The sequence below is a fragment of the Bos indicus x Bos taurus genome, chromosome 6 (assembly GCF_003369695.1).
Source record: "Bos indicus x Bos taurus breed Angus x Brahman F1 hybrid chromosome 6, Bos_hybrid_MaternalHap_v2.0, whole genome shotgun sequence".
NCBI classification, from domain to species: Eukaryota; Metazoa; Chordata; class Mammalia; order Artiodactyla; family Bovidae; genus Bos; species Bos indicus x Bos taurus.
In genome coordinates this window covers 47,623,195-47,695,283 of record NC_040081.1, presented here as the reverse complement: position 1 = coordinate 47,695,283, position 72,089 = coordinate 47,623,195, and positions in this window count along the sequence as shown.

Sequence of the window (72,089 nt, the reverse complement as noted above, 5' to 3'; positions counted from 1 at the left end):
TTGCCAGAAATTTTTAATTGACTTTGTCCAAGTCCATCAGTGGAATCATACCTATGGCAATATGAAACATAAGTAGCAAAAAGACTTGAAAGTTAAAATTAGTCCTTGATTTGTGGGCTGCAGAATGAATGTTTTGTTAGCAGGCATGAAGACAACATCTATCTCCTTGTGTCTCTCCATCAGAGCTCCTGGGTAACCAGATGCATTGTCAGTAAGTAGTAATATTTTGAAAGGAATCTCTTTGAAAGGGGAGTAGGTCTCAGCAGTGGGCTTAAAATATTCAGGAGACCATGTTGGCAACAGATGTTCTGTCATCTAGGCTTTATTGTTCCATTTATAGAGCACAGACAGAGTCTTTTTAGCATAATTCTTAAAAACTCTAGGATTTTCAGAATAGTAATTGTGCACTGGCTTCAACTTCAAGTCATCAGCTGCATTAGCTCTTATGAAGAGAGTCAGCCAGTCCTTTGAAGCTCTGAGGCCAGAAAATGACTTCTTTCTAGCTACGAAATCCTAGGTGGCATCTTCTTCCAACAGAGGTCTGTTTCATCCACATTGCAGCCATCTTAATTAATTATCTTAGCTAGATCTTCTGGATAACATGTCACAGCTTCTACTTTAGCACTTGCTGCTTCACCTTGCAGTTTTATGTTATGGAGACAGCTTTTTTCCTCAAATCTCATAAACCAAGCTCTGCTAACTTCCAACTATTCTTTTCCAGCTTCTTCACCTCTCTCAGCCTTTGCAGAGTTGAAGAGAGTTAGGGCCTTGATCTGGACTAGGCTTTGACTTAAGGGAATGTTATGGCCCGTTTGTTTGCCTATCCAGACCACTAAACTTTCTCCATAGCTTCAGTAAGGCTGTTTCACTTTATCCCTCACGTGTTAACTAAACTAGCACTTTTAATTGCCTTCAAGAAATTTTTATTTTATTTAGAACTTGGCTAACTGGTATAAGAGGTCAATTTCCCAGTAGCCTGGCTTTTGCCAAGCCTTCCTCACTAAGCACAATCATTTCTAGCTTTTGATATAAAGTAAGAGACATGAGATTCTTCCTTTCACTTGAACACTTAGAGGCCATTGCAGAGTTATTAACTTCAATAGATTAGTGTTTCTGGAAATAATAAGGGACCTAAGGAGAGAGAAAAATAAGGTAACAGCCTGTTGGTGACACACACAACACACACAACATCTATCTAAATTTGCATCTTACGTAGGTACAGTTCATGGGCACCCCAAAACAGTTACAATGGTAGTATCAGAGATCATTGACCATAGATCATTATAACACATATAAAAATAATGGAAAAATTGAAGTACTGTGAGAATTACTAAAATATGACACAGAGACATGATGTGAGGTAATTTTGAAAAAAATGGTGCACATAGACTTAGTACAGAGTTTCACAAAACTCCAATTTGAAAAAAATAAAATATCTATGAAACAATAAAGAGAAGAAGAACAACAACAACAAAACAAGTTATGCCTGTATGTGTATCAGGTAGAAACATCAAATTTAAAATTAAAACAGAGTTGGAATTTAGCAGCAATATCAGGATATCAGGAAAACTATTAGAAATGGAGTAAGTTCTGCTTAACTTTTGTCTCAATGGCAAGGACAGATTATCATGGTATTACTCTCGTTTGTAAATATGTAGGTGCCTTTTGAAGGAAAAATAGTGCTATTATGTGGGAATTAATTGTAAATACTAGGTAATTCATGTGTGTGTGTGCTCAATTGTTCATTCATTTCCAGCTCTTTGCTACCCTGTGTACTGCAGCCCACCAGACTCCTCTGCCCATGAGATTCTCCAGGCAAGAACACTAGAGTAGGTTGCTATTACCTCCTTCTGGGGATCTTCCCAACCCAGGGATTGAATTATGGGTCTCCTATGTCTTCTTTCTTGGTAGGCAGATATTTTACCAGTGAGCCACCAGGGAAGTCCAGGTAATCCGTATATCTTGGTAAATAATGAAAATATCAATTAGTAGAAGCTTTTATAAGTCAGGTTTTCAAAGTACTTAAGTTTAACATAAAATAAGGCCAGTTGATTGTGATTGTGTCTCTCATCTTAATTTCATGCTAGTTTTATTAATCAAAAGGATTTTGTGTTATTACAGTGGATTAAACCCATTGCTAGGAACTAGTCACACTCAAAAAAATTTTTTTTTCCCTATGTGACTTTGTTTTAAAAATATCAGAAAGAAGCTGTTGATTGATATAAAGTTGCTGAGGAAAAAGAAATGCAATACAATTTTATTTAGACATTGAAATATTACAGGGAATATCACCAATGGAGTAAAATCAAAGCATTCTGTATTGAAGTTATTGAAAGTCTTTTCTGCTGTATTAGAGATTTTTACCATGCTCACTTTTTGTCAGACTCAGTTTTGTCTGCTAGGAAAAATCAGCAGGCTTCTGAGAGAATGGTTGTTGTTTAGTCATTAAGTCATGCCTGACTCTTGAAACGCCATGGACTGTAGCCTGTTATGCTTCTCTGTCCATGGGATTTTCCTAGCAAGAATACTGGCGTGGGTTGCCATTGCCTTCTTCAGGAGATCTTCCCTACTCAGAGATCAAACATCTCCTGCATTGGCAGGCAGATTCTTTACCCTAAGCCACCAAAAAAGCCCTCTGAGAGAATAGTAATACTTTAAAAATGATTACAAGACTCAGTCTAACCTCCAACAAATAGTTTGCTAGATAAAAATGAAGGCTGACACCAAAGTATTTGCTAAATTAACTATGAAGGTTATATCTTTAAACTTATAAAGCTATATCTTAGATATTCTGGTTCTCCCTTTCTTACTCTCTGATACAAACACAGTCGTAAATGTGAAAAGATGCTGTACTCTGGTAAGGATCTCTATGAATTAATTTTATTTTTTCTCCCTTAATTTTCCCCATAAATTTCATAAATATTAGAATTCATAAGGAGTAGTTACAGAGAAAATTAAAACAAAATAAAATGGAAATAAAAATAACAAAATGGAAGACTAACAAGAAAACACAGGCAGATATATAATCTCATGACATTAAAATAATTATTATTATAGGAAGTTATAAGAAAAAGTGAGAAAGTTTGAGTAGATACACATTACAAATATATAGACCTTAAGAATATAAAATCAACTGTCAAATGGCAAGTTAGAAAACAATTTGCTCTATATATCACTCAAAAAAGTAAGTTCTTAATAAAAAATGAAATAGACAATAAGCAAACTACCAATTGGTACAACTCTGAAACCATGCAAGCAATCTCCAAAACTACAAATGGTTAATGAACACAGTAAAATACTCAATATGACTTACAATTAGAGCAATGCAATTTTAATATCCTGCCTGTGGGAATACAAATATATGGAAACTTTCTGTAGGGCAATGTGGCAACATTTACCCAAATCATCAAAACACCAATACTCTTTGACCCAATGATTCCATTTTAAGAATACACCCTAAGGAAATAATCAGAGATGTACACAATGAATTACACATAAGAATGTTTATTGCAACATTATTTATGTTAGCAAAACCTTGAGACAAGGCACAGCATCCAATACTAAAGGAATAAGGTGACTAAATTACTACAAAATAAGAGAACCTAATAATATACTACAATGGTATGATATCATCACAATAAATTTTCACAAACTAAAAATGTAATAAAATACATGAAAATGTGCTGGGCTTCCCTGGTGGCTTAGACAGTAAAGAATTTGCCTGCGATGTTGGAGACCCAGGTTTGATCCCTGGGTTGGGAAGCTCCCCTGGAGAAGGAAATGGCAATCCACTCCAGTATTCTTGCCTGGAGAATCCCCTTGGACAGAAGAGCCTGGAGGGCTGCAGTCCATGGGGTTGCAAAGAATCGGACATGACTGAGTAATTAACAATGCTATGCTAAGTAGCTTAAGTCACTTCCGAATCTTTGCGACCCTATTGGACTAGCCTGCCAGGCTCCTGTGTCCATGGGGATTCTCCAGGGAAGTATACTAGAGTGGATTGCCATGCCCTCCTCCAGGGGATCTTCACGACGCAGAGATGGAGCATTTGTCTCTTAAGTCTCCTGCGATGGCATATGTGTTCTTTACCACTAGCGCCACCAGGGAAATCCCAAAATACATAACAGAAACTGTCAAATGCATGTTTTAATATTCATTAATTTTATATCTATACTCTGAGACAAAATAGGCACAGAGATTCCTAGAAGGAAATATGCTAAAATTTAATATTTTATATTAACTTGTGCTGTGATTATTGACAATTCCTATCTTTTCCTTTGCTTTATTTCAGCATTTTATAAAAACTGTGCATTAAACTAATTCTATTAGGAAAGATACTACTTGTTAAAGAAATGTCTGTATATTTTCACTTTCTGAATAAGTTAGGCAAAAAGAATTATCACTCTGAAACAAATTAAATGTGAATATGATATTAATATAGTACAAAGTGAAGCAACATATTTTATTGCTATTATATTGAAGAAAGTACAAATTACAAACTGATTACTCACTTACAAATAATTACATAAAGTAAAAATTTTAGAACTGTAGATGAAATTGCAAAAATTACAATTGAAATATGATCAGCTAATTTAAAATTGTAAAATTTATTTGATCACGTAATAGTAAGAGGGTCATGCTTGTAAAAGGATAACCAGAGTAGTGTTCATATCCTACACTGATTTATATACTTAAAAATACAACAATTCAAGTAACCATAAAACATTTTTCAGTATTTGTTAAATGTATTAATCTTAATACTTTATTTGAAAAAAGATATATTTTTAAGGTTTAAATTCCCTGATAGTGATGTACTAAAAGTATATCATATTTTTAAAAGCATTTAAAACTCACCACTTGAGAATTTAAATATATGTTCCAAAACAATTATTACTTCAAAAATGGAATCAAATATTTTTAGTAAAATAATTAAAATAAATACAAGATTTAAAAATTCAATAATATGAAGAGAACAGTTTTGTCTATATCAGTGCTACTCAGTGGTATGTCTCTGAAAACCACATTATGGGTCAAAATTTTTTAAAATTAAAATATGTTTTTATTCAGAGTGAGGAATTTTCACCATATATACATGCAATATTCAGTATGTGCTAGAGTTGTTCCAGGCAGTCAGTAAAGAACACTGAAGTATGGTAAGGGAAGAGATAGAGACTTGGAAGGTATCAGGACACCTGTGATAAGATTGTTGGCCAGAGACATAAAAAGTGAAAAAAGACCTACTTGGGGAAAGGACGATGTTTTCTATGCAGATGCAAAGAGACATGTGTGGGTAAACCCACAAAAACGAGGAAAGAGTGGAAAGATACATGTTCAAAAAACTAGCAAGCAGCCAGATAATTTAGGATATTATAGCTAGTTAAGGACTTAGATTTTTATCTGAACAATGGAAAGTTGTTTAGATGTTTGACATGAATACCAAAAACTAAATTTCACCTAATTAAATTTCAGAAGGATAACTCTATTGGGTGGCCAATAGACTATATAATGACAATCCATGCGTTGGATTTTATAATTTAGGCAATATATGATGGTTACCGGGGTCCAGCCCAGTTGGATCCAGGGATTCCCTCGGGAGGACTGCGCTGGCAATTAGAATAGCAAAGCTGAGAGATATTAGAGGCTCATTATAACTGGTTTAAAGCTAGTAAAGTAATGCTCAAAATTTTCCAAGCCAGGCTTCAGCAATATGTGAACTGTGAACATCCTGATGTTCAAGCTGGTTTTAGAAAAGGCAGAGGAACCAGAGATCAAATTGCCAACATCCGCTGGATCATGGAAAAAGCAGAGAGTTCCAGAAAAGCATCTATTTCTGCTTTATTGACTATGCCAAAGCCTTTGACTGTGTGTATCACAATAAACTGTGGAAAATTCTGAAAGAGATGGGAATACCAGACCACCTGATCTGCCTCTTGAGAAATCTGTATGCAGGTCAGGAAGCAACAGTTAGAACTGGACATGGAACAACAGACTGGTTCCAAACAGGAAAAGGAGTACGTCAAGGCTGTATATTATCACCCTGCTTATTTAACTTATATGCAGAGTACATCATGAGAAATGCTGGACTGGAAGAAACACAAGCTGGAATCAAGATTGCCGGGAGAAATATCAATAACCTCAGATATGCAGATGACACCACCCTTATGGCAGAAAGTGAAGAGGAACTCAAAAGCCTCTTGATGAAAGTGAAAGTGGAGAGTGAAAAATTTGGCTTAAAGCTCAACATTCAGAAAACGAAGATCAGGGCATCCGGTCGCATCACTTCATGGGAAATAGATGGAGAAACAGTGGAAACAGTGTCAGACTTTATTTTTCTCGGCTCCAAAATCACTGCAGATGGTGACTGCAGACATGAAACTAAAGGACGCTTACTCCTTGGAAGGAAAGTTATGACCAACCTAGATAGCATATTCAAAAGCAGAGACATTACTTTGCCAACTAAGGTTCGTGTAGTCAAGGCTATGGTTTTTCCTGTGGTCATATATGGATGTGAGAGTTGGACTGTGAAGAAGGCTGAGCACCGAAGAATTGATGCTTTTGAACTGTGATGTTGGAGCAGACTCTTGAGAGTCCCTTGGACTGCAAGGAGATCCAACCAGTCCATTCTGAAGGAGATCAGCCCTGGGATTTCTTTGGAAGGAATGATGCTAAAGCTGAAAGTCCAGTACTTTGGCCACCTCATGCAAAGAGTTGACTCATTGGAAAAGACTCTGATGCCGGGAGGGATTGGAGGCAAGAGCAGAAGGGGACGACAGAGGATGAGATGGCTGGATGGCATCACTGACTCGATGGATGTGAGTCTCAGTGAACTCCAGGAGTTGGTGATGGACAGGGAGGCCTGACGTGCTGCAATTCATGGGGTCACAAAGAATCGGACACGACTGAGTGACTGATCTGATCTGATCTGATAACTGGTTTACGCAGAAAGTCAATAAAACCTGTGACATCAGGTTTGCTCTGACCACGGAGGCCACAGGCGCCCTCTCGAATCGCTGAAGGTGCCCCACCTTAGGCACCTTCTCGAGTGGGTCTTAGAAGCCCAGGCAAGTAAATGGTCCCAGAGGACCCCCGCACTCCAATTAAATGTCCTGAAGGAAGAACAGAAAAGAAAAGGAGAGAAAAAGAAACAAGAAAGAATGACACAGGGAGACCAAACTTTCAGCAAGGCCTGTAGCTTTATTTTCAAAGAGAGCTTATATACCTTAAGTTGTGCATAGAGGATACTACTACTACTAAGTCGCTTCAGTCGTGTCTGACTCTGTGCGACCCCATAGACGGCACCCCACCAGGCTGCCCCGTCCCTGGGATTCTCCAGGCAAGAACACTGGAATGGGTTGCCATTTCCTTCTCCAATGCATGAAAGTGAAAAGTGAAAGTGAAGTTGCTCAGTCGTGTCTGACTCTTAGCGACCCCATGGACTGCAGCCCACTGCAGCCCATGCAAGCTCCTCCATCCATGGGATTTTTCAGGCAAGAGTACTGGAGTGGGGTGCCATTGCCTTCTCCGATAGAGGATAATAGGGGGTGTGAAATTATGCAAAGTCAGCAGTCTTTGATCCTTATAGAGACCAGTCTTTCTTTTCTGCAAACTTATCGTATACAAATGGTTTAGGTGATTTACATCATCTTCTGGCCAGAAGGCCTGTTAACATTTTATGACTCTGATAAAGGTTTGTCAAGCATAAGACTTATTTTCTGTAAGAGTAATTATTTTAAAGTTTGGCGCCATCCTCCGAAGGTGTTAGATAAAGTTGCTTTCCTATAGGGCAAAGGTGCAGTGGGCTTACAAAAAAGGAAAGAATTTATTATCTTAAGGGTCTAAAGTTGTTAACACCAAGGCCACTGTTTATTTTTTCTATATACCAACTATATTAATTAATACACTTCCAAGGATACAATACACTTCCAAGGCCGAGAGCAGGTGCACAAGGTGGGCAGGCGGCTGCTGGAGAAGGAGGTGCTGGAGCAGGCCGACATGGTGGAGCTGCTCGGGCCGCAGCCATTCGCCAAGAAGATCACCTACAAGGAGCTCGTGGAGGGCACAGGTGGCCTGGAGGAGGACACGGCCCTTCCCGAGGGTCTGCAGGGCTGGCGTGGAGGCCCCGCTGCAGGAGAGCCCAGCCTAGCGCTTCCACCTGGAGAGCAGCCTCTGGGACCCCCAGGAAGCAAATTAAAGCACATGTAACCTGAAGCAATGGCACCCCACTCCAGTACTCTTGCCTGGAAAATCCCACAGATAGAGGAGCCTGATGGGCTGCAGTCCATGGGGTCGCTAAGAGTTGGACATGACTGAGCGACTTCACTTTCACTTTTCACTTTCACACATTGGAGAAGGAAATGGCAACCCACTCCAGTGTTCTTGCCTGGAGAATCCCAGGGACGGGGGAGCCTAGTGGGCTCCCGTCTATGGGGTCACATAGAGTCGGACACGACTGAAGTGACTTAGCAGTAGCAGCAGTAAGGATACAATACAGGGGATGTGGAAACTTGTCAGCAAGCATTGGCTCAACTTTGAAATCTACTAGTTCTATTCTAACAATTTCTAACTCTCTGAGAAGCTCTATACTATTTGAATATCTTAAGCTTCCCAAGCCTCTTGCGGTTGGGAGACTGTAAACAATCCTATGTGTAGCTGCAGGAGTCCGGGTAAACCTGTCAGGCAAGTTAGAGAGCCATGTGAGCGGTTTGGATTTAAACACTTCTATTATGCCCAGGAGGCTTATTACCTAGAGCTTTAAGTTGATTTCCTTCAGAGAAAGGTGGTCGGGGATAGCCCCCCATTAATGTCAGAGGAGTTGGTGAAAGTTATAAAATAGAAAAATGACAGGTTCTGGTTTGGGGGTAGATGCTCAGGCAGGTCCAGGGAGGGGGGTGGGGGTGGGGGGGCTCGAGTCCTGACGAGCCTTTGCATATCAGGCCTCTACATGACCTTTGTCATGGGTGGGAACTCCTGTGCTGGCTCCCGGCAGATGGTTGCTTGGACAAAGGTGATAGTAGTAGAAGAGTTGACAATGCTCAGTTCAGTTCAGTTCAGTCGCTCAGTCATGTCCAACTCTTTGTGATCCTATGAATCGAAGCACGCCAGGCCTCCCTGTCCATCACCAACTCCCGGAGTTCACCCAAACTCACGTCCTTGGAGTCGATGATGCCATCCAGCCATCTCATCTTCTGTCGTCCCCTTCTCCTCCTGCCCCCAATCCCTCCCAGCATCAGAATCTTTTCCAGTGTGTCAACTCTTCTCATGAGGTGGCCAAAGTACTGGAGTTTCAGCTTTAGCATCATTCCTTCCAAAGAAATCCCAGGGCTGATCTCCTTCAGAATGGACTGGTTGGATCTCCTTGCAGTCCAAGGGACTCTCAAGAGTCTGCTCCAACATCACAGTTCAAAAGCATCAATTCTTCGGTGCTCAGCTTTCTTCACAGTCCAACTCTCACATCCATACATGACCACAGGAAAAACCATAGCCTTGACTAGACAGACCTTTGTTGGCAAAGTCATGTCTCCGCTTTACAATATGCTATTTAGGTTGGTCATAACTTTCCTTCCAAGGAGTAAGCATCTTTTAATTTCATGGCTGCAGTCACCATCTGCAGTGATTTTGGAGCCTCAAAAAATAAAGTCCGACACTGTTTCCCCATCTATTTCCTGTGAAGTGATGGGACCAAATGCCATGATCTTCGTTTTCTGAATGCTGAGCTTTAAGCCAACTTTTTCACTCTTCTCTTTCATTTTCATCAAGAGGCTTTTGAGTTCCTCTTCACTTTCTGCCATAAGGGTGGTGTCATCTGCATATCTAAGGTTATTGATATTTCTCCCGGTAATCTTGATTCCAGTTTGTGCTTTTTCCAGCCCAGCGTTTCTCATGATATACACTGCATATAAGCAGGGTGAGAGTATACAGCCTTGACGTACTGCTTTTCCTATTTGGAACCAGTCCATTGTTCCATGTCCAGTTCTAACTGTTGCCTCTTGACCTGCATATAGTGGACCTATTTCAAAGGCAGCCTCAATAGGTTTAATTGGTTGATTCAAAGTGGAGCATATGAGAAAGAAATGATAAAGTATACCGAGTTATATGGAGTCACTCTACATTAAAATATAGTAAAATTGAAGCTGAAGCTCCAATACATTGGCCACCTGATGTGAAGAGCCGACTCATTAGAAAAGACCCTTATGCTGGGAAAGATTGAAGGCAATAGGAGAAGGGGATGACAGAGGATGAGACGGTTGGGTGACATCACTGTCTCAATGGACATGAGTTTGAGCAAGCTCCAGGAGATGGTAAAGAGCCGGGAAGCCTGGCATGCTGCAGTCCATGGGGGTGCAAAGAGTCGGATATGACTGAGCAACTGAATAACAACAATACATTAAAATGCTGAAGACTATGGATGAAACAGATCCAATACAGTGAACTTTGTTATCACTCCTCTTGAGAGGTGGGATGTAAGTCTCCTCCCTTGAATTTGGGTAAGTCTTTGTGATTTGATTGAACATTAAATGTTGAGGAAAGTGGTGTTTGGTAATTCCAAAGTTAGATGAAAAGAAGTCTTTCAGCTTCCATCTGAGCCTGTTGGGACAGTAATCCTAGGAGTTTCCAGTCATCATGGTCCTAATACAGAGAAATCTCTCTAATATGAGAAAGTGATATAGAGAGGACACATGTAGACAGAGAAGGCAAAGAGCCCATAGATGTCCCAACTCAGGTTTGAATGAAAACTTTCAAAGGGCTTCTCCCCATCTTTCTGCAACTCCACAAAAATTTCTGAATGAAAACACTTAGCTGATTCTAGTTGATTCAAAAAGCCATGGAATATAATAATAATAACAATGTGTTGTTTAAATCTGTAAGCATTGTCATGACTTGGCAGTAAAAGAAACAGGGTTAGAGGGAAATTAAGCTTTATTTTTCACATGTTAAGTTCCAGGTGAACATTAATCATCCAAATGAAAATGTTAACTAGGTTAACAATCTCTGGAATTCACAGATATTTCATTTGGATCACTGGTCAATGAAGGCATTTATGTTTAACGCCCTTATGGGAAACGTTGAATTGTTATATCAATGGTGGATAACTCTTATTTCATGTGAGAGCTCCTACTTTTTCATTATTAATAATGAGGTTTACTATGGATTTCTGATCAATAGAAAATTTATGCAGTTTTTTTCTATTATTGGCTGAGATGTTTTCTTTTATGAGGGAATATTAATATTTGTCAAATGTGTTTTCTATATCTAGTGATATAATCAGTTTTATTTACATGTTGAATTTTCTGTTGTGAATAAAGTATCACCATCATCTCATTCTATTAAGGTTGGTGCAAAAGTAATTACAGCTGTTGAAATTTGTTGTTTGATATTGGAATACATTCTTAAATAAGTGTGGTTATGTTATATATCCTTTTAATGCATATTTCTCACTCTATGCTTTTTTTTTTTTTTTTTTTGCTAATGATGCTGTTTATTTTATATTTATTTTAGACTAGGAAAATGATGTTACACAAAAAGTAAATTCAAGTGATATTATTATTCAAGTTCAAAACGGGTCGTAAAGCAACAGAGACAACTCATAACATCAGCAATGCATTTGGCCAAGGAACTGCTAATTAAAGTACGTGCAGTGGTGGTTCAAGCCATTTCACAAAGGAAATGAGAGCCTTGAGGATGAAGAGCATAGTGGCTGTCTATTGGAAGCTGACAATGACCAACTGAGAGGATCATTGAAGCTGTCCTCTTACAACTACAGACAAACTGCTGAAGAACTTAACATCATCTATGCTATGGTCATTTGGCATTTGAAGAAAATTGGAAAGGTGAAAAAGCTTGATAAGTGGGTGCCTCATGAGCTGACTGTAAATTAAAAAAAAAAAAATCGTTTGAAGCATCATCTTCTCTTATTCTACACAACAACAATGAACATTTCTCAATTGGATTGTGACCTGTTATGAAAAGTAGAAGTTACATGGCAACTGAAGATGATCAGCTCAGTGGTTGGACTGAGAAGAAGCTCCAAAGCACTTCCCAAAGCCAAACTTACACCAAAAATTGGTCATGGTCACTGTTTGGTGGTCTGCTGTTTGTCTGATCCACTACAGCTTTCTGAATCTCGGCAAAACCATTACATCCGAGAAGTATGCTCAGCAAATTGATAAGATGCACCCAAAAACTGCTGCAGGCATTAGTCAACAGAAAGGGCCCATTTCTTCTCCACAATGATGCCTGACCACACGTCACACAAACAATGCTTTAAACATTGAAAAACTTAGGCTACAACGTTTTGCCTCATCCACCATATTAATTTTGACCTCTTGCCAACTGACTACCACTTCTTCAAGTGTCTTAACAACCTTTTCCAGGGAAAATGCTTCAACAGCCAGCAAGAGGCAGAAAATGCTTTCCAGATCAGATCAGATCAGTCGCTCAGTCATGTCCGACTCTTTGCAACCCCATGAATTGCAGCACGCCTGGCCTCCCTGTCCATCACCAACTCCCGGAGTTCACTCAGACTCATGTCCATCGAGTCACTGATGCCATCCAGCCATCTCATTCTCTGTCCTCCCCTTCTTCTCCTGCCTCCAATCCCTCCCAGTATCAGAGTCTTTTCCAATGAGTCAACTCTTCACATGAGGTGGCCAAAGTACTGGACTTTCAGCTTTAGCATCATTCCTTCCAAAGAAATCCCAGGGCTGATCTCCTTCAGAATGGACTGGTTGGATCTCCTTGCAGTCCAAGGGACACTCAAGAGTCTTCTCCAACACCACAGTTCAAAAGCATCAATTCTTCGGTGCTCAGCCTTCTTCAAAGTCCAACTCTCACATCCATACATGACCACAGGAAAAACCATAGCCTTGACTAGACGAACCTTTGTTTGCAAAGTAATGTCTCTGCTTTTGAATATGCTGTCTAGGTTGGTCATAACTTTCCTTCCAAGGAGTAAGCATCTTTTAATTTCATGGCTGCAGTCACCATCTGCACTGATTTTGGAGCCCCCAAAAATAAAGTCTGACACTGTTTCCACTGTTTCTCCATCTATTTCCCATCAAGTGATGCGACCGGATGCCATGATCTTTGTTTTCTGAATGTTGAGCTTTAAGCGAACTTTTTCACTCTCCACTTTCACTTTCATCAAGAGGCTTTTGAGTTCCTCTTTACTTTCTGCCATAAGGGTGGTGTCATCTGCATATCTGAGGTTATTGATATTTCTCCCCGCAATCTTGATTCCAGCTTGTGTTTCTTCCAGTCCAGCATTTCTCATGACGTACTCTGCATATAAGTTAAATAAACAGGGTGACAATATACAGCCTTGACGTACTGCTTTTCCTATTTGGAACCAGTCTGTTGTTCCATGTCCATTTCTAACTGTTGCTTCCTGACTTGCATACAAATTTCTCAAGAGGCAGATCAGTGGTCTGGTATTCCCATCTCTTTCAGAATTTTCCACAGTTTATTGTGATCCACACAGTCAAAGGCTTTGGCATAGTCAATAAAGCAGAAATAGATGTTTTTCTGGAACTCTCTTGTTTTTTCCATGATCCAGCAGATGTTGGCAATTTGGTCTCTGGTTCCTCTGCCTTTTCTAAAACCAGCTTGAACATCAGGATGTTCATGGTTCACATATTGCTGAAGCCTGGCTTGGAGAATTTTGAGCTAGCCTGTGAGATGACTGCAATTGTGCAGTAGTTTGAGCATTCTTTGGCATTGCCTTTCTTTGGGATTGGAATGAAAACTGACCTTTTCCAGTCCTGTGGTCACTGCTGAGTTGTTCAAATTTGCTGGCATATTGAGTGCAGCACTTTCACAGCATCATCTTTCAGGATTTGGAATAGCTCAACTGGAATTCCACCACCTCCACTAGCTTTGTTTGTAGTGATGCTTTCTAATGCCCACTTGACTTCACATTCCAGGATGTCTGGCTCTAGGTCAGTGATCACACCATCGTGATTATCTAGGTCGTGAAGATCTTTTTTGTACAGTTCTTCTGTGTATTCTTCTTAATATCTTCTGCTTCTGTTAGGTTCATACCATTTCTGTCCTTTATCGAGCCTATCTTTACATGAAATGTTCCTTTGATATCTCTGATTTTTTGAAAAGATCCCTAGTCTTTCCCATTCTGTTGTTTTCCTCTATTTCTTTGCACTTCCTCAAATCCTGAAGCACACATTTTTTATGCTACAGGAATAAACAAAGCTATTTCTTGTTGCAAAAATCTATTGATTGCAATGGTTCCTATTTTGATTAATAAAGATGTGTTTGAGCCTAGTTATAATAATTTAAAATTCATGGTCTGAAACCACAATTATGTCTGCACCACCATAATAAGCTCTCTTCTGTCTTACAAAAGAGGAGCTAGAAAATATTATTTTCTGAATTGTCTCACCTAACTTGTTATAGATTAAAGACTGAGAATTAAAGGATTTTATAGAAGCTTTTGAAGACATAAAGGAGAAACCATTATTCTGAGTATCTGCAGACAGACACATCCTCATATAGTGTTTGCACTAGTTTCCAGGTGGGATTCCTGAGAATTACTCTGCTAATGCATCTTAAGTTAAGTAGAAGATCCTCCCAATGGTTCTTTAGATTTGTCACAGTAGGTCATCAGCAAACTCTTGAAAACCACTTGATTCAATAATATTAGTGGACTTTTGGTGCCACCTTCTCTGACCTTTATTACATCAACACTTTCAATAACTGTGCAAGCTTCTAATTCCCAATATTAAGGCATTTTATATTTGAAATGCAGAGAGGGCTCTGTGCTCCATACAGAATCCTGACTGACATACTGATAGATTTTTACACAGATAAATCATCTTCACATTTCTGAGATAAATCTTACTTTGAACTTGGACTGCAGCCTATGCTGCAGCCTATGCTCTGTATATTTACTCCACATCTAAGATGGAGAGATCAGCCACAACCACTGTTAATGGTGGTTGATGTTTGCCTTAGAAGTGACATTTCTCATCTGCTCACAATATATTGGCTAGAGTAAGTCCCATGGTCACACCTAATTAGAAGACCCTGACATCAGAAGGCTCTGATGTCTTCATCAGAGCCTGGAAGGATGTTGATGGACATTCTATATTAGTGAAACACTTGGTAAAACTGTCACCTTAATGAGCTTATATCTTGAGGGAAGATGTTGCAGAATAGAATGTTGAAAGTATTTAATGTTTAAGGTAGATGCTATGTTTGGAGAAGGCAATGGCACCCCACCCCAGTACTCTTGCCTGGAAAATCCCATGGATGGAGGAGCCTGATAGGCTGCAGTCCATGGGCTCCAATATTCTTTCTGGAGAATTCCATGGACAGAGGAGCCTAACAAGTTACAGCCCATGGGGTCACAAAGAATCAGACACGATTGAGCGACTAACACTTTCACTTTTTCACTCCTATGTAAGTGGCCCAAGTTTCCTTTATTTCAATTTGGACAGAAGAGAAGTCTGAGGGCAAAGAAATACAGAAATGTTTCAAATCTTGGGTTGGGAAGATCCCCTGGAGTAGGAAATGGTAACCTACCCCAGTATTCTTGCCTGGAAAATTCCATGGACAAAGGAGCCTAATGGGCTAGAGTCCATGGAGTTGCAAAGAGTCAAACACAATGGAGAACACACACACACACACACACACACACACACACACACATACATTCATCAACTCTCTCCTCATAATTCCCCACCTTTTGGACACCTGGGTTAATTACACTTCTGGGTCTTCTGATTAGTTGTGACCATGGGACTTACTCTATCCAATATATTGTGAGCAGATGAGAAATGTCACTTCTAAGGCAAACATCAATTTGTTGGTATAGGGCCTTAGATCATTCTTCCCTTCCCAGTGGTTGTGGCTGATCTCTCCATCTGAGATGTGGAGTAAATATACAGAGCATAGTCACCAGTAGATTCACCATGGATAGATAACATAATCCTATCCACTGTCACTGATGATAATGTATTACTTTTAGTATAACCAAGGCCATCCTGATTGGTACAAAAATTGATACTGGAATCACAGTACTACTCTAATACAAATATTAAAATATTTGTTATAAGTTTAGAGAACAGAAAAAGGACAGGAAGGAAAATGTCTTCATCAGAGCCTGGAAGGATGTTGATGGACATTCTATATTAGTGAAACACTTGGTAAAACTGTCACCTTAATGAGCTTATATCTTGAGGGAAGATGTTGCAGAATAGAATGTTGAAAGTATTTAATGTTTAAGGTAGACGCTATGTTCAGAGAAGGCAATGGCACCCCACTCCAGTACTCTTGCCTGGAAAATCCCATGGATGGAGGAGCCTGGTAGGCTGCAATCCATGGAGTCGCTAAGAGTCGGACACGACTGAGCAACTTCACTTTCACTTTTCACTTTCATGCATTGGAGAAGGAAATGGCAACCCACTCCAGTGTTCTTGCCTGGAGAATCCCAGGGATGGGGGAGCCTGGTGGGCTTCCATCTATGGGGTTGCACAGAGTCGGACACGACTGAAGTGACTTAGCAGCAGATGCTATGTTGCGAGTATTATTAGAAACTGAGCTCAGAAAAGAGTTAGTTGTTTTGAAGCAAGAAAGGAAGTGTAGTTCATGAAGTTAGGGACCTTTCATGTTGGAAAGGCAACTGTTTCTTTATCTCAAATAGTAAGAGATAAAATTAATTAGGTTTTTGGTATGTCAGTCAGTAAAGAATCTGTCTGCAGTGCAGGACACCCAGGTTCCATCGCTAGTTTGGAAAGATCCCCTGGAGAAAGAAATGGCAAACCACTCCAGTATCCTTGCCTGGAAAATCCCATGAATAGAGGAGCCTGGTGGGATGCAGTCCATGGAATCACAAAGAGTCAGGCATGACTGAGCAACTAACACTTTGACATCAAAAGCAAATTCAAATTGATTTTCTAGCAAGGATTAAATACAAAGTATGACTTTTACAACCATGGATAAAACCTTTAATGAATTGTTGGCATCCAAGAGATCTTCCTAGACAAAACAACTCAGGAAAGGCAAACTAAAATGTGATTGCTTTCCTACCTATGGGCTTCCCTGGTGGCTCAGATGCTAAAGAATCTGCCTGCAATGGCAGGAGACCTGGGTTTGATCCCAGGATCAGGAAGATTCCCTGGGGAAGGAAATGGTTACCCACTCCAATATTCTTTCTGGAAAATTCCATGGACAGAGGAGCCTAACATGTTAGAGCCCATGGGGTCACAAAGAATCAGACACGATTGAGTGACTAACACTTTCACTTTTTCACTCCTACGTAAGTGACCCAAGTTTCCTTTATTTCAATTTGGACAGAAGAGAAGTCTGAGGGCAAAGAAATACAGAAATGTTTCAAATCTTGGAAGAATGCCTTGAAAAGCACTGAAGATATAGATATTTCCATGTGAGGCTGACAGGAATTAATTACACCAAAGTTGATTAAATTTGTAAGAGGTTTGTACATAAGGAAGCCATAATAATTCTAAGCACAAAAGGTTAGTGAGAATGAATCTAAAACAGCTCACTGTGTAAGAATGAAAATGAACCCTCGGGCCCCCAAATTTTGCCTTAATCAAATATTTACATGAATTGGACAATGAATACAGAAAAATTTGCCAGAAGGTGGAGCAACAAGTTAAAGATATCAATGTGATGGATGACTCTTTCAAAAGGTAGAATCAGGGACTTCTTAAGCATCCGCATTTCCTGTGTGACGGGACTTTTGCAACTTCCACCCATGATATTTGAGTTTCTGTGAACTGTGTCTCAACTGTTTTGTTTTCAAAATGGCAGCATGTATTTTGTAGGTATCCTGTTTTGGGGATTGTAAAATACTGTAAACTCTCAACAAGAACCTGGCTGCTCCTTAGTAAAATTTAGTATGTGCAATTCTATGATCTAAAAGTTCTGCCTCTGGGGGCATACCCTTAATTTAAAAAAAAGTTTTAGTTCAGTTCAGTTGCTCAGTCGTGTTCGGCTCTTTGTGACCCCATGAACTGCAGCACGCCAGGCCTCCCTATCCATCACCAACTCCTGGAATTCACCCAAACTCATGTCCATTGAGTCGGTGATGCCATCCAGCCATCTCATCCTCTGTCGTCCCCTTCTCCTCCTGCCCCCAATCCCTCCCAGCATCAGAGTCTTTTCCAGTGAGTCAACTCTTCACATGAGGTGGCCAAAATATTGGAGTTTCAGCTTCAGCATCAGTCCTTCCAAAGAACAGCCAGGACTGATCTCCTTTAGAATGGATTGGTTGGATCTCCTTGCAGTCCAAGGGACTCTCAAGAGTCTTCTCCAACACCACAGCTCAAAAATGTCAATTCTTTGGCGCTCAGATTTCTTCACAGTCCAGCTCTCACATCCATACATGACCACTGGAAAAACCATAGCCTTGACTAGATGGACCTTTGTTGGCAAAGTAATGCCTCTGCTTTTGAATGTGCTATCTAGGTTGGTCATAACTTTCCTTCCAAGGAGTAAGCGTCTTTTAATTTCTTGGCTGCAGTCACCATCTGCAGTGATTTTGGAGCCCCAGAAAATAAAGTCTGACACTGTTTCCACTGTTTCCTCATCTATTTCCCATGAAGTGATAATCTAATTGCAGCATCACTGTCCATAGAAGAGAATCAGAGGCAATCTGCTTGTGTCACAAGCAATAATGAATAATAACTGTGAAGAAGGGAGTGATACTTGGTGAAATCACAACATGGATTTCTATGCAACAATTGGAAGAAAAAAAAATTGTGTATATGATCTAAATGCATGGATCTTAAATATAATTTGATTAGTGAAAAATGTAATATATGAAATCTGTTATATATAAAATAATTAATTTATATATTATATATTGACACAAAGCAATACATATATATTTGTAATGACACAAATACATCAAACAATTGAATGATTGTGGGGAAGGAGGATGAAAAAAAATGGGGTAGTTTAAAGGGAATACATAAATAAAGATGCATGATGTTGTATGACTGAATGATGTTAATGTACCAAGAAGTTAGGAAGATGATGACTTGAGTGCTGGGCACCTCCTTGTCTAAAATAAAACTGCACAAAATTTAAAAACAAACCAGCTGGCTTTCACAGAGATTATAGGAGATTAAAAATCAATTTATCCTCAATCAGTGACAGGAAATGAAGTGAAAAGTCCTGGGAATTGGAACCCTCGAGGTCAGCATTTCAATGTGTATATAAGTTTGGTTTAATGAGATATGGGGGTAAAGGGCAGACTCATGCCTGAACAGGAGATAAACCTCTTTTTCTACAGGTAAAGAATATTTCTTTAGAATCACCAGGTCTGTTTTCAGGATTTTCCACCTCGATTACCTGGTGAGTGATTTTGGGCAAATGCCTTAGCTTTTGTAATCATTTGTAAGTAAAATATGTGGTACACAGTCATTGTATGGAGTTAACTAAAATACAGATAAAATGCTGAGCATCTCTGATATGACAGGCAATTTACTCTAATCTCTGGTAACACATTGCTACTAATCTAGTAGAGAAGACATACAATTAGAAGGCACATAAATGCTTCAGTAGATTATGAATAGTGCTATTGTAGGGCTCACAAAGGATCCAACCCAGTCTTAGATAGGAAACAGAAGCTTTCTAAAAAGAAGTGTTCCAAGTTCACATCTGCAGAATGAGTACAAGTTAAACAACTGGGGACATGATATGTGTGTGTTTGTGTGTGTAACAGAGACCTACACAGAGAGTTAATTTAAAAGAAGAAATCAAGTAGGAATGTTTTGCAAGTATAAATTTAAATTAAAGCTTTAATAACTTATTAACAATATTGAAAGTTGAAGCAGCAAGAGTTAGGAATTAGCAGCAAGACCAAGGAGGGTTTTTATACCATCTGTTTCTAGAAAGTCACATTGCTATTTTCCTCTTAGATTCTAATGGTTAGAAAGCATCCTGCTTTTGCATCTTTGTTTAATTCATGGCTCAGTTTTTATGTCTTCCAATTGTCTTGATTTGTCCCCCTAGTCAAAGAAAATAACTATTTTGAGTTTAAACTGAAATGAGTTAACCTTTGAAAATAAAACAGAATGTGAGACTTGCAAAAAAGGTCTACTATGAATGCATATCATGTTTGTGTTGTTTGTGCATGTGTGTGCACTTATTTGTGTCTGTGTGTGTGCACTTATTTTTGTCTGTATGTGTGTGTGCATTCTTTTTCTTATCCTAAGAGAGAATCTTCACCTGGAAATTATCTGGCTCAACATATCTTTTCGTTCCAGCTCCTTGGATGTTTCTCAGTGGAGAAATTAAAACCTGCAGACATATACATTTTACTAAACATCAAACTGCCATGTAATTTCTTATTTCTGTCATGAGAGACACTATTGTAAACCAGGGACAACAATGCAAATATATGTTATAACTTTTATAAATTTTAGACTAGCATTCATATTTTGTTATGGTGCTTTAAATATCAGAGGATATAAGAAATTATATTGTAAAATAACATGTAATAAAATAACAAAATGCCTCATGTGGAGTGTTTTATTATAATAGGATCTATAAAGCAGATTAATATGTGTCACATTAAAATTTAAAATTCAAAAAATAAAGTATATAGAATATTGTTTTAATAAACTATTGATTTAAGATTATTCTTCAAAATGATACATTTTAAGAGCAGAACCACTTTAATAAACTTGAATTATGTATCTGTACCCTGTACAAAATGTATTTGTGCTTTTAAAACCTAGCTAACCCTGAGCTTTTTGTTTGATTTTATCTTTATTTTTTCCCATAGGATGCTAAAACTGATCATAGAACCATTCCAAACTCATTTCCATCCACCACTTTTCTATTTTTTCTAAACAAATAAAGCTCTGTTTACTATAACTGCTAAGTGAAGAATGTAGTAGAATTGCTAAAAAAACAGAGGTGTTTGGCAGAAATTTAAGGCACTAAAAATATTTTGAGTATGGCATTACTGAACCATCATGACCAGACCATACCTGTTCCATTTCAGTCACTGTAGAAATAACTCTAATGTTTCTAGACTTTTCAAAGCATGTTACCTAAGTACTTGCATCAAAATTACCTGAAATCATCATTAAAATTTCAAATTTTAAGAACCCATTTAGATTCACTAAGTCAATATTTCTGGTGGTTGAATAAAAGAGTCTGCTACTTAATAAGTTCACTTGATGATTCTTATGCATGGAGAAGTTTGGGGAAATACTGCTCTGGAAATATGGTATCATGTTCTGCTCTGCTTCATTTCTTCTTTCTCTTCAACCTTCCCCTTGAATGCACATCCTGGGAAAAAGATCTAGCATGTGTGCAAGTGCTATTTACTTAGTAAACAATTCCTCATTTTGAAGAATCTGTATGATAGTAAATTTATAAGAAGGTAAGCATGGAGTTCAGTGTTTTGTTTTACTCTATTTTTACTTCAGTTATTTAACTTTGAAAGGTCTACTGGACAATAGAGATGTTTAGATGCCAATAATTCAAACATTTTATTTTTAATATAAATTTATTTATTTTAATCGGAGGCTAATTACTTTACAATATTGTATTGGTTTTGCCATACATTGACATGAATCCACCACGGGTGTACATGTGTTCCCCATCCTGAACCCCTCTCCCACCTCTCTCCCCATACCCTCCCTCTGGGTCATCCCAGTGCACCAGCCCCGAGCATCCTGTATCATGCATTGAACCTGGACTGGCAATTCGTTTTACATATATGTACGTATTTCAATGCAGTTCTCCCAAATCATCCCACCTTTGCCCTTTCCCACAGAGTCCAAAAGACTGTTTTATACATCTGTATCTCTTTTGCTGCCTTGCATACAGGGTTATTGTTACCATCTTTCTAAATTCCATATATATGCGTTAGTATACTGTATTGGTGTTTTTCTTTCTGGCTTACTTCACTCTATATAATAGGCTCCAGTTTCATCCACCTCATTAGAACTGATTCAAATGTATTCTTTTTAATGGCTGAGTAATACTCCATTGTGTATATGTACCACTGCTTTCTTATCCATTCATCTGATGATGGACATCTAGGTTGCTTCCATGTCCTGGCTATTATAAACAGTGCTGCGATGAACATTGGGGTACATGTGTCTCTTTCCGTTCTGGTTTCCTTGGTGTGTATGCCCAGCAGTGGGATTGCTGGGTCATATGGCAGTTCTATTTCCAGTTTTTTAAGGAATCTCCACACTGTTCTTCATAGTAGCTGTACTAGTTTGCATTCCCACCAACAGTGTAAGAGGGTTCCCTTTTCTCCACACCCTCTCCAGCATTTACTGCTTGTAGACTTTTGGATAGCAGCCATTCTGACTGGTGTGAAATGGTACCTCATTTTGGTTTTGATTTGCATTTCTCTGATAATGAATGATGTTGAGCATCTTTTCATGTGTTTGTTAGCTATCTGTATGTCTTTTTGCAGAAATGTCTGTTTAGTCCTTTGGCCCATTTTTTGATTGGGTCATTTATTTTTCTGGAAATTAAGGAAACAATTCCATTCACCATTGCAACAAAAAGAATAAAATACTTAGGAATATATCTACCTAAAGAAACAAAATACCTATATATAGAAAACTATAAAACACTGGTGAAAGAAATCAAAGAAGACACTAATAAATGGAGAAATATACCATGTTCATGCATTGGAAGAATCAATATAGTGAAAATGAGTATACTACCCAAAACAATCTATAGATTCAATGCAATCCCTATCAAGCTACTAATGGTGTTTTTCACAGAGCTAAAACAAATAATTTCACAATTTGTATGGAAATACAAAAAACCTCAAATAGCCAAAGCAATCTTGAGAAAGAAGAATGAAACTGGAGGAATCAACCTGCCTGACTTCAGGCTCTACTACAAAGCCACAGTCATCAAGACAATATGGTACTGGCACAAAGACAGAAATGTAGATCAATGGAACAAAATAGAAAGCCCAGAGATAAATCCACGTACCTATGGACACCTTATCTTTGACAAAGGAGGCAAGAATATACAACAGAGAAAAGACAATCTCTTTAACAAGTGGTGCTGGGAAAACTGGTCAGCCACTTATAAAAGAATAAAACTAGAACACTTTCTAACACCATACACAAACATTTTAAAATGGCACTTTTCAAAATCTTTCTAAAAGTCTCTGGGCTAGTTTTGCAAAGTTGGGCCTAATTAAGCAAACTTCCCCAGGCTGCCCAGATGATAAACAGCAGCATTGTATGTCAAATCCAAGTCTTCCACCTACAGTAAAGTATACTTTATTCCAGTGGTAAGAAAACAAATATAGAAGGCCTTCTTCCAGGACTGCAGCATGAGAAGCTCCTTGAAAGTAACTCCATAGCAAAAGAAAGAAAACTTGAATAGTTTCAAGATTCTGGGATTTGTGATAAGGGCCTAAAGCAAATGAAGAATAATTTATTCAAGAAAATCTAGCATGTTAAGGAAACCATAAGTCTTTGGCATTTGACCAATATCAACTTTTACTTTCCTTACCTCCAGCTCAACTTGAATTAAACTCCACTCCAGGAGAGTAAAGACATGAATATTGGGCTTCATCTTCTCTCAGCTTCCAATCAAGGGTTATCTTATCTCACCACGAGGGGGTGGCCATCAGCATTTCTCATTCTCTCAAACTTAGAATTGAACAGGCCAAATTCCTCTTGAGTACAAGTAAGAGATCAAAGAGTTCCTTCCTTATCTGAGCTCCACATAGATGATGAGAGGATCTCCCTCAGTCACAGCTGGCTGAGAATACTTTAGTGCCAATAGATTTCATCTCAAGTTACACATAAGGTATGTGTCTCATATCTGGTTGGACAAGCCATTTAGACCATGGGCCTTACCCAGTGCCCAGAGTAGTGACTCAGGGGTTTTTCTCAGGAGGTGAGACATACTAATAGCATTTTTTTCATAATAAAATCCTCCTCTACAGAAAACATTTTGTACAAACTGTATTTGAGCAGAGGGGAGCAGTCTCTTCATTTCAGTCCCCTGTACCTTTTGCATAGTGATGAGAGCTACTGCAGACAGTGACTGCAGCCATGAAATTAAAAGACACTCCTTGAAGGGTAAGCTATGACAAATATAGTCTGTGTATTAGAAAGCAAAAACATCACTTTGCCAACAAAGATCCAGATCCATATAGTAAAAGCTATGATTTTTCCAGGAGTCATATATGGATGTGAGAGTTGGACCTTAAAGAAGGCTGAGAGCCAAAGAATTAACGCTTTTGAATTTTAGTGCTGAAGAAGACTTTTGAGAGTCCCTAGGACAAGCAAGGAGATCAAATCAGTGAGTCCGAAAGAAAATCAATCCTGAATTTTCATTGGAAGAACAGATGCTGAGCCTGAAGCTCTAATACTTTAGGCACCTGATGAGAAGAGCCAACCCACCAGAAAAGACCCTGATTCTGAGAAAGTTTGAGGGCAAGAGGAGAAGGGGATAATAGAGGATGAGATGGTTGGATGGCATCACTGCCTCAGTGGACATGAGTCTGAGCAAACTCTGGGAGATAGTGAAGGACAGAAATGCTGGTGTAACAGACTACAATTTCTGTTACAAAGTTAGTGTAACAGAAATGTTGTAATAATCAATGAATTTAAAATAATTATGATTAATAAATTAAAAGATCTAAAGATAGTAGACAACACACAAAAATGTAAAATGTAAACTGGAAGGTAAAAATTCTAAGAAAGAATAAAAAGGAAATGTTAGAAATCAAAAACACTGATAGAGAAATAAAGGCTGCTTTTGATGTGCTCATTATGAGACCAAACATGGCTGAAGGAAGAACTGACAAGCTAGAAGAGAGATCAATACACAATTCTAAAATAAAAGCCAAAAGAAAAAAAACAGAGCATCTGAAAACTATGGCACAATTTTAAGTTTTATCATATATCATTGGTATACAAGATTCAGAATAAAGGGAGAACAGAGCAGAAGAAATATTTAAAATTATAGTTACTGAGAAAATTCCTAAACTGATAGGCATTCAACAAATGGGGAAAAAATAATAATTATGTCAAACTTCTTATCAAAAAATATGGAAGAAGAGAGTGGAATACTTAGAGTGTTGAAAAAAGAATTCACCAAACTAGAATTTATTCTCAGCAAAATTATCTTTCAAATTGGAAGGAGAAATACAGATTTTATTAACAAAGAACAACCAAAGAAATTTATTACTGGCAAACATGCCCTGCAAGAAATGTTTAAAGTTCTTCATGGAGAAGGAAAATAGTGTAAGTCAGAAATTTCTGCACAAAGAAAGGAAGAACATCAAAGGAGGAATTGAAGGAAAGCATACTATGTTACCTAAAAATATGTCTCTTTGACATAAAAATTATTCTGAGCTCAATGCAATTAAGAAGTAGAAAATAGAGGAAAATGTCTAGCAATCTTCCTTAGCTACCTAAAGGTAAGATATAAACTTTCCTTTAACCAGAGACATACTTTTGTCAACCCATAGACAGCATGAGAATCTACCAAAAAAACAAACAAACAAAACCCAAAAAAACCCACCTTACTCAATTAGTTTCCTCCTGAATATCCTGAATATCTACCTTCCCATGGTTTGCTATCCTTGGAAACCTATAACTGTTTTCCTTTGTCCAGGCATCTCTCTACAAATTTAATGTTCCTTGTTGAAGGTACAACACAAGATGAAATTCTAAGCCACCTCTTTGTTATAGAACTGTATACTGCAAACTCTGGAACAATCACTGATTTTGTTTTCCAAAATACAATTGTTGTGGGAGGAGATAAATTGGAGTCATATATAATATTAAACTAAAATTGGGAAAGAAAGAAAAGTTAAAAAAGAGAAATAAAAAAATATCTGCAATGAGTAAAATCAAGTCTTCCAGGCTCCTCTGTCCATGGGATTTTCCAGGCAAGAATACTAGAATGGGTTGCCATGACCTTCTCCAGGGGATCTTCCTGACCCAGGGACTGAACCCACATCTCTTATGTCTCCTGCCTTGGCAGGTAGGTTCTTTACCACTAGTGCCATCTGAGAAGCTTCCAATTAGAAACATAGCACATTTAATTCAACTATATGAATAATCATTTCAAATGAGAATCATCGAAATACACCAAATAAAAGACAAATATTTAGAGTGACTTTAAAAACAGATCCTAACTATTGATTGAATCAATCAATCCACTTTACTAATAAAGATTCAGATTGGTTAAATGAAATGGAATGAAGAAAATTACACAGTGCTAACTAAAACAAAGCTGCAGCAGATATATTAATTTCAAAGCAGAACTTGGAATAAGAATATTATCAGGAGTAACAAGTAGTAACATAATAACAAAAACTAATATACAGGGACCAATTATCCAGGAAGACATAGCAATTCTTGATGAATATACACATAAAAATAGAATGTCAATATACCAGAGCAAAATCTGTAGAAATACAAAGAAAAATCACTAATATACCACTATAATAGTAGATAAATACTCTTTTTCAATAATTGATGAATTATTCAGGCAGATAATTAGTAAAAATTATAACTGATCTGAATAAAACTACTGATTCACTTGATCTATAATTTATATTCTATATATTCTAATTTATATTTTATAAATTAACATTTATAGAATATTCCATACCATCTCAGCAGAGTCCATATTTGTGTCTCAGTTTCACATGGAATGTTCACTGAAATAAATTATGTTCAAGCTATAAAATATATTATCAAATTAAAAAAATAAAAAAACATGCAAAGTTTGTTTCAGACTTAAATGAGAGCTGAAAATCTCCACATGTTTATAAAGTATATAGGACACATTTAAATAATTCATTAGCCAAAAAAGTCTCAAGACCAATTAAAAATATTTCTAACTAAATAAGAATAAAATTACAACTAATCAAATTTATTGATGCAATGAAATATGTTTACTTGGAAATTAATAGCATTAAATGCAAATGTTAGAAAAGAAGAAAAATCTAAATTCAATAATTTAATATGCCTACTTGGCATCAGGAAAAATAATAGTTGAAACTTAAAAGCAAGTTGTAGAAAAAGAAATAATAAAAATCAGACTACAAATTCAGGAAATTGGAAAACAAAGAGCAACTCAATGAAATCTAAAACTTTTCTTTGAAAGATATAAAATTGATAAATTTATAATTGGGTAATCCAGAATTAAAAGGGAGAATACACAAATTGCAACTATTAGAAATGAAAGAGTAGACCATGGTCATTAGTCCTACAGAAATTAAACTATTAATATGAGAATACTATGAATAAATCTATGCTCATAAATTTCATAAATGAGATGAAAGGTAGCAATTTTTTAAGAGATACAGCTACCAAAATACACACAAATTTCAATAGATAATCAATAAAAGATTTTAGTATCTACTAAAGAAATTGAGTCAATAATGAATAGCATTTCCAAAGAGAAGGCACCAGACCAGTTAAAATCTGGGCAAATAATCTGAACAGATACACAGATGGCAAGTAAGTACATAAAAAGATATTTAACATTATCTGTGTTTAGAAAAATGCAAATTGAGATAGCTATTAGATTAGAATGAGTGAAATCCAAAACTGACAATAGCAATTTCTGGAGGTGGTACAGAGCAATCAGAACTCATATTGTTTGCAAGTTCTTGTTATCTTTGTTCAGTCATTAAGTCTTGTCCAACTCTTTGTGACCCCATGAAGCATGCCAGGCTTCCCTGTCCTTTACTATCTCCTTCACTAAACTCCCAGAATTTGCTCAAACTCATATCCATTGAGTACATCGTACCATCCAACCATCAACCTCTGTCACCCACTTCTCCTACTGGCCTCAATCTTTCCCGACATCAGAGCATTTTTCAATTAGTTGGGTCTTTGCATCAGATGGCCAAAGTACTGGAGCTTCAACTTCATCATCAGTCCTTACAATGAATATCCAGGGTTGATTTTCTTTAGGATTGACTAGTTTGATCTCCTTGCTGTCCAAGGTACTCTCAAGAGTGTTCTCTAGCACCACAATTTGAAAGCATCAATTCTTTGGTGCTCAGCCTTCTTTATGGTCCAGTTTTCACATCTGTACATGACTACGGGAGAAACCATAGCTTTGACTATATGGACCTTTGTTGATTGCAGGTAGAAATACAAAAGGGAACGTGCACTTTAGAAAACAGTGTAGCAGTTTCTTAAAAAGCAAAACTCTTTCATCCAACATTGTGCTCCTAGATATTTACCCAATGATTTGAAAATTTATGTCCATACTAAAAGCTACCTGCAAATATTTATAGCACTACTCATAATTTCCAAAATATTGAAGCAACCAAAATGTCCTTCAATAGGTGAATGGATAAAAAACACTGGCACATCCATAAATAAAACATTATTCACTGATAAAAGCATAGCACTACTGAAATAATCAAGGCCTAAATAATATATGAATACATTTATATAAATTTCAAAATTAAAGAAAAATTTCAAAATTAGAGAAAAGTATCCTATGGTGTCAGAAGCTAGTGTTTGTCTTTCAAGTGGAGAGGAGTAGAAACTGCAAAGACAGAATGGGATTACAGGAGTTCTTGTCAGATTATTCCTCTTGTCTTCCTTGCTTGTCTTGTCTTGTCTTGCTTCTGAGTGTGTTCATTTGCAACAACTGATTTAGCTATATGCTTAGGATTTTCTCATTTTTTTCCTCATTAGCTTTGTTTCCTTGGGAAAGTTGTTTAACCTCTGTGAGTCTAGATTTGTTTGATATGTAAAATTGTTATGAAAATATAGAGGTTTTGAGGATTAGTTAAATATGAAGTATCTGGCACAAGCATTAGCAAATACAAAAATGTTAAATAAATAGCAGCTACAATTTAAAACCTAAAAGGTTATTCTAGCTATGAACATTTTTAAAACCTTAAATCTAATAGTTTAGATTCAAATGAAATATGTCACTCTTTTGAGAATTGTGTAGTCAAGAAACAAACATTTATTTCACAAATAGTTACTAAGGAAAAATACAATGTGGACAGAATTATTTTAGATACTTGTATATATCAGTTCCCAAACCAAGTGAAAATCCCTGTCTCTTTGGACAGGGATTCAAGTGGGAAGGACAAATACTACAGGTAAGAAATAGATACATTATAGATACATTTTTAAAAGATTTTTTGATGTGGACCATTTTTAAAGTATCTATTGAATTCGTTACAATATTGCTTCTGTTTTATGTTTTGGTTTTTTAGCTGCAAGGCACATGGGATCTTAGCTCCCTGACCAGGGTCAAACCCACAACCCCTGCATTGGAAAGAAAAGTCTTAACCACTGGACCTCCAGGGAAGTTCCTACATTATATTTTACAAGGTACAAGCTACAAAATGAAAATAACAGGATAAGGTACATTCATTATTTGAAAGTAAAAATGAGTTGTGATTTTAATAGAAGAGGTAAGCATCATGAGAGAGAGAGGTAGAGAGAGGGAGAAATTTTGCAAAATCTTGAATGAAGTAAGAACTAAGTAGGTGGAAAGCAATGTGCTCTAAGAGAACGGGGCTTCTTACTAGCTCAGCTGGTAAAGACCTGAAGTGCAGGAGACCCCAGTTCCATTCCTGGATTGGGAAGTTCCCCTGGAACAGGGATAGGCTACCCACTCCTGTATTCTCGGGCTTCCCTTGTGGCTCAGCTGGTAAAGAATCCACCTGCAATGCGAGAGTCCTGGGTTTGATTTCTGGGTCGGGAAGATCCCCTGGAAGAGCGCATGGCAACCCACTCCAGTTTTCTTGCCTGGAGAATCCCCATGGACAGAGGAGCCTGGCAGGCTACAGTCCATGGGGTCGCAAAGATTTGGACACAACTGAGCCACTAAGCACACACATACCACACACACCAAGAAGCCAATCACAAAAGCCCAAAACTCGTAGTATTATTAACAGATTAGATATGTGGTAGGGAATAAAAAGAGGAATCATGGATGCCACTGAAGGTTTTGGCCTGAGAAACTGTTAAAAATGCAATTGCTATTAATTGAGATGGAAAAAGGTGGTGAAAAGTTCATCTATTATTATAGCACTCAAATTCAAACAAAATCTTGGGTATGGCAGACATTGCTAGGCTCACCAATTTCTCATTTTGCTTTTAAGGGAAGGACTGGATTTACATTTCCTGGACACTACTATTTTAAACGCAAGTTAAAGAAATGGAATGGTATGGAAAGGATGATCATGGAGTTATCAACCTTTATCAGGTAAGCTCTTTTTATTCCTATTTTACAGTATGGTATTCACAATGTTACATATTGCATTTCCCAATGTAGGGATACATGTGTGTTGTGCATGTTCAGTCACTTCAGCTGTGTCTGACTCTTTGTGATCTCATGGACTGTAGCCTGAGTTGGGAAGATTCCCTGGAGGAAGACACCACAACCCACTCCAGTACCCTTGCCTGAAGAGTCCCATGGACAGAGGAGCTTGATTGGCTACAGTCCATACTGTCACACAGAGTTGGAAACTGAAGCAATTTAGCACACGTGCATGATTAGATTCAGTGGAATGAGATTCTTTCTTTCTTAGAGTATCTTATATGATGTTGTTTGTCCCAGTTTCAGTGATTCTAGCTAAGTGTGGTGTTTGGTTCATGTGGTGGTCCACACATTTCTCAATGCTGGTATTATTCTTTTTCTTTTGAAATTAAGTAGCTTGTGAGGATGTATTTTGAAATTATGTAATCACCATGTTCCTGATCAAACACACCCTCTAGGTTTTGTATCCACTGGTGATTTATCACTCCTGGAATTCAGCTCTAAGAGATACTATTTATTGATTTGTTTACATACATGGACACATAGCTTATTATTTTAATCAACACTGGATTAATAATCTGCCCCTTTTATTACTGACCTTGATGCTCCAATAGTTCCAAAAATAGCTAAAAGTGAGATTGTCAAACAGGCATGTCTCATTTTGAGATATTCCGTGATTCTTTGAGTTCTTGTTGTGCAATGCAATAGATTGTTGTAGACTTGTATTGCTCTTACTCAGTTCTGGAAATAATAACTGTTTCTCTAATAAGCCCTGGGTCCTTTTAATGGGGGCTAGGAGAAGGCAATGGCACCCCACTCCAGTACTCTTGCCTGGAAAATCCCATGGGCGGAGGAGCCTGGTAGGCTGTAGTCCATGGGGTAGCGAAGAGTCAGACACGACTGAGCAACTTCACTTTCACTTTTCACTTTCATGCATTGGAGAAGGAAATGGCAATCCACTCCAGTGTTCTTGCCTGGAGAATCCTGGGGACGGGGGAGCCTGGTGGGCTGCCGTCTATGGGGTCGCATAGAGTCGGACAGGACTGAAGCGACTTAGCAGCAGCAGCAGCAGCAGCAGCAGTATTCAGAAATCAAAATCTGGAAAGTGTGTTCTATCTTCTTTTTCTTTCTTTGTCTCTATTTTCACTCTTGTTCTCACACTCTTCTTTCTCAATCTCATTTTTTTCCTGCACCCACATATATATCTGTAATATGAATACATATTGATACTTTCAATGTCCATCTAAAATTATTTGGTACATAGTAGTTTTCTACTTTCCCAAATTTGAAATTCTGTAAACAGTGAGAAACATGGGTTCCTTTATCCTCAATGTATTAACAAAGCTTACTATTTGTTTACTTCTTTTATAGGATAAAATTGACATATAATGATAATCACAAACTGAGAGCTGCTATTTAATGTTTTAACAAGGGGATATGTCCATTTAATGAATATGATAACAAGATAAAGAAAATTCCCCTCACACTAAGGGGTTCTTCATGTGAGGGAAAATTTCCCTCACACTAAGAGGTTCTTCTGGCTTCCCTGATAGTTCAGTTGGTAAAGAATCTGCCTGCAATGCAGGAGACCTTGGTGTGATTCCTGGGTTGGGAAGATCCTCTGGAGAAGGGACAGGCTACCCACTCCAGTATTCTTGGGCTTCCCTTGTGGCTCACCTAGTAAAGAATCCACCTGCAATGCAGGAGACCTGGGTTCGATCCCTGGGTTGGGAATATCCCCTGGAGAAGGGAAAGGCTACCCACATCAGTATTCTGGCTTTGAGAATTCCATGGACTATATGGTCCATTGGGCCTCAAAAAGTCGGACATGACTGAGCAACTTTCACTTTCACGGGCTTATTCACATTCCTTAGCAGTTAATCACAATCCTCTATATATTTCAGCCAAGAAACAATAGCAGACTACTCTTTCAACATAGATTAGTTTCACTAACTTTAAAAGTTTATAAAAGAGAAATCTTGCCACATGTACTTTTCAACTATTCATTGAAATATCTCTGAGATTTATACATGTTATTAAAGAAATCAGTTTATTCCTTTTTACAGTTGAGAAGTACTTCACTAATGAATATAGAGAACAATGTGTATCCATTGTTTTGTTGATAGAATTTCATGTTATTTCAATTTTGAGATTTTTATAAATAAACCTCATGTAAACATTTATAAATAGAGCAACAGAGGATGAGATAGTTGGATAGCATATGAGCTTGAGCAAACTCCAGGAAAGAGTGAAAGACAAGGAAGCCTGTCACGCTGCAATCCATGGGGTCACAAAGAGTCGGACATGATTTAGCAACTAAACAACACCAACAACATTAAAAATATTTTTAATGTTGAGAGCTTGACTTGCTTCTTTTCATTCTTTTTCTTTCCTTTCTTTGCTTTCTTGCACCAGCTAGTACATCCAAGGCAGTGTTGAATGGAAGTTGTGAAAGGTGACGTCCATGCAGTTCTCTTAATCTGGAGGGATAGCATTGTCTTTCACAATTAAATATAATGTTATTTGTAGGATTTGTCATAGATGTTCTTTATTAGATCGAGGAAGTACTATTCTATATGTATTTAGCTTATATAAATTTTATCACAAATGGATAATCATTGAGTTATTTTTATGATTTACTCCTTTATTCTGTTAATATACCTGGTCTAAATGTTACATTAGCATTAAATTCTTGAGATATATTGCTAACTTAAATTTATAATATTTGTATTTATGAGGAATTGAAGTTTATCATTTTCTTTTTTTTTTCAATATCTTTGTTGTATTGAAAAATCAGGGAAATACTGGCCTTATTAAGCAAACTGGTAAGTGTTTCCTCCTCCTTCTATACCTACATTTCAGAAGAATTAATATCCTCATGATGTCAGTTACTCTCACACATGAAAACAGATTCTCCATTGCTTTTAGGTGTTATACATTTTAATAAAACTTTATTGCATTTTTGATAAAGTCTAACATACCTTTGGTTGGACTTATTCTTAATTACTTGATATTCTCTGATATTACTTTAAACAGTCACTTAAAAATTATGTTCAGTATTATGTTGCTGATATAAAGAAAGTCACTTGAATTTTTTATATTACCAAAATGTTCTGCTATCTAGATAAACTCTGTAACTGTGTATAACAATGAATTCATTTTTTTCTAAGTGAATGGTCATATACAAGCAATAATAGTTTCATCCTTTCCTTTCTAATCTTCAGGTATTTAATTCATTCTTACCATATCATTAACAAGCTAGGGTCATCAAAGCATTTGTGATCAAAAGTTGTAAAAATATATTTCACATGTATTTAATTTTAAACAGGAAGCTCTTTACATTGACTCATTTAGAATAATACTTCTTAACAAAGATATTCATTACATTAAGTATATTCCTTCTTATTTCAAATATACTGATCATTTTATCATAAACATATGAGAATATGTACCAAATATGATTTTGCAGTCAAATAAATAATCATGTGGTGTTTTTTAATTTGATAATGTGAGAATATTTAATTCATAGATTTTTAAGTATGAAAGCTTCCTTGTATTTCTCAGTTTAGTTCAGTTGTTCAGTCACGTCCGACTTTTTGTGACCCCATGGACTACAGCATGCCAGCCTCCCCTGTGCATCACCAACTCCCGGAGCTCACTCAAACTCATGTCCATGACTTATTTCATTGTGTCCATGGAGTCAGTGATGACATCCAACCATCTTATCCTCTGTCGTCCCCTTCTCTTCCTGCCTTCAATCTTTCCCAGCATCAGGGTCTTTTCAAATTAGTCAGTACTTCGCATCAGGTGGCCAAAGTATTGGAGCTTCAGCTTCAGCATCAGTCCTTCCAATGAATATTCAGGACTCATTTCCTTTAGGATGGACTGGTTGGATCTCCTTGCAGTCCAAAGGACTCTCAAGAGTCTTCTCCAACACCACAGTTCAAAAGCATCAATTCAGTGCTCAGTTTTCTTTATAGACCACCTCTCACATCCATACATGACCACTGGAAAAACCATAGCTTTGCCTAGATGGATTTTTACTCCCAGCAATGTAATGTGTCTGCTTTTTAATATGCTGTCTAGGTTGGTCATAGCTTTTCTTCTGGGTCTAAGTTTTTGTTTTTTCTCCTCTCTAGCACACTATGTGCCATTCAAATCTTTCAATTGTATTTCTAGTAAGTATACCTCCTTTATGTCTCCAAATGTTTCCTCCACTCTTTTGCATAAGTTTTTTATGGATGATTTTAAATTTAGTTACATTTGGAACAAAATATTTAATTTTAAATGTTTAATATTTTTTGAGCCTTCATTGGGAGAGATCTAGTATTTAATGAAATATATATTCCAAGACCTTTATACCATGTATTTTCTTTGATTATTGGGTATTGGTTAGATCTGATGTGATAACTGTGTATTTTAAAACATCTATGCTCAAGCTACTTTAAAAATCTGGTTTAATTATCAATTACTAAGAGTTACTCATCCTCCAGTGTATTTATTTATTTGTCACTCTATTTTTGTAACAATTTTATATACATATGTTTAGTATATTTCATTTGAATATGTGTATATCTACCTGGTACATTTTGCATGTAAAATAGATAGCATTTGATTTAATATTGCATTTTACTTTTTACTCTATGATATAAATTATTGGAGCAACTCTTTCATGTAGTACTTGCTATGTCACAAACATTCTGATTAAGAGTCTTAATTTATAAAGGTGAAAGCCATGTTCTATGTCTTACAGGAGTCGAGTTTAATAAAATGATACACAAAAATTAATTTGCACATTTGGGCTGCATATGATATTTGAAAGACTGAACAAGAAAATAAATGAGATGATAGATATATGCCATCTGCCATCTATCAACATCATGTAATGGGGGTCATAAAGACCATTAACATACACTGCCGTGTGGTTATCAGTTTCTTTTATGTGGGATATATGACAGTGTATTTCAGTAATACAGCACTACTGAATTCCACATCAAGATTCCAAAATATAAATTGATATGGAAATCCATCCTGGTTAGTTTAACAGACATAGATTTTAAGTATTCAAAGTCTTCTGTGCATATACAAAACATGAAAAGATTCATTCTATTAGATTTTTAATACTTTAATCTTGGGTGTATTATCCTTTCTTTGATTTTCTGAAGTATCCAAATCTTGCTTACAGTGTGGAAATATAAATATGTGGTCTTGTACATACACATGCATAATAATATACAGCTTTTCTCATCTCGGTGGATGCACACAAGGTCATAAAAATATGTGTTGTTTTTATTTATCAGATAATCTGAAAAAGAAATCCTTCAAATCAGTAGACAGGAATATTGATAAAAGAAAAATCAACTTCTCAAAGCTCTCATTACAAATAATATAAGATCTCTTACATATTTTACCTTTTTTTTGGACTGATAGGGCCATATAGGGATCTATTATGAAAAAGAGAGCTCACTAGTTACTTATATACTCAAGGTAAAACAGAAGTCCTGTCTATTACTATATGTCAAAACTACACTGAAAGTTAGTGCCTTTTTGATAATAAATAGATATTAAACAAGGCTCCATCCTGAGCTCACATATTCATTAAGAAATATCCTTTTTATGAAGAATTTGTTGAAATGTATTATTTATGAAATACCATGATATGCAATTGCATTCTAAAATAGCAAGTGAAAGACTCAGTGATTGTCCAAAAAATTTTATATGAGGTTATTGAAAAAAAATCATTAAGACAAGCTCATTAAAATAGATACATTCTAAACATTGATATGGAGAAGGAAATGGCAGCCCACTCCAGTGTTCTTTCCTGGAGAATCCCAGGGACAGGGGAGCCTTGTGGGCTGCCGTCTATGGGGTCGCACAGTCAGACACGACTGAAGTGACTTAGCAGTAGCAAACATTGATAAATTCCAAATAATCCCGATATTTCTTCCTTTTCTGTTCTTTAGTCCAAAAAGTAAAAAAAAAAAATAGGCACTTAGAGGACAGAAAACAATTTGAGGTACTAATGGTAAACCGCTTTATTCTTTAGTGGTTAGATCACGCATGCCAAACATATATTTCTCTATAGTCACACATACATTACATTTGATATCCAATAAGACTTTCTCATATGGCCCTCCAAAATTATCAATAAAAATGTGACTTTTTAAAATAAATGAAAAACAAGAATATGTAGATAATAAGCTCCTCTCAATTAGGCAATGACGTACTAATTATTTGGCCAATTATAATGTTTCCCCTAATAGTATTATAATTTTAATATATACCTATTTTAATAATGTTTTTTCTTGACCTAGTTCTTCTTCAAAATATATGATAGTAATTTTTCTTACCATTTAGGTGTTTATTTTATTGCTTGGTGTAGAACTTACCTTTTTTTCTATCTTTCATTAACTAACTCATTCACCTCTATATCCGGTTTAAATTCAGCCTATTCCACAAACGACATGTTTTTTTGTGTGCCCGATTCTTTTCTTTCTTATAAGCTAAAAGTATATTCTTATTTCTTTAATTTTCTTAAAAGCTATTCTGTCATAGTTCTTACAAGCCTTATCCAAGATCTGGTGTTGACCTTTCAGATTTACTAAGCAGACTGAAAGTTCCTTGATAGCAAGCACAGGTCTGATTTACCATTAAATTCACAGTTAGACAGGAACTAAAAGCTCAAACTGGGCCATGAGCAGACCTCAAAAGGATCAGTGATTTGTGTCACAAAGGGAAATGTAGATGGCAGCATCCTGTAAGTGACATCAGTAATTCACAGTCTTATTGTTCAGAAATGTATGCCTCTCATTCACAGGGAGCTAGCAGTCAAATTTATTCAGTTGCTGTTGCTAGAAAATCTTCAAATTATTATTAATAGACAAGTTCTACCAAATACAATTTCCTTCCAAGAATTATATTATTTTCTTCTCCAAACTTTTCTCATGACAGAACAAAAGGGAATACAACTCTGAAAGCCTGATTGCAAAAGGATAATCATTTCAGTTGAGAAAGAAAACTGCATGATGTGAAAGTTTAATATAATAGTATTTTTGAGATTTTAAGATCCAATACACATATACATGTACACACATGGATTCTTCCTAGCCTTTCTTTATTACAAATTTAGGATTATGGTTAATAATAAACTAAATCTTTAGGACTCCAGACATGTAGTTCTAAGAATACTACAGTTAACTATTATAAACCTTTCTCCCTAATTACCAGAAACTGGTATCCTGAGGGATAAAATAATGTGAATTTCCATTTTTAACATATTACCAAAATTTCGTAGCATAGGTAACTCACACATCAATAAAGATGGACAACTCCTCATTTCAAAGCTCAGCAATGCTAGCTATTCTTTTTGTGATAAAATTTGCAATATTTTTTCAATCAGTGCTTCAAAGTATATTAACCCATAACTGCTAATCATTGAATTTATTTTTAGGTATATATATTCTTTCTTTAGATAATGAATAACCTTTATGTGATGACAATCTCTATTCTTATTGTTTTCAACACAGTACTGTTTATTTTTATTTTAAAACCAAGCATTTACATTTGATGAATACAAAATAAATAGCCAGAAAGTCAGCCTAATGCATGCCTTCATGAGTTACCAGAAGAAAAAATCCTTTCCTTTCACCAGTTTCAGAGACTAATGGCAACATATGGTTTAGAAAAAAGTATCATATGCAAAGGAAAAGTTAAATTTTAAAACTGATACAAAAGCTTTATAAAATTCCGAATTCTGATCAGATCAGATCAGTCGCTCAGTCGTGTCTGACTCTTTGTGACCCCATGAATCGCAGCACGCCAGGCCTCCCTGTCCATCACCAACTCTCGGAGTTCACTGAGACTCACGTCCATCGAGTCAGTGATGCCATCCAGCCATCTCATCCTCTGTCGTCCCCTTCTCTTCCTGCCCCCAATCCCTCCCAGCATCAGAGTCTTTTCCAATGAGTCAACCCTTCGCATCAGGTGGCCAAAGTACTGGAATTTCAGCTTTAGCATCATTCCTTCCAAAGAAATCCCAGGGCTGATCTCCTTCAGAATGGACTGGTTGGATCTCCTTGCAGTCCAAGGGACTCTCAAGAGTCTTCTCCAACACCACAATTCAAAAGCATCAATTCTTTGGCGCTCAGCCTTCTTCACAGTCCAACTCTCACATCCATACATGACCACAGGAAAAACCATAGCCTTGACTAGACGAACCTTTGTTGGCAAAGTTAATGTCTCTGCTTTTGAATATGCTATCTAGGTTGGTCATAACTTTCCTTCCAAGGAGTAAGCATGTTTTAATTTCATGGCTGCAGTCACCATCTGAAGTGATTGTGGAGCCCAGAAAAATAAAGTCTGACACTGTTTCCACTGTTTCCCCATCTATTTCCCATGAAGTGGTGGGACCGAATGCCATGATCTTCATTTTCTGAATGTTGAGCTTTAAGCCAAATTTTTCACTCTCCACTTTCACTTTCATCAAGAGGCTTTTGAGTTCCTCTTCACTTTCTGCCATATCTGATAGTCATGCCAAGTCATCAGATTATACCTTACTTATTTCCTTTGCATCATTGTTAACTAAATATTAATTGCAGTTGTTCATCCTGTACAATGTCTCAGAAGATTCAAAAATAAAATGTCAGCTTACTTATTAAAGAGTTTGATTAAGAAGAAAATATTTTATTGAAATATAAAAAAAAGAGATTCAAAATCAACTAATAGTATCTTGTTCTTGGGAAGTTTGGAAATAATAGCTCATTCAAGTTTGCAACACTTTGCAAATAGCTTCAAACTAATCTGGAGTGCACTAGAAAACAATAGCTATACTTTCAAAATTTAAACAATACATACTGGAGAAATTGATACTAAAAAATAGTCATTTCTAATCCATCTCTAAACTAAACTTTCAAATTTAAAATATTCAACTGAATGAACTCAAACTATAATTTTCAAGCTAAGATAAACTTTACATAAATTATTATCTATTTCATATAATCTAAGAATAAGTAATTTTAACATAAGGAAATGTTTTAATTTCCTGTTGATAAACTGTACAAAGAATTCTTACAATGAAATTTGGATACTATAATTTGTAACTTGTGTCATGTAACTTCATAAAGATTAATTTGCTAATCTTATGTGTATTTGTTTCATATTCAAAATAGCTGAGATTGCTGATTGGCAAGATTCAAAATAATGAATTTAGTCACCTTTAAATCTTCCTTTAAAATCTCCTAAAAGAATTTTCAAATATTTTTTGTTTAATTGCAATTTTAAAAATCATTTCTGAGATATAATTTTTAAAATAAGTAAATAAATTATGTATGGCTTTTTAAATATTTATGTATCTTCAGTATATTTAATGTCAGGTTTTATGCTTTGCTTTCTGAGGAATAATATCTAGTTTCCTTCCCTCTTCCCTGCCTGCCTCCCTCCCCACCTCCCACTCTTCCTTCCTTCCTGTCTCCCTCCTTTCTTCCTTCTTTCATTTCTAGTAAGGCCAAATGAAAAAACTGACTTTGTTAAACAACACTTGTCATCAGGTCTCATAATTCAGAAAATCTCAGTACAGATCAAAATACACAGCTCCTAACATCAAGCTTCAGCATCATTAGAAATATATTTGAGTGATGAAGTTCCACTGTGGGTTTGTATTTTCTTGTTAATGATGCTCTGTTATACCCCAAATTCTCAGGTATATCTGTATAAGAAAGAGTTCATGTGGAAGTGGAGTATCTAGAAGTTTATTTTTCTAAACTAGTGGTTGTAGAGGGGAGACAATTTTGTCTCCTTATCAGGGGACATTTGGAGATACAGAGAGAGATTTTTGGGTGTCACAGTTTGAGGAACAGTGTTACTGGAGTGAGTAAATACCAGAAACTTGCTAAATAACCAATGTACAAGACCATCCTTTTCAACACGGACTAATGCAGCCCCCAATGTCAATAGGACTGAAATAAAAAAGCCATGTTCTAGACCCATCTTTGCCCTTAAGAAGTTTTCATGTATACTCAGGGTCTATAAATCCCATTTTGAAGACTTTGCTGGGGCCATTCTACTATTTTTATTTTCAACAGTTCATTGACTTCTATTTGGGAGTCAAGGACAAACACTTGAATTGTCAAACGCCATTTCTTCAGATGGAAAAGGCAGAATGCTACAGAATGGAAAAAGTTTTACACCAAGCATGCACACCTACCCATATACTCGCAAGTATACCAAATACCATACATATTTGGAGGAATCATGTTTTGCCTGAATGGGAGATATTAAAGTAGCAATTCTTCATTGCCCAAATATAATTGCAATGTCTCACTTGGATCAAACTTTTCCCAAACCTGTGCTTTTCCTTCCCGTGCTTTCGTCTTCATGAGACAACCTTTCTTGTTCTCATATCACAATGCAATTTTTAAAGTCCCATTGTCTGGGAGGAGTTTAATTTTTACTTCTCAATTTTTGTGAATCAATTCAGTTCAGTCATTCAGTCGTGTCCAACTCATTGTAACCCCATGGACTGCAGCACACCAGGCTTCCCTGTCCATCACCAACTCCCAGAGTTTACTCAAATGCATGTCCATTGAGTCAGTGATGCCATCCAACCACCTCATTCTCTGTCGTCCCCTTCTCCTCTCGCCTGCAATCTTTCCCGGCATCAGAGTCTTTTCAAATGAGTCATTTCTTTGCATCAGGTGGCCAAAGTATTGGAGTTTGTTTCAACATCAGTCCTTCCAATGAACATTCAGAACTGAATATATGTTTATATATACATATTTTATGAATACATGTCTGTAAAACACATAACATTTTATATGCATATAACAAATTAAATAATGACAACATTTCACATTAATGTTACATTAAAGGAGACTTCTAGAGGCACAATGCTGTGATAAAAAAGAGATTTTAATGAAAAGAATTCCAGCTTATATGGTAGACCAGTGGAGAACATAAACTTGTACAAAGGGCACTTCCATGTCCCATCAGTAAAAATTTGCCTCTGACACAAAAAGTATATCAGATGACTTTAATGAAAAAAAGAGTTACTTGCATCTTTAAAGTAAAAAAGTTTGCTCAACTTTCCCAAAAGTTAAAGTGGACTATAACATCTAAGTCCCAAGTCTGTTCAAAGCTATTTACATGACTTCTATAATGAGATAAATTGGAGAGAAAATAAATTATTAACATGGTTCTTGGTATTCCTTAAAGAAAATTATTCAGTTCTAACTTTAGGTCCTTAGGAAGACACAGACATACACACACAAATAGAAATCCTTACTTTTACCTTTTAATAAAGAGTCTAAGGGAAATTTAAATTTTAAATTTAATTTTAATTCTAAATTTAATTTTAAATTATATTTTAAATTAAATATTAACATGGGTAATTTAATAATTTAACATGGTTACATTATTAACATGGTATTTGGTATTCTTTAAAGAAAATGATTCAGTTCTAACTTTAAGTCTTAAGAACAGACACATGCACAGACACACACACAAACACAAATTCTTACTTTTACCTTCTAATAAAGAGTCTAAGGGAAAGCTTTACTCAGACGTCCTGGAATGTGAAGTCAAGTGGGCCGAAGGAAGCATCACTACAAACAAAGCTAGTGGAGGTGATGGCATTCCAGTTGAGCTATTTCAACTCCTAAGAGATGATGCTGTGAAAGTGCTGCACTCAATATGCCAGCAAATTTGGAAAACTCAGCAGTGGCCACAGGACTGGAAAAGGTCAGTTTTCATTCCAATCCCAAAGAAAGGCAATGCCAAAGAATGCTCAAACTACTGCACAATTGCACTCATCTCACACGCTAGCAAATTAATGCTCAAAATTCTCCAAGCCAGGTTTCAACAGTATGTGAACTGTGAACTTCCAGATGTTCAAGCGGAATTTAGAAAAAGCATAGGAACCACAGATCAAATTGCCATCATCCATTGGATCATCGGAAGAGCAAGAGAGTTCCAGAAAAAACACCTGCTTCTGCTCTATTGACTACGCCAGAGCCTTTGACTCTGGCTTTGACTTTGTCTGTGACTCTCTCTTTGACCTTATATGGATCACAATGATCTGTGGAAAATTCTTAAAGAGATGGGACTACCAGACAACCTGACCTGCCTCCTGAGAAATCTGTATGCAGGTCAAAAAGCAACAGTTAGAACTGGAAATGGAAAAACAGACTGGTTACAAATCAAGAATGGAATACGTCAAGGCTGATTATTGTCACCCTGCTTATTTAACTGATATGCAGAGTACATTATGCAAAATGCCAGGCTGGATGAAACACAAGCTGGAATCAAGATTGTGGGAGAAATATCAATAACCTTAGATATGCAGATGACATCACCCTTATGGCAGAAAGTGAAGAACTAAAAAGTCTCTTGATGAAAGTGAAAGAGGAGAGTGAAAAAGTTGGCTTAAAACTCAATATTCAGAAAACCAAGATCATGGCATCTGGTCCCATCACTTCATGGCAAATAGATGGGGAAACAATGGAAACACTGAAAGACTTTATTTTGGGAGGGCAAAAATCACTGCAGATGGTGACTGCAACCATAAAATTAAAAGACACTTGTTCCTTGGAAGAAAAGCTATGACCGACCTAAACAGGATATTAAAAAGAGGAAACATTACTTTGCCAACAATGGCTCATCTAGTTAAGGCTATGGTTTTTACTGTAGTTATGTATGGATGTGAGAGTTGGACTATAAAGAAAGCTGAACACCAAAGAATTGATGCTTTTGAGCTGTGGTGTTGGAGAAGACTCTTGAGAGTCCCTTGGAGAGCAAGGAGATCCAACCAGTCCATCCTAAAGGAAATCAGTCCTGAATATTTATTGTAAGTCCTGATGCTGAAGCTGAAGCTCCAATACTTTGGCCACCTGATGGGAAGAACTGACTCTTTGGAAAAGACCCTGATGCTGGGAAAGATTGAAGGCAGGAGAAGAAGGGGATGACAGAGGATAAGTTGGTTGGATGGCATCATCGAGTTGATAGACATGAGTTTGAGCAAGCTCTGGGAGTTGGTGATAGACAGGGAAGCCTGGCGTGCTGCAGTCCATGGGTTCACAAAGAGTTGGACATAACTGAATGACTGAACTGAACTGAATATTTTAAAAAATCTACATTGCAAATATAACTCACATTAAGATTAACAGGGATTATGCATTTATTAACTTCAAGAAGATACTATGTGCTAACATATCTCATTTTTTATGAAACATATCTCACTTGCCATTTATGTGAATATCTTGGAAGCTCCATGCATGCATGCCTGCGTGCTGTGTCGCTTTAGTTCTGTCCGACTCTTTGCTACCCTATAGACTGTAGCCAGCCAGGTTCCTCTGTCCATGTGATTCTCCAGGCAAGAATACTGGAGTGGGTCACTATGCCCTCTTCCAGGGGATCTTCCTGACCCAAGGATCGCACCTATGTCTCCTGCCGCTCCTGCATTGCAGGCAGATACTTTACCACTGAGCCACCAGGGAAGCCCTGGAAGCTCCATATATATATATACCAAAAAGATAAGTGTCCATCATGAATGTCATTTATTTTTATATACCAACACAAACTCTGTATGAAATACTAATAAAATGCTTTGTAAAGAGTCTTAATCATAAGCAGAAGGAAAATAAAAGAGAAATTTTATAGTGACATAAGAAGCTAGTACTATGCAATTCTGCATCCTAATAATTCTTTTCTATTTATTTTAAATTTGGCACTATTTAGTTATTAGAGGGCCTTATGAAGATTAAAGGAAAGATAGCAAAGAAACTCTCCTAACTTCTTGAATATTCTTCTTTTAAAAACCGAATCCAGTGACAGTGTTTGAAGAATTGTCTGAGCTCTAGTTGTGTTGCAGATGATTCATATTCCAAAGGGTTGACCCCAGTCTCATACTTAGATGATTTAAGTGGCTGATATGGCATCAAAGTGGTAAATATATGAAGGAGGAGAGCTTCATATTTTCACCCAAATTAATAAAACTCCATTTCAATTTCCATAAGTTAACAAAAATAAATCAGGTTTTAAATTATTATTTGATCTGATAACATTCTTTGTTACCGTTCTCATTTACAAGAATACAGAACTATACCTATTAAATATTCAGAAATCTAATATATATCTATAGAATCCACAAAGTCATATAAGATGTAATTATAGTCTCTCCTCTGATTTACACTATTTTTGTATTCTAATGCAACTAGAATAAGAGACAGAACTCTGAGCATTGACTTTGAAGCCCTGCATGGAGTGGTTCCTGGCTAACCTCCAGTCTCAAAGCTCAAAAATCCTCGGTGATCTCATATAATCCAGCCACACTCATCATGGTCTCCCCTCTGAGCCCCTCTAATTCTTGCCCTTGATAACCTTTCATCAACCAAACCAGCTTCCATGATCAGCCTGTGTTCACCTACATTTAAATGCTCAATAAAGTACTCCGATCACTCTAAATCCCTTGGCCCTCTACATTTTCTTCATGGCTCCTATAATTACTTACAAATACTTGCTCTATTTTATCTTTATCTATTCATTTCTTTATTGTCTGTTCTCCCACTAGGTTTTTTAAGCTCTCAGGTAATTTAATAGCGTGGGCATTTCCTTGGTTGTTTGTTGTTGAGTCACCAAGTCGTGTCCGACTCTTTTGCAACCTCGTGGACTGTAGCCTGCCAGGCTCCTCTGTCCATGAGATTTTCAGGCAAGAATACTGGAGTGGGTTGCCATTTCCTTCTCCAAGGGATCTTCCCAACCCAGGGATCAAACTCTTGGCTCCTGCTGCGTCTCCTGCATTGCAGGCAGATTGTTTACCACTGAGCTACCGGGAAGTTGGCTATTCTCTTACCTGATTTGGGTCCTGGTTCCTTTTAAAATCCCTACCAAAGAGAAATCGTGCAGTTGAAGGCAACCAATATTTAAATAGACCTTTCCATGAGTTTATGTTCCAGAATATTTATTTGACACAGTGATTCTACTTATAACTATCCACTCAATTCTTTCTCCATGAATGTGAGAACAGTAGAGCATTTTCATTCTTTGCTTCGGTTTGTGTGAGTAAACAAAAAGCAAACTTGTTTTGCTTTTTTTATTTTTTTAAAGAAAGGCAAGAGGTAGAGTTTTGGGTTTCTTGCTCACAGCTGTATTCTTGGCACCTATACTATTATAGGCACATTAGGAACTCAGTGAATACTTACAGAAGAAAATGAATGAATCAATCTGGTAGGCAATTTGGTATATTAACTTATATGTGAAATACTGGGTGACAGCTTTTGCTTGTTTGTTTTTATTGTTATTGCTATGTATTTGTGATTTCCTGTGTGTTTGTGTGCATGTGTGTGTGTGTGACCTTGTAAAGAGATTGAGAGCAGTTAAAAATCAATCCATCATACTGTGAATCTGGGAAATGACTACAAAGAATACTGTTTCAATCAGAAGGGAAAATAAAATGACTTTAGACATAAGTACTGAAAATATCACTGTTTCTGTGCATCAAATCTGCTGGCAAACTCCACTCAATATTTTTCTGTCTTTGTTTCAAACAAATCAAAATTTTTTCCATGGTACCTAGTCCCTTCAAGCCATTCCACTAGCTTCCTTGTTTTTGTTTCTTTTAACAACCAAGATTTTTGAAAGAAATTTTTACAGTGGTTTCCTATCCCCAGTGTGATTTCCTTTTACTTTTTCTCTTCTTCTAGTATATATTTTTTTCTTTTCTAATAGTCTCACTATTTTTTCTTATGTTTCAAATTATTTGGAGATAATAATTATAGTAAATGTTCAAGACCTGTTGCTTCTGGTCTTCAAATAACTATTATATTTTCCTTTCTATTTGTATCACATCTCCAATAACTTTTTTTCTGGACATATCAACAATCCCTTGTTTTTCGACATCTAGTCCTTATGTGAAATAAGCAGTTTCTAATAATACACAGTTTTAAACCAGTATATTAGACTTTTGTGTATATTAGTATATTAGACTATATTATATTAGTATTACATATGATATATAGTATACTAGTATTATATCAGTATATACAATATGCTACCTGAACCGTGAACTTCCTGATGTTCAAGCTAGTTTTAGAAAAGTCAGAGGAACCAGAGATCAAATTGCCAACATCCGCTGGATCATGGAAAAAGCAAGAGAGTTCCAAAAAACATCTATTTCTGCTTTATTGACTATGCCAAAGCCTTTGACTGTGTGGATCACAATAAACTGTGGAAAATTCTGAAAGAGATGGGAATACCAGACCACCTGACCTGCCTCTTGAGAAATCTGTATGCAGGTCAGGAAGCAACAGTTAGAACTGGACATAGAACAACAGACTGGTTCCAAATAGGAAAAGGCATACGTCAAGGCTGTATATTGTCACCCTGCTGATTTAACTTTTATGCAGAGTACATCATGAGAAACCCTAGGCTGGAAGAAACACAAGCTGGAATCAGGATTGCCAGGAGAAATATCAATAACCTCAGATATGCAGATGACAACACCCTTATGGCAGAAAGTAAAGAGGAACTCAAAAGCCTCTTGATGAAAGTGAAAGAGGAGAGTGAAAAAGTTGGCTTAAAGTTCAACATTCAGAAAACGAAGATCAGGGCATCTGGTCCCATCACTTTGTGGGAAATAGATGGGGAAACAGTGGAAACAGTGTCAGACTTTATTTTTGGGGGCTCCAAAATCACTGCAGATGGTGACTGCAGTCATGAAATTAAAAGATGCTTAGTCCTTGGAAGGAAAGTTATGACCAACCTAGATAGCATATTCAAAAGCAGAGACATTACTTTGCCAACAAAAGTTCGTCTAGTCAAGGCTATGGTTTTCCCTGTGGTCATGTGTGGATGTGAGAGTCGGACTATGAAGAAAGCTGAATGCCAAAGAATTGATGCTTTTGAACTGTGGTGTTGGAGAAGACTCTTGAGAGTCCCTTGGACTGCAAGGAGATCCAACCAGTCCATTCTGAAGGAGATCAGCCCTGGGATTTCTTTGGAAGGAATGATGCTAAAGCTGAAACTCCAGTACTTTGGCCACCTCATATGAAGAATTGACTCATTGGAAAAGACTTTGATGCTGGGAGGGATTGGGGGCAAATGGAAAAGGGGACAACAGAGGATGAGATGGCTGGATGGCATCACTAATTCGATGGACGTGAGTCTGAATGAACTCCGGGAGTTGGTGATGGACAGGGAGGCCTGGTGTGCTGCGATTCATGGGGTCACAAAGAGTCGGACACGACTGAGCAACTGAACTGAACTGAACTGAATACTATAATATATAGTATTATATTAGTATATATATAATACAATATATTAGTATTTTATTAGCATATTAGACTATGGTGTTACACTGGAGGAAATGTTTGTTAGCTGGTTTTACTGGTCTCCTGATTTTTTTTCAGTTTATTTCACCTTATTACTTTATTTCACTATTTTACTGTGATAAGAACTCTTAATATTATATCTACTCTCTTACTAAATTTTCATGAGTATAATACTTCCCTGGTGCCTCACACAGTAAAGAATCTGCCTGCAATGTGGGAGACCTGGGTTCAGTCCCTGGGTTGGGAAGATCCCCTGGAGGAGGTCATGGCAACCCACTCCAGTATTCTTGCCTGGATAAGCCCATGGACAGAGGAGCCTGACGGCCACATGGGGTCACAAAGAGCTGGACATGACTGAGCGACTAAGCACAGCACAATTGACTGTAGGAACACTGTTGAGCAGGGTATCCATAAAGTTTACTCATTTTGCTTAGCTGAAAGTTTATACTTGCGAATTAGTAACTCTCCATTTCCTCACTTCCACAACTCTTGGAAATCACTACTCCATTATAAATCTCATTATTATAGACACTTTGAGCAGTATTTGTCTTTCTGTGACTGACATTTCATTTAGTATAATGGCTATAAGTTTCATTTACACTGTAAATTGAAAATTTTCCTTTTTTTAAAGAATTGAAATGTAGTCCATTGTGTGTCTATATTTACCTATCAATATATACAAATATACGTATTATATTTTATTTATTAATTAACCTGTCAATAAACATTTAGGTTGTTTCTATATCTTAGCTATTGGGAATAGTATTGCAATGAACACGGGAGTGCTAAAACTCTCTGAAATTCTGATATTTAGTCTTTTGGATAAATACTCTGAAGAGGGATATCTGGATCGTATGGTTGTTCTACTTTTAGTTTTCTGAAGAGTTTAAACAGTGTGCACCATTTCTAAATCCCATTAACAGTGTGTAGGGATTCCAGTTTGGAAAGCGTGTGATCTACATGTGTTTATCAATACTTAGTGACTCCTCTTTTAGAGTCATATTCCTGACGAATATGAGTTGAAATATTATTGTGGTTTTTATTTCTAGTTCCCTGATTATGGAGCTGCACATTTTTCATATACCAATTGGCTATTAGTATGTCTTATTTGGGGAATAACTGTTCACGTGTTTATCCAATTTTTGATTGTGATATTAGATTTTTGCTAACAAGCTGTAGGAATTCTTAATATTTTGAGGATTAACCCCTTATCAGATGTATGATTCATCAATATTTTCTCCCATCTGTAGACTGCCTTTTCACTTTGCTGACTGTATCATTTGCTGTGCAGAAGCTTTTAGTTTGATGTAGTCTTCTTATTTATTTATTTATGTTGCACTTTTGGTGTCATAGCCACAAAATCATTGCCAAGGTCAGTTGACCATACTCTCATGTATTATTTCTGGACTCTATTCCATTCCATCAGTCTCTAAGTTTGTCTGTGTGCCAATACAATATGTTTTTGATTATTACAGTTTTATAATACAGCTTGATATCAGGACATATGTCTCCAGCTTTGTTCTTGCTCCCCATTGCTTTGGCTATTTCTGGACTTTTGTGGTTTCATATGAAATGTGAATTTTCTATTTCTGGAAAAAAAATGCCAATGGGAGTTTGATAGACATTGCAATGAATCTGTGGATTATTTTGGGTGAACTGTGTACATTTTAGCAATATTGCATTTTCCAATCCATGACTATGACATTTCTTTTCATTCATTTGGGTATTCTTTCCCTTTTTTCACCAAGGTTTCATAGTTTTCAGAACACAGTTTGATAATTTTTATCTCCGTAGTGAAGTTCATCCCTCAATAGTTTATTCTTTTGGGTGATGTTATAAATGGCATTATTTTCCTGATCTTCCTTTCAAGTGGTTTGTTGTTAGTATACAGCAACACAACCGATTTTGTATGCTGATATTTTATTCTGCAGCTTTCCTGTATTAATTGATTAGTTCTAACAGTTTTCTCTATGCAGTTGCTAGGATTTTCTCGGTATAAGATAATGTCATCTGGAATGTTACTAAGAGACTACGATGAGCACATAGATTTGACATCAGGGTTCTAAAGGATCTATCCTTTGGTATCATTCTTATGGTCATCAGTTCAGTTTAGTCACTCAGTAGTGTCCAACTCTTGGTGACCCCATGAACCACAGTATGCCAGGCCTCCCTGTCCATCACCAACTCCTGGAGTCCACCCAAATCCATCTCCGTTGAGTCAATGGTGCCATCCAACAATCTCATCCTCTGTCGTCCTCTTCTCCTCCTGCCCTCAATCTCTCCCAGCATCAGGGTCTTTTCAAATGAGTCAGCTCTTCGCATCAGGGGGCCAAAGTACTGGAGTTTCAGCTTCAACATAAGTCCTTCCAATGAACACTCAGGACTGATCTCCTTTAGGATGGACTGGTTGGAGCTCCTTGCAGTCCAAGGGACTCTCAAGAGTCTTCTCCAGCGGGCCGCTGCCGCCACTTTGTCGAGTCGCCACTGCCACTGGGGAGATGGAGGGGCCGGGACTGGGCTCGCAGTGCAGGAATCACAGCCATGGCCCCTACCCTCATAAGAAGAAAAAAAAAAAAAAAAAGTCTTCTCCAACACCACAGTTCAAAAACATCAATTCTTCGGTCCTTGGCTTTCTTTATAGTCTAACTCTCACATCCATACATGACCACTGGAAAAACCATAGCCTTGACTAGATGGACCTTTGTTGGCAAAGTAATGTCTCTGCTTTTTGATATGCTGTCTAGGTTGGTCATAAGCTTCTTTCCAAGGAGTAAGCATCTTTTAATTTAATGGCTGCAGTCACCATCTGCAGTGATTTTGGAGCCCACAAAAATAAAGTCTGACACTGTTTCCACTGTTTGCCCATCTATATGCCATGAAGTGATGGGACCGGATGCCATGATCTTAGTTTTCTGAATGTTGAGCTTTATGCCAACTTTTTCACTCTCCTCTTTCACTTTCATCAAGAAGCTCTTTAGTTCTTCACTTTCTGCCATAAGGGTGGTGTCATCTGCATACCTGAGGTTATTGATATTTCTCCCGGCAATCTTGATTCCAGCTTGTGCTTCCTCCAGCCCAGCATTTCTTATGATGTACTCTGAATATAAATTAAATAAGCAGGGTGACAATATATAGCCTTGATATATGCCTTTTTCTATTTAGAACCAGTCTGTTGTTCCATGTCCAGTTCTAACTGTTGCTTCCTGACCTGCATATAGGTTTCTGAAGAGGCAGGTCAGGTGGTCTGGTATGCCCAATTCTTTTAGAATTTTCCACAGTTTATTGTGATCCACAGTCAAAGGCTTTGGCATAGTCAATAAAGCAGAAATAGATGTTTTTCTGGAACTCTCTTGCTTTTTCAATGATCCAGCAAATGTCCGCCATTTGATCTCTGGTTCCTCTGCCTTTTCTAAATCCAGCTTGAACATCTGGAAGTTCATGGTTCACCTATTCCTGAAGCCTGGCTTGGAGAATATTAAGCATTGCTTTACTAGCGTGTGAGATGAGTGCAATTGTGCGGTAGTTTGAGCATTCTTTGGCATTGCCTTTCTTTGGGATTGGAACGAAAACTGACCTTTCCCAGTCCTGTGGCCATGGTCATGAAGGCCATTTTTGTGGATTTGTGTGGTAAAACCCAACTGGGGAGGGCTTGTTTGTGTTAGTCATTCAGTCCTTTCCAACTCTTTGAGACCCTATGCATTGTAGCTCACCAGGCAATCTGTCCATAGGATTGTCTAGGCAAGAATACTGAAGTGTGTTGCTATGCCCTCCTCCAGGGGATCTGCCTGATCCGGGGATTGAATCTGCATGTCCTGCATTTCCTGCACTGATGGCATATTCTTTACCACTAGCACCACCTGGGAACTCAGGGAAGGGCTAATGGTCAGACAAATATTGCAAAGAATAACTCTTCCAGAAGTGAAACGTGAGATGGATATCTTTTCTTATTTTAAGATGGTTGTTCTTGCTAATTATTTTTCAAAATATTATACTAATATATATGATTATTACTTGTGAAAGTGAAAACGAAGTCGCTCAGTTGTGTCTGATTCTTTGCGACCCCATGGACTGTTGCCTACCACGCTCCTCCATCTATGGGATTTTCCAGGCAAGAGTACTGGAGTGGGTTGCCATTTCCTTCTCCAGAGGATCTTCCTGATCCAGGGATCAAACCCAGATCTCCCACATTGTAGGCAGACGCTTTACCGTCTGAGCCACCAGGTATATTAGGCAATATTTGTATTTATTATATCAGTAAGTCAGTGTAAAAGAGCATCTTTACATATCCCAAAGAATCTTTGATGGTGTTTAATACATATTTTGTAATTTGCAAGTCTGTGCAGTAAACTGTTCTAGGAAACTGCTAGAGCATATGAGTTGTGCACAGATTAATATCTAAATACATAGGTTTTAATTAGAAATCCCAATATCTTGCTGTAAGCCAGCCAAGTGATATTTGAGTTCATGTAAGAAAAATTTTCTAATGGAATTGTCAAGAAAATTATAAAGGTGAAGAGTAAGAAGCATAGATTTATATTTTCTGTACATAAAACTTTATTACATTGTGAAAAATACATAAGTTGATTTTTAAACAGAATGAGAAGCTTCTTAAAAGATTCCATGTGTGACAGTGTGTGCATGTGTGTGTATATCTCTGTTTCTATTTTTTTTATCTGTACACAAAATCATGATGTCTCAAAATTGTGTGAAAAGGCAGAACACTGACCAAATTATATATGAACACATGATTTATTTTATTAAATAAATTAAATAAAATTTTACCTTTGAGAAATAAATATTTTAAATGTAAAAAAACAATATCATAATTGGAAAATTAGCCAAAAATATAGATATGCATTTATCTTATATGATCAGGGAGACATTTCACATGATACTTAAAATTTTGCAATATATGATCACATCAATATTTTAATGTGCACCTTAAACTACAGTTCATATGAAGATAGAAGGTAAGAGCAAGCATAAACTGAGCATTTTCTTCATGTATACATATCGTGCTCAATATAAGTCAAAAATTATTATAGAGAATTATAAATCAAAAAGACAAAGAAATCAGTATTTCCAGGCAATTTCTAAAATAGATGTATAGATGTCAAGAGGTATTTCCCTAACACAATTTGCAAGAATGAAAACAATTATTAATTCCAATAATAGTAGGTGGAAGAAGAAATCAACAGTTCCCTACACTACGGCTGCAAGTGCAGAATGGTATAATAGTTTTGGATTCCCTGGAATAAACTTGGCAGTTTATATCAAGCACAATTAAAAATAAGATTCTTTGTCCCAGGTTTACTACATTTAGGAATTTTCTCTTTTATGGTTACCATAAATATACAAACAATTAATACAAAGTTATTTTAGATATACATGTATGAGGTACAATTTAAACCTTGGCAATAGAAAATTCCTAAAATAAAATAGGCTCGTTTATAAGGTAAGTTGTTAAATATAAATGTAAAATGCAGGGGATTTCTGATCATGAACATGAAAAAAAAAATCTATAATATGTTGGTAAATTTGACAATTTCTAACTTGCATTCCATGATGCTGAAACTGAAACTCCAATACTTTGGCCACCTGATGCGAAGAACTGACTCATTGGAAAAGACCCTGATGCTGGGAAAGACTGACGGCAGAAGGAGAAGGGGACCGCAGAGGATTAGATGGTTGGATGGCATCACCGACTCAATGGATATGAGTTTTAGCAAGATCCAGGAGTTGGTGATGGACAGGGAAGCCTGGCATGCTGCAGTCCATTGGATCACAGAGTCAGACACCACTGAGTGACTGAACTGAACTGAACTTACATTAATATTCATGTTCACATGTACATACCAAAGACAAACCTCATGTTTGAATTAAAGGCTGATTTTTTTTAATTTAAAGGCTGAATTTAATTAATTTAATTTTAATTATTCTGTGAGGTTTTTCTGCATTATTTTAATTTTATCATGAATATATAATAATTATATGATCAGAAAATACAGTCCACTTAAAATTTTTAAATTAATGATAATTTTAAGAGATAACCACTTTTCTTCTCTCAGTAAGCAAATCTGACCTTTCATTACTTTTTTTTCTTTTCATTACTGTGTATGAAATTATTTCAGTGTTCATTCACACCTGTATGTATGTGTATATATATATATATATTTCAGGCAAACTGCTACTGAAGGCAAGAACTGTCCTTCATAATCAATGTCTACCTTCCACTGGGAATCAATCTATAGTCTGCAAACCAGAAAGAAAGTCCTAATGACAGATATTCTCTGAGTTCTTTTAATAAACCTCTTAAGTTATTACATTTTTAAAGCTATATCACTTTAGGTTTACATTTTTCTTTTTTTATTATTATTAGTTTTTTTTTTTACTTTACAATATTGTATTGGTTTTACCATGGAAATTGAGAACATGTGATATTGGACCTTCTCTTCTTTTAGAGAGTAAAAGCAACACGTAATCCATATTTCATGATTTACCTCTGTATTGCCAAATTCCTTGGCAAAGAACAAATCACTATGAATCCCATGACTGTATTTACATGTGATCAGTTTCAAAATGTTTTAAGACTTAATTACATACAAATCTCCTTCTTTCAGTCTCCCTATTTCTTCTCGCTCTCTCCTTCTCTCTCTCCCTCTCTCTCCAGAAAGCTGGAACTTATAAAATTTGATGACTTTTCAAGAGTCAATTTAGCTTTTTTTCAGGAAAAATCTCTAGAAATTGGTTCTTTGCTTATCTTGAATTACCTATACTAGAGATAATGTAGTTGTACCTAGAGAAAAAAAAAAAAGGACTTGGACATCTGACACTAATTTTTTTTTTTAAATAGAAAAAAAAAGAATGGAAAGTAAACAAAAGATCTTATGGAACAACAACAACAGAACAGAAATAAAATTTATTCTAAGTGTTGTCAAATAAAGTCAAATTAACTCATGTAGAAATTCAAAATAATAGTGTTAAAAAGACCAAAATTAATGGATTTGTTATGAATATAAAGAGAGTTTTATCACTCTTATCACCCAGAAATTTCCAACGTTTTTAGGAGTTTTTGGCCAAAAACTAAAAGTATAAATAAACCTGTTTACTATAAATCACAATATCACAACCATGTTAATGGATAGAAAGGCTCAGTACTGTCAAGATGTCAGTTCTTTCCAATATGATTTATAAATTCAATGTAATTCTAATAAAAGTCCCAGCAAGTTTAAAAAAAAGAGAGAGAAAATAACTGGTAAAACAGTATTAATACTGAAAATAGAAAATATTCTCAAATGTCATAAAACAGTTTTAAGGACTATGTGCAGAGTAGTTATTATTACTTGATATTTTCCATTATCTCATTTATTTGAACATTTTTCTATTCTCCCTCATTAGTATGGAAATTATGAGTCCGCAAACTTGCAAAACTTTCAGTGATTAGTAAAGTTATATTTTATGACATCATTTTCATATATGCATTCTAAATTACTTTATTTTCAGTGCAAATTATTTTTGTAAGTTTTATTCTTAGACAGTTTTAAATTGTTTTTTAAGACCCTTTCATGAGAAATCTGTATGTAGGTCAAGAAGCAGCAGTTAGAATTAGATATGGAACAAAAGACTGGTTAAAAATAGAGAAAGGAGTACATCAAGGTTGTCACCCTGCTTATTTAACTTACATGCAGAGTATATCATACAAAATGCTAGGTTGGATGTAGCACAAGCTGGAATCAAGATTGCTGGGAGAAATATTAATAACCTTAGATATGCAGATGACCACCCTTATGGCAGAAAGCAAGGAAGAACCAAAGAGCCTCTTGATGAAAGTGAAAGAGGAGAGTGAAAAAGTTGGCTTAAAACTCAACATTCAGAAAACTAAGATCGTGGCATCTGGTCCCTTCACTTCATGCAAATAGATGGGGAAACAATGGAAACACTGAAAGACTTTTACTTTGGGGAACTCCAAAATCACTGCAGCCATGAGATTGAAACATGCTTGCTTCTTGGAAGACAAGCCATGACCAACCTAGACAGCATTTTAAGAAGCAGAGACATTACTTTTCTAACAAAGGTCCATCTAGTCAAAGCTCTGGTTTTTCCAGTAGTCATGTATGGATGTGAGAGTTGGACTATAAAGAAAGCTGAGCGCTGAAGAATTGATGCTTTTGAACTGTGGTGTTAAAGACTCTTGAGAGTCCCTTGGACTGCAAAGCGATCAAACCAGACAGTCCTAAAGGAAATCAGTCCTGAATATTCATTGCAAGTACTGAAGCTGAAGCTGAAACTCCAGTATTTTGGCCATCTAATGAAAAGAACTGACTCATTTGAAAAGACCCTGATGCTGGGAAAGATTGAAGGCAGGAGGAAAAGGGAACGACAGAGGATGAGATGGTTGAATGGCATCACCGACTCAATGGACATGAGTTTTGAGAAGGCTCTGGGAGTTGGTGATGGACAGGAAGTCTGGTGTGCTGCAGTCCATGGGGTTGCAAAGAGTCAGACAAGACTGAGCAATAGAATCGAACTGAAGACCCTCTCACATTAGCTTCCAAATTCTTACAAAAGATCTCTTTTTCCATGTATTAATTGCTTGTTCATAGACATGAAATGGCCTGGGTAAACTTTTCAAAGTATGGTTTTGTCACTTATTCAAACACTTTAATATACTAATTAATTATAAGAGTATTAAAAAAAAAAAAGTAGTCACTCAGTCATGTCTGACTTTTTGCAACCCCATGGACTGTAGCCCACCAGGCTCCTCTGTCCATGGGATTCTCTAGGCAAAAATACTGGAGTGGGTTGCCATTTCCTCCTCCAGGGGACCTTCCCAACTGTACATAAAGGAGACTTCATTAATGTGCATTAGAGGATACCCCAGGTTATATGCAAACTCTTTGTAGGACTGCAGATTCTATGGCAGAGATTCTCAAAATTTTTCTGTGGCCTTCCCATGTACTTCAAAGGAACATATGTGTGCTGGATGCTGTCACTTCAGCCCTAGCTGCATCCAGGCACAGCTGCACTACTGTGGTAATGTAATAAAAATGTCTTGTCATTTTTACCTGAATCGAAACCATTAGGCAGCACTGATCAATGACATTCTACTACCCTCATTAAGAAATGAGATGAGGTTTATCTGGCCTAGGTTGTTCTTACATATTCCAAAGTGTTACCTTTTGATCACTTTTAAAGCAATTAGTCCCACAAATTATGTCTTTAACAAATGGATTCTCAGGCTTCTAGCATTGGTTGTGATATTGTAAGTCAGTCCAAGGCTCTATGAGAAGCCATAAGAAACCTCAAAATGTGTCTGGTGGACAAGCAAGCGAGGCCAAAAACTATATGCAAACAGAAGAAAGAGACATTGTTAGAAGGCAGGAAGGAAATTAAAAATAAGATCAGGAAGGAATCTGATTTCTGAGTAAACATTAGGCTGGGCTAATTTCCTTAGAAGACCCTGATTTGGAGTCTTTCTATTCTGGTAGGTACATACCAGTAGGTTAGTTCTGATTTTCCTCACCTTTCTTCCAGGAATATACTCAGAAGGATAAGAATAATGCGATCTCTAGAGCTAAATCTAGAAACAGTATAAATTTCACCTCTAAATTGCATGTTGGCTTCCCAGGTGGTGCAGTGGTAAAGAATCCTCATGCCAATGCACGAGATGCAAGAGATGTGGGCTTGATCCTTGGGTCCAGAAAATCCCCTGGAGCAGGAAATGGCAACCCACTCCGGTATTCTTGCCTAGAAAATTTCATGGACAGAGCCTAGAGGGCTATAGTCCATGGGATCGCAAAGAGTTGGACATGACTGAGCAACTGAGCACACATACACAAACTGCATGTACTTGCGATCAAAACCAACTAAGGCAGAAATGAAGCCTGAAGAGGTGATAGAGAAGCCATAAGTAAGGGGGACAAAGTGCTCAATAAAGGCAGAGATCAGAAGTGTCTGGACTTGATCACTCTTTCAGAAAGAGAGTGTTCTTTCCAAGGCCCAGGAAAGAGCAGACAAGATTCCTCAAGTTCCATTTTGCTAGTGCACAAATTTTTATTTTATTTTTTTCTGTTTCATCTTTTGACTGAAAGGATAGAATCTTAGTCTGACTTAATAACACGTATCAGCTCCAACTCTCTTGCTTGTATGGCTGAAAATTTTGTCCCCCCTCCTTTCGTGTTCAGTTTATTACCGTTTATGTTCAATTTGTGTTTTATTCTAGTAGGCTTTCACATTCCTGAATTCTCAGGTTTTTATTTTAAAATATCATCATTATATTTAATTTCATGTATCTAATTTTCTTGCCTCAGTATATTTTAAAGAATTGAATGGGTTCTCATGGTTCAAAGATCATAGATTCCATATAATTCAGTATGAGAGAATAATCTGGGCAAAATCCAGAGCAGAATGCTTGACAAATAAATGGCTTAAAAAGAAGGGCAGGAAATTTTTCAAAGAAGAAAAGCAAACAGTTCCAGCAAACAATACTGTACATATCTGTGGTGGAGAAGGAAAGTATTCAACTAGAAAAAAAGGTACAGTTGTCTAAAAAAATCAGCTCAACCTTCTTGAAAGTATAGAGGAATGCCAGAAAGAAATTAAATACCAGAATTAAATCATGTTACTATATGTGTGTGTATATACATACATATATACATATATGTGTGTATAAATATATACACACACATATATATATAGTTTAATGTATATACACATAGAGCATAAATAAATGCCTCTCACAATCTAGAACCTTTAATATCTGAGGGGTGACAATCAATGTTTGGAGGGTAAATAGCAAATACCAACATATCTTCACCAGGCCAGTAGGGTCACAGTGTTCAGGATCATCAGTAATAGATTAAGTTTAGAAATCTGTCCAGGACAATTCTCCACTTGGAAAAAAAAGGAGATGGTATTCTCCCAGGAGATGGATTTCACAGGCCTAAGCAATTCTATAGTAGGATTAGACAGAAGAAATAAATATGTCCTGGGAGTAAAAATGCATATTTACAAGGAGTAGTGGTGGCTATGTCATTAAAATTGCCTATTTTAAATAACTGTAGAAGAAAAACAACAAAAAGGAAAACAACAACAGCAACTATCTGTTAGACACTTTAGATATAAATCTATATATATAGATAGATAGATACATATCTATATATATATAAAGAGAGAGATACATATATCTATCATATTTGATCCTCACAATAACCTGATAAGTAGATGATATTACTAATCTATTGGAAGAATAAGAAAGTGAGTTACACAGAGGTTAAATAGCATGCCCTAGATCATAGCTAGTGAATAATAGAATTGGTTTGCAATGCCATACACATACAGTATGACTCCAGAATTAAATCCTTAATGTAATATATGAAGTGATAAGCTATTAAGTCAACTATTGAGTGTGTATTTATATGAATCCATTTAGCTCCTTAAGGTTCAGTATAGTTACTTTAGTTGATTTAGATCAGTTCTCTACACTGATCTTGACCTTCTTGTCTGACTCCATAGATGTACTTAAAATAAAATCATACAGAATGAACTAGGCTTCCAGTAAATGTAAAGGCACTTCACAGACAATGCATGATTAGTGTCAACTGCTCTTAATGCTGTTGACAAATAGCCAATTACTTGCAGACAAGCAATGTGATGTTTCAAAATGGACTTGTGACAAGTGATTTAAAAAATATATATATATAAGTTCAAATCCCGCTCAGTCTCATACTTGCTCTTGAGTCAGCTCTGAGTGAGTTTTACAGAAAGCAAATGAAAGGCCAGTTCTCTGTCACTGCATCACTCTATCAGTTTATCAGTGAACATTGCTTTGTGAATGTTCTTCACTTTCACCTACTTCTTCTAGGTTCCCTGGAATAATACAGCTAACTGTGTGTGTTAGTCACTTAGTTGTGTCCGATTTTGCAATCCCCATGTAGTGTAGCCCACCAGGCTCCTCTTTTCATGGAATTCTCCAGGCAAGAATACTGGAGTGCCATTTCCTTCTCCAGGGGACATCCCCATGCAGGGGTCATACCTGGGCCTCCTGCATTGCAGGCAGATTCTCTACTGTCTGAGCTACCAGGGAAGCCCTAATATACCTACTAGCAAACAAAAAATAAAACGTAGAACTTCATTCAGTTAATGCACTAAACTTCCATTTGCTTCATTAAACTTTATCATTCTTATTCTGCAACCTGAAACTTCTTCAATGCCTCTCTTTCCCCAGTAAAGTTTAAACTCCATAGCCTCAGAGACATGTCTCTGTTTTTCAATTGTTTTCTCTAACAACACTAAATACATAGTAGGAGATCAATAAATATTTATCAAATGAAAGAATACATTGACTCAGGAGCACAATTAATATTTGCAGAGTGAACTCACAAATATTAAGATAGAAAAGTGTTCCACTGCAAATCAGAAAGATTTCAAATACTTTATAAAACATTTTCTATTAATCATGAATTTACCTAAAATATCACAATAAGTCTTCATCATTATCAGTGTCTCTGGCCATTTTCCCAACATATCAAGTTCTTGTTAGAGATGGTCTAATTTCCTCATCCTCACCTTGGGTGAACTGCTCTTTCCCACTTGCATTGTGACTCAGCACTTGAAGACTTGTTTAGAATGGGCATTTGCAGATTTTGGTATCTGAGGGGAAGCCTGGAATCAATCCCCCAGGGCATTGGCCTTGTCCTTGTTTTTGAGGCTAATCACAATGTCTTGAATTTGTTATGGTTATTGCAATAATAAGCAATCCAGTACACAAATATTTTAAAAATCTAGAGTGATCCTTTTGGTGTTACATATAGCGAAGGAGCAATGTAAAATTTCTGCTACACTTTGTTTTAAAGTGAAATAAGATAATGCAAAGGAATTTTCTACATAAACTGTATTATAAGTGAATGTGTAAAAATGAATAAATAATTAATCAATAATGGATTATCTCCTAGTACAAAACATTTGGTTGTAATCAAATACTCTGCCCCACACTGTTTTATAACTTTACAGACCTCAGTTTTTAGAGTTTTCCATTAAAGGAAAATCACAGAAAGTCAGAGGAAAGGATTAAAATAGAGAAGTACATAAATGAAATTGCAATCTGCATAGATTTCTGACTAGAAATATATATTTAATATCATGTTAAATGAATATTAGATCATATAGACATATTCTTTCAAGAAATTGAGTACATTAGTTTTCCTATCTCAGTCTTCTCATCCTTAAAATGAGAACTATAATAAATATTTTAAATTTTGAGGGAGAGAAAATATATACTAGAATTATACAATCTACCTCCCTCAAATTTTCAGCAGATTTCTGTGAATAGTTTGAATTTGCCATTCTATTTTTTCTTCTATTTAAAACCATTCTAATCTGTTTTGTTATGTCAATTGTAACTATTTTTCTATTCTTCATTTCATTGATTTCTACTCAAATCTTGATTAATTTCTATATTCTGCTGCCTCAGAGTGACTTTTTCTTTTTCTCCCAGTGAATTAAGGTGAAAACTTATTATTTAAGATGATTCCACACATTTAACATAGCACTTAAAGCTATAAATTTTCCTTTTAAGTACTGTCTTTTGTTTTCATTCATCCAGAAGTAGTTCCTAATTTCCTTAGCAATTTCTTCTTTGACTCATTATTTATGTGTGAGTTGTTAATTTCCACATATTTGTTCATTTCCAATATTTCTGTATTGATTTCTAATTCTATTTTCATTATGTATGAAGGACTTACTTAGTATGATTTTAATAATTTTGAAAAGCCTTTTCTTTTCAATAAAGTTTCATGGCCTTGTCTATGATCTATTCTGGAGAATGATTCATGCACAGATTTCTCTTGGTATCCCTGGGGGATTCCAGGATGCCCCTCAGATACCAAATTCTAAAAATGCTCAAAAATGGTGTAGCATCTGCATACAACCTATCCACATCCTTTAGTATACTTTAAATTATCTCTAGATTACTTATAATACCTAATACAATGTCATTGCTTATTAAGTATTTGTAAATACAATATAAATCATGTGTAAATAGTCGCTGTCACACAGCAAATTCAACTTTTGCTTTTGGGAATTTCCTGAAATCTTTTTCCAAATATTTTTCATAGGTGGTTTGTTGAATTTGCAAATGCCAATCCAAGAAAACAGTTGGCCAACAAAAGTACACTTGAAAGAATGTATAAATGCCATTGTTGGGTGAGGTGCTCTATATATCTGTTAGAATAATTGTTTTATAGTGTCATTCAATTTTCTTTCTTTGTTATCATTTTCCTATTTGTCTACTCATCATTGAAAGTGTAATACTGAAATCTCTATTACTGTTGAATTTCTGATTTCTTTATTTTTTATTTCAGCTTTGCTTTATATACTTTGGAACTGTGTTGTTAGGTGGTATGTGTTTATAACCATCATAGATCTCTGATCAACTGATGTTTTATCATTATAAACTATCTCTCTTCATCTCTAGCAACACTGGCTTCTTTAAAGTTTATGTTTTAAATTAGTATTGCCACTTCAGCTTCCAAATGGCTGCTACTTCATGATATATCTTTTTTCATCTTTTTATTCTGAACCTATTCATTTCTTTAACTCTGAAGTGTGTTTCCTGAAGACAGTATATGATTGAAATATTTTTTTAAATCCAGAATGATGAATTTTCCCTGGTTCTTTTCAAGATTTCTTTTTTGTTTTTCAACATTTTTACAAGTGTGTGTCTGAAGGCAGATCACTTTGTATTTATCCTATTTGGATTTTAAGTTTCTTGGGCTAGAGATCAATATTTTTAATCAAATTTTGGATATTTTCAGCTATTAACTTCTTTGAATATTTTTCTGTCACTTTGGTAGACAGAATGATACCCTTCTCCTAAATATGCTGAAGTCCTAATCTCCAGAATTTGTGAATAGTTACCTTAACATGGCAAAAGAGACTTTGCAGACATGATTGAATTAAAAGTTCTGACATGGATAAATTATTCTGGATTGTCTGAGTAATGTCAATGCAATCCTGGAGATTCTCATAAGAGAAAGGTGAGACATACTGATAGGAGAATTTGATTAAAAAAGATTAATAACCATTCTATGAAGATATTTACCATGAACATTATAAAGTTTTTTTTTTTTTTAAGTCAAACACCAGTGTAACAGGCCAGTTCTGTTGCCTGCTTATTTTTCTGTGAATGAGTCACATTTTCTTGTTTTTTTGCCTGTCTTGCTATTGTTAATAAACTACTATTTTAGATAACATACTATTTCAACTTGGGATTAATGACCCACTGCCCCTTCCTGGGATTCTTATTGTTGTTCTTTGCCTGTTTCTTTCTTTATCAATTAGGCTGGACTAGATTAGTTTCAGAGACGGCAATGGCACCCCACTCCAGTACTCTTGCCTGGCAAATCCCACGGATGGAGGAGACTGGAAGGCTGCAGTCCATGGGGTCGCTGAGGGTCGGACACGACTGAGCGACTTCACTTTCACTTTTCACTTTCATGCATTAGAGAAGGAAATGGCACCCCATTCCAGTACTCTTGCCTGGCAAATCCCATGGATGGAGGAGCCTGGTGGGCTGCCATCTCTGGGGTCGCACAGAGTCGGACACGACTAAAGCAACTTAGCAGCAGCAGCAGCAGCAGCAGTTCAGTTTAGTAAAATATATTTCTCATGCAATGTAAATTCTCTACCTTTATTCCTCAGAGGATGCAGCCTGAAGCATCCCCATCACTGTGGGATGACAATGGTTTCAGCAGGGCTCTTTTTACTCTTTCTCTAATCTCTCTCTTGAGATGTCTATCTCATTGGATATTAAGCCCAGCTGTTAGCCTCCAGTATTTTCCTGTTGATTGCTCTGTTCCTTTCAATTTCTTGAGACTTAAATTCATCCATGCTGCCAAGTCGCTTCAGTAGTGTCCAACTCTGTGTGACCCCATGGACGGCAGCCCATCAGGCTCCCCCCATCCCTGGATTCTCCAGGCAAGAACACTGGAGGGGGTTACGATTTCCTTCTCCAATGCATGAAAGTGAAAAGTGAAAGTGAAGTCGCTTAGTCATGTCCGACCTTTCGCAACCCCATGGACTGCAGCCTACCAGGCTCCTCCATCCTCCATGGGATTTTCCATGCAAGACTACTGGAGTGGGATGCCATTGCCTTCTCCGAAATTCATCCATAGTCCAATTCTAATCTTTTCCTTTTCTGCAGTAGTTACTTTTGGGCTTTGTAGTTTGTTAGCACCTAGGAAAGGCTTTTCCAGCCTGTCTCTTTTCCTGGTTTTCTCTGGTAAACCAGGAAGCCTATGACTTTGTTTATCATTGTTACTGAACTACTGCTGCTTCTGCTGCTGCTAAGTCACTTCAGTCATGTCCGACTCTGTGCGACCCCATAGATGGCAGCCCACCAGGCTCCCCCGTCCCTGGGATTCTCCAGGCAATAATTCTGGAGTGGGTTGCCATTTCCTCCTCCAATGCATGAAAGTGAAAAGTGAAAGTGAAGTTGCCCAGTTTTGTAGTGACCCCATGGACTGTAGCCCACCAGGTTCCTCCGTCCATGGGATTCTCCAGGCAAGAGTACTGGAGTGGGGTGCCACTGCCTTCTCCGACTGAACTACTAGCCTCATCTTAATAGTTCACCACCCAAATATCCACTGATTTTTGCAACTCCATTACTCTTGAGTTTCTGCACATTCTGTTCCAAATAAATTCAGTTTCCATGGAGACAGCTCCAGAGATCTCTATTCTTGTGGCCTCTCTCTTCCCCTTGACAGATCTCTGAGCCTTTTCTTAGGAGCTGAGACTGGCTTACCCATTTCAGAGTGACACCTGCTTTATGAGCAGAGCACTGGACAGGAGCACTCGTCTCTGGTCTTGGATTTTCTCTTCCTGTGTGGCCCATTCTCTCTATGAGTGAGTGTGATGAAGGCAATAGGGTTCCCAGTGTTCTTTGCTTGTCATCCCTGAAATAAATCCTCTATACTGTGACTGTAGACCTGGCAAAAGAAGGAGGTTCTGATACCTTGAATATTTACCTGACATTTAGTTTCTGCTATACAGAAATTGGGTTGGGAGGTGAAAAATGCTGATGACTCCCCATCTCTGGAGTTAGAGAAAGAGAAATTCTATCTTATTGGTTTTACCTACCCCAAGGGAAGTCTCCGTTATGCTGAGCTGGGGAGGAGGGAGGAAAATAAGGGAGTGAGTTGTAGTTCAAATGCCATAGACTTTCACTGTGCTTATTGAGATTTAGTAGATTTTTTTTTTAAATTAATGTTTATTTCCTGTACGTTTTAGAATAAGATTCAGAAACTTTAAATGGTTGCTGCTAAATAACTATTTAAAGTTATTTTTGCTTATTGGGGAAAGCTTTATACTACCATTCTATAAGTAAATCCTCAAAAGGTTATTTTTAAGTTCCACTGAAAGTTGGATTTGCTTAAAATTTCACTTATGTTAAGAAAGTATCATTATCTGGTGAGCAATTTAATTAATAAATGATTTGCTTTCTCTTATTCTTACATATTTAATATGTTTGAAAATTAAAGATTTCCTTTTACTTTATATAACTCCTAAAAATAAATGGTTTTATTAAAACATATTCCCTATTTATCCATTTTGTATTTTAATAAATAGTACATTATATTTAATGTTTTCACAAGTATAAAAATATAGAGACTAAAATCATGCTACTTACGAAGAACTTACTCTTCTTAAAAGCAGATGTATAATACTTATTTTCAAAGTGTTTGTTAAAGAACTAGTAGTAGCTGTGTAGTACACAGCTACAAACAATATCAATTTGAAAAATTGAGTATGAGAAGTCAATTATTTTTACAGACCCATAACATGTGTTTGGGCTTCCCAGGAGGCTCCAAGGTAAAGAATCCTCCTGCCAATTTCCAGAGATATAAGAGACACTAGTTTGATCCCTGAGTCGGGAAGATCCCCTGGAGGAGGAAATGGCAACCCACTCCAGTATTGTTGCCTAGAAAATTCCATGGACAGAGGAGCCTAATGAGCTACAGTCAATGGATCACAAACAGCTGGACACACACACACACAAACATGTGTTTGCCTCTATATGCCAGTGCTTTTTAAAATATACTTTCCAATATTTTATTATTTCAGCCGATTTAGGACTAAGAAGTATTTTACTGGTAAATTATAAACAGAAAAAAGAATAGAAATTATGGTTGATAAGATAATTGATTCCTTGAAAGAAAAATAATGTTTTTTATATTGTATACCAGCACAATCAATTAGTATATAAATTATTAATAGTAGCATTTTTCATCTATTTTAAAATCTCATTTTATTTCCTAATGCTTTTCAATAGTTACTTTAGAAGAAATGTTTTAAAAATTTAATGGAATTAATTATAGATCTTTCTTTGAGAAATGTGAGCTAAAACATTATTTTGCTTGAAGTTCACTTTTTAATAAAAAATGCTCAAAGTATATTCAGGTTAAAATGTTAAAACACAGAAAAATCAACCTAGTATCATTTCTTATTTTAAAAGAGTTAGAAGTTTATGAGGATTTCTAGTATTGCCACTAATGAGTGATGGACTTTCTGTTTCATAGTTAAACAAAATATTGATTATGGCTGTTGCTTTTATTTTTTTTTATTTTTTTATTTTTTTTTTATTCTTCCAATTTTATTTTATTTTTAAACTTTACATAATTGTATTAGTTTTGCCAAATATCAAAATGAATCTGCCACAGGTTGCTTTTAAAATAATTATTCCAGGCAGAGAAACAAAAGTATGTGAGTGCAGGCTTCCCCAAATTTCATATCTTTAAATTATGCACCAGAGAGAAATTGGCTCAATTGTCTCTTGGACCCTAAGCTCTAAGATACCAAGGAAGTTTCCCTTGGCAATATTTACTAAAAACCAGACCATAGAACATGAACATATAGCATGCACTTAAGGATAAAAAATTGTTTTATCTATTTGTCCCCAATTTTCAATCCAGCCTGCTGTGGATTTGTGAGAGATTATCCAATGGCAGAAAATCTCCCATTGTCTTAAGCATGGGACTTTACATTAGAAGCTCTGGCCCACGCACGGATTTGACCCAGATAAAAGCAGACAATAAGAGTATAATGCGAGGACGAGGTACTCAAGTGAGCACTTAGTGGCAAAAGAATAGAAGTGAACCTTCTGAATAAAAGAGTAACTTGTCCTTCAATCTTTGTCTTGATGTACATTTCTTATAACTTTGTAAACAAAGTCAACTAAAAATTTTAATGTTCTAGTTTTATAATTGGTTTTGTGCACCCTCATCAACATTTTCTAAAATGTTGTTAACACAACTGTGACCCTGGGGCACATTGGTAGGCACTGAATTTGGTGGGAGTTTGGTATATGAATGTGTGTGTGATTTTGTGTATGTGATAGAATAAAGACAGGTGAATGGGAATATATACTAATATAAGTCTATAATTTGAAACCTGGAAAACTAAAAAATAGTCACATCACAATTATATCACTCACAGTGAAGATCGCTCAGTCGTGTCCAACTCTTTGCAACCCCATGGACTGTAGCCTACCAGGCTCTTCTGTCCATGGGATTTTCCAGGCAATAGTACTGGAGTGGATTGCCATTTCCTTCTCCAGGGAACTTCCTGACCCAGGGATTGAACCCAGGTCTCCCACATTGTAGACAGACGCTTAACCGTCTGAGCCACCAGGGAAGTCGTATGCATCACAGATGCATACCAACTCTTTGCTTTCCTCTTATTATCAATGTAAAATTACCTTATCAACTATTGTTGTCAGAGAAAAATGTATTGTACTGATTTTGGAATACCGGGTTCTCAATCTTTTTAATATATGGTAATATGTAGTAAATCTTCTTCTTTCTTAGAAAATAATTAAAAAATCAAACTTTATAATGATTATGCTTTTGTGCCTGTTAATTGGGAAAATATCCCTTGATTAAAAACTTTATAAGTAAATATTTTCATTAAACATAATATCACTTACAATCATTTGAAAAATATATTCACTTTATATATGAATATACATATATATATATACACACACACACAGAAACACAGAAACACACACACATATATATGTGGCAGTGGGGATGTTAATGAACTAAATGGGAGGAATCCTTTCACTATCTATGTGTATATCAAATGATCATGATGCATCCTTTACATATCTTACAATTTTTAAAGCATATGTCAATAAAGATGAAAAGTATATCACACATGTGTGGAGCACATGCTTTTTAGGTAATCTCCAATGTCCACATGGATTTAACACTTCTAGAAATAAATTCTTGTTCTTGGGTGTCCTAGTTCATAGAATGGGGACGAGTGGTTTTAAGGTAATTTTGGTGCATGAACATTTCTTCAATGGAAATTCTCACTTGAGAGCTCAATGTGCTCAATAAATGGAGTGAAGTTGTTCTGCCAGGATTTTTGGATTTCTGTACAGTTCACCTGCCTCTTTTCCTCATGTACCATGTCTCCTCTTTCCTCCCTTGAGTTCCTCCTTACACATAAGGAAAGAGCACTGAACCAATTTCAGTAATTTATAAGAATATTTATCCATGTAGGCAAAATCAGATCAAAGGACTCTTTCTAAAGCATAAATGTTTAAATGACTAGATATGTAGTTACAGCTTTAAACATAAAGTTCAAAGAACTTGTACTTCTCTCTTAAATCCTACTTGGAATTGTTTTTTCCGTTTTTTTTTTTTTTTGAAGTACAACTGACCTATACCATGGCAGTTCCAGGTGCACAGGATAGTGATTTGATATTTCCATAATCACAGAATGATCACCATGATAAGTACAGTTACCATCTGCCACCACACAAAGTTATTACAATATTATTGACTATATTCCCCATGTTGTAGAATTTATCTCTTTGATTCATTTATTTTGTAACTGGTAGTCTGTACTGCTTACTACTTGAAATTCTTAAATCAGAATTTTGCTTGACAGTAACTGCAGGATTAGAAATTTATGGAAAAGAATTGTTGTATGTTTTGTTGAGCTAAATGTCATGGTAGAATGCACTGCAGTTAGTTATCTGACCTAGAGTGGTGAACTTTGAGTTATTTTCAGTTTTATTCCATTATCCATTTTGTAACTAAGATGGATAGTTAGGGTTTCTAATAACATTGGCTCTTCTCTTTATTCACTTTTCTCCAAGTCTAAATTGTAAGGAGTTATATATTTGTTTTTCCTTACGTTAAAAATTGGATTCAGGAAGTTTATGTTTTTCATCCTGTTGAAAGCATAATTATGATTATTTATAAACATCATTGACTTATTGACTGTTTACCACCAAGTTTTCTTGTTTTGAGACAACTATGCTCTGTGCTTCACAGACATTATCTCATTCAGAACTTTCAATAATCCTAGAAATTAGACATTATTATAATAGGCATTTTTAGATGAGAAACTAAAATTCAGCAAGAAAAATAATTTACCCAAAGTCTCAGAGTGTTTGAAGTGAGAAGCCAAGTTCAAACTCAGACCTCACATCAGAGCTCTGATTCTTATTCATTTATCAAAATGTCTAACAAACATTTTTTTAATCTGCATTTCTCCTAAGAGGATATAAAGGTTGAATAGATTTAATGCACATTTTCCATAAAAGAATAATGAATACTTATTATAACATAAAAATACAAAACAACAGAAAAAGAAACTAAGTCATCCATTTTAATAATGCCTACCTTAAAACACGGTTGCACATTGTTATTTTTTCCTAATCTCATATAATATTTGCATAATTATGAATATATTAGCTCTGGAACTTCATATGCTTCCTTTTTAATTTACATGATAATTTTTCATATTATTATGTCATTAAAAATAATATTAAAAATTCATAATATTTTATTAAAGCAGTAAGTATTTAAGAACAGTTAGGCATTTAGGTTATTATAACATGTTCTCTATCATAAATCTGTTCATAATAGAACAGGTTTTATATATCAAAATTGTAATTATTTTCTAGAAAAATTTATAAAACTGAAGTCAGCATTTCAGGTTCCTTTAAAAACACAGTTAAGTTTCTTTTTCATAATGCCAATACTTTTTCCAAGGCTTCTGCTTCTTCAAGTTAACCATTCCAAAAGAAATGCATGAATATGTACATTTTACTGCATATGATAAGTCTGCATATTATATCATTCCATAAAGCAAAAAACTATGTGGAAGGTGCTATAGATGAAAGCTACATCTAATACCACCCACCTCTCCCCCTTTTAAAAATATTAATGAAACAAAGGGGGAAGGAAATGGATCCATATCTTTAAAGACTTAAGGAGAATATCAAAGCACTGATGACAGTGAAAGAAAGTACACAATGTTCCCCCCGATCATCTCCTTTGAATGATTTCAAATGATTCATTGATGCCAAATCCATCCCCAAAATAACATATCTATATCAGTACCTGTATCTATATCTGTTATTGGTTCCTAATTTTCCTAATCTCATACAATATTTGCATAATTGTGAATATATTACCTGTGGAACTTTATATGCTTCCTTCTTAATTTACATGAGAATTTTTCATATTATTATGCCATCTTTTAAGAAACCATATTAAAACTTCATAATTTTTTAAAAACAGTATTAGAGAACTCTTAATTATCCACAAATATCTATGTTCATCATTTTCTCTCCTTACTTCCTGAATTATGTTTTTATTACTCCTTCTCTTTTTATTATTTTCGTGGTTTAGAGAATCCAACAATATCCTTCACTTATCAACATTTACCATAAATTAATACCTTGAATATTTTCTTTTAAAACACTTTTACTCTATTTCCTTGTACTTTAATGCAACAGTTGCTGGATATTTACTTCTATATATGTTATACATCTACAAACATTATTATTGCCTTTTTAATTCAGTCAGTATTATCTTTGAAAGTGAAAGTGAAGTCGCTCAGTCATGTCTGACTCTTTGTGACCCCGTGGACTGTAGCCCACCAAGCTGCTCTGTCCATGGGATTTTCCAGGCAAGAGTACTGGAGTGGGTTGCCATTTCCTTCTCCAGAGGATCTTCCCCACCCAGGAATCGAACCCAGGTCTCCCGCATTGTAAGCAAGATGCTTTACCTTCTGAGCCACCAGGGAAGTCCTAGTGCTGGAAGTCCAGTAATTATCTTTGAGTCCATACCAGTAATTATCTTTGAGTCCATATAAATAATTTTGTATTTCCTTTCCTTCCATTTTGTTTTTTTTTATTTCTATTTCTCTGACCATCCAGCTGGGATTACTTGCTTTCTCATAAAATGAAAATATTTACTATTTTTATTTTTAGTGATGGTAACAATCCCCTCTTTTTTTCTAAAGTGTTTTAATTGTGCCATGGCAACTCACTTCAGTATTCTTGCCTAAAGAATCCCATAGACAGAGGAGCCTGGTGGGTTACAGTCACACTAGGGTCACAAAGAGTCAGACATGACTGAAGTGACTAAACAACAATAAATCTGTGCTCTGTGTGTATATATATATATGAAAGTGAAAGTGAAGTCGCTCAGTCATGTCCGACTCTTTGCGACCCCTTGGACTGTAGCCTACTAGGCTCCCCCATCTATGGGATTTTCCAGGCAAGAATACTGGAGTGGGTTGCCATTTCCTTCTCCAGGAGATCGTCCCAACCCAGAGATTGAACCCGGGTCTCCCACATTGTAGGCAGATGTTTTATCCTCTGAGCCACCAGGGAAGTCACTATATATATATATATATACACACACACACACACTCATGTATATATAGTTATCTTTTGCAACTTTATTGTCTTCTGCATTTTAAAACACAAATATTTTATAGACATGTTAGACAAAATTTGAAGGAGTTCATCAAATATATACATGTATGTATAAATCAGGCAGGACTTCCCTGATGGCTCAGACAGTAAAGAACCTGCCTGCAATGCAGGAAACCTGGGTTTGATTCCTGGGTCAGAAAGATCACCTGGAGAAAGACATGGCAATCCACTCCAATATTCTTGCCTGGAGAATCCCATGGATAGAGGAGCCTGACAGGCTACAGTCCATAGGCTCTCAAAGACACAACTGAGTGACTAACATTTTTACTTTTCATATAAATCACAGAACCCCTTAATTTCAAAACTGAGCAAAGAACTTGAACATTATTTTCTAGCAAATTGCTAAATTTCTGCATTAAGTGAAATGATATTAAGAAGATTAAATTCTATTGTCAGAGTTATTTTTAAAAAGTATATTTACAATTGACACCTCATTATTTTACAAGGTCACAATTGACTTATTTCACCCCTCTAAAAATATTCAGTGATTGCCTATTTCTATTTAATAAATTCTATGCTATATTACAATATGGGAAATAATTCAAAATGTGTTTCAGAGATTAGATTTTCCTTTATATCTTCATAAATGATTTGAACAACTGGTAGATACTGAAATTATGATTGTCACTTCAATTATGGGGCAAATAAATTAGATATACATATCCAACAGCAGTCTCAGTTTCCACCCTCTTTTTAATTACCCTATCTTTAGGGCTGGACTA